The sequence below is a fragment of the Gymnoscopelus braueri genome (assembly GCF_963280865.1).
Source record: "Gymnoscopelus braueri genome assembly, chromosome: 17".
NCBI lineage: Eukaryota > Metazoa > Chordata > Actinopteri > Myctophiformes > Myctophidae > Gymnoscopelus > Gymnoscopelus braueri.
The window spans coordinates 47,369,405-47,434,836 of record NC_137617.1 but is presented as its reverse complement, the minus strand read 5'-3'; the positions used below and the strand labels follow the sequence as shown (position 1 = coordinate 47,434,836).

The following is a 65,432-nucleotide window of genomic DNA, read 5'->3' as shown; positions in this document are numbered from 1 at the left end:
CCTGTGTTATCACATAGTGTTAACGGGGGGCTACCCTTGGTGAAAGTTTGGTGAACGTAGAACCTGTGTGTACTACATTTTGGAATTATGGGAGAGGATATGGACTTGAAGAAATAACCATTGTGCTCTTTGGGGATACCCCTGGTTTCTTCATCTTTGATCCTTCGCCGTGGGATGGATTACAACTCTACTGTCCTTAAGGACCGAGCAGAGGAGACCCTGATCGTATAGAGAGTGTGAATCGAGGTAGCAGGATTTAGCATTCAGGAACACTTATCCAACCCGAACGGATAAACTCTGCAAACGTTGGAGATCTCGCTTTTGTAACCTATCTTTTGTTGTTCCTCTTCTTCATTTTGGGAAGGACTCATCCAGGGTTGAACAATGGCGTTGATGCTGGTCAAGTTTGACCTGAAGAAGCGAGTGAAGCTCGCCCAGTTCGTGTGGTTCATGTACTGGTTCTCCGTGATGGCCGGCGTGCTGGTCTTCAGCATGGGCCTGTTCTGTAAGATCGAGCTGCGTAAGCGCTCGGAACTCATGGACAACAACGAGAGCCAGCTCTTGCCCAACGTGCTCATACTCGTGGGCTTGATAGCCTGCGGGATCAACGCGTTCGGCGGCAAGATCTGCTACGACTCCTTGGACCCCACCAAGTGGGTCAAGTGGCAGCCCATGATCAAGCCCTTTCTGATGGGCTGCTGCGGTTTCAACGCCTTGTTGTTCGCGACGGCGCTCCTGTGTTTCGTGATGCGGATCCCGCTGCAGTTCACACTGGCAGAGGGCCTGAAAAACGGCATGAGATACTACAAGGACACGGACACCCCCGGACGATGCTACATGAAGAGGACCCTGGATCTGATGCAGATGGAGTTCCGCTGCTGCGGCAACAACAACTACAGAGATTGGTTTGAGATCCAGTGGGTGAGCAATCGCTACCTGGACTTCAGCGCAAAGGAGGTCAAAGAGTGAGTGACACAAGTAGAATCCACTAGATCAGTGGTTTTCAACCTTCTTCATGCCAAGGACCCCTAAATTGTTATACATTTGGCCTACATTTCGCTTTAAAAAAGTATAAATATTCAAAGATATGCACACTTTTTCAAGGTTTTTCAAAAATAGCAGATCTACAAGCTCACAGCGCGGCACTCAGATAGCACTGCTATTTTTGAATAGCCAAAGCTAAGCGGTTCAAATGATTGTGACGCTATGTTAACTAATTCCGCTGGGGACACCCTGGTACTCCCTCAAGGACCACTGGTGGTCCCCGGACCATTGGTTGAAAACCACTGCACAAGATCCAACCACATCTCTTTAATCTCAATACTAAGTTACGCTATGTTTGGAAGCATAAATGAGCAATGTGATGCTATTATACCGCATGGTCCACTAAGTAAAGTGACTTATTATGCAGAGACGAGTCACAGAGGCCTGGTGAACCTTATGACATGCTGGAGATGGAGGAGATATTTTAGAGGGGTATCTGTGTGCAAAGTCAGAGTTCACTATAAGTGGATTTGGGGGTCAGGGAGGGTCAAGGCAAGCATTGGATTGGGTCTTCTGTACTAGGGATTATTAGGTCAGAGGAAGTTTGGTCGAGGGTGGGGGGTGAGGGTGGGGGAGGGGGGGCAGAAGAGGTTACTATGCAGTTTTACATATATACCTGTATACTGTTTGGAGGGGGGGGGGGGGGCTTTGGTCATAAGGTGCAAGAACAGAACTCCCCTGAAGAGGGAGTGATAGGATCAATGGTGGAAGGTAGTAATGATACTTAAGTAAGAGTATCAATAGTAAAAGTAAAAGTCCCTTATTCAACATTTTACTGGCGTAAATGTAGATCAGCAATTTTTAAATAACAATCAAAATATACAAAGTAACTTGTAACTAAAGCTGTCAAATAAATGTAGTGGAGTGAAAAGCACAACATTGGGCTCTGAGACGTAGTGCAGTAGAGGTACAAAGTACTGTCTGTACTTAAGTACAGACAGTACAGCACTTGAGTAAATGCACTTAGTCACTTCACACAACTGGATAGGATTAAGACTAAATTGAAGTGGAACGACGATACTGGAGGAAGACACTTTGACCTGTTGTGTGAACTGGTACCACACCCATGGTGGCTCTTTAATATGCTGATCAGGCCTGAATGCCTGTGTGGACGTGCTGTATTGTGAAGTAGACAGTTTTCAGTGTAAGTGGGATCAAACTTTTGAAAGTACAGCGGCTAATCTGTTGGATTACGTTCCCTTCGTCCTTCAGGGTTTACTGTCCGCTCCAATCAGCGCAGGTCAGCGTGCCGCTCTAGGAATAGAGCGGCCTGGGCCACCGTGCTGATTGGTCAATAATAGATAATAATAGATCAATTAAACAGTTTCACTGATGAACCATTAACGGGAATATTTACTCCACAGGGTTCCGTTTGGACAATAATTAACCACATGAACCCTGGCATCCCTATTACGGGCAAATTATCAAAATCTGTCAAAATGTGTCAAAGAGAAAAAAAAGAAGAAAAAAATAAAATGGCAGATCTGCAAGCTCATAACGATGTGACACATTGTGAGCTTGTAGATCTGCTATTTCCGCTGTTTGTCGTGCGAAGAAGTATAGAGCTTAAGTGGCTCTTGCGCTGAGATGTATGTTAATGTTGATCTAATAGGGATTAGGCACTACAACAGCCCAGTCTGTAGTCAGCTTTAAAAAGGACCAGTGAAAGTGGAAGAGCGGACGTCGTAAAGAAACAATGGGCCTGATTGACTAAGCTGTTTACGCCCACGTTTTGAGTGTAAACAGCTTCATGGTCTTAAATGGTGGCGTGTGGAGCAATGCAAAGGATCTTCCATATGAACGCGACTCTGACCCTCAGGCAGAAATGAGGAACAACTGTGATCCGGACATCCGATTTATTTACACACCCCGCTGTGAATGGCACGTCGTTTTTTGGAGAAAATACACGTGAATCGGGCCCATGTCCTTGATTTATGTTAACACCAAATGATCTTCCTATCACAGAATAGCCTCTGACAATGTGTGGACGATTGACATCAGCACATATCCTTACAACTGCTTTCATGTGCCATGTTCTATGTGATATCTACGTTCAATAAGTAGCCTGTGTGTTGTTGAGTATCACTGGTCCATACTGTATCTTTATCCAGTGGTGGAAAAAGTACTCACATTTCTTACTTAAGTAAAAGTATCAATACTGCAGTGTAGAAATACTCTGTTACAAGTAAAAGTCCGGAATTCTAAATTTGCTTGAGTAAAAGTACTTAAAGTACCAAAAGTAGAAAGCACTCATTATGCAGAATGTCCCATTTTCAGTTCAAAATGTATAACAAATATTTTTGAAAATAGCCGATCTACAAGCTCACAATGTGTTGCATCGCTACGCATTGTGAGCTTGTAGATCTGCTATTTTCAAATGGCCAAAATGTATATAGGGCTGATGTGTTTTGTAATAATATCTACAAAGTAACTAGTAACTTAAGTTTTCAAATAATTTTTGTGGAGTAAAAAGTACAATATTTGCCTCTGAGATGTAGTGGAGTAGAAGTAAAAGTACTGAAAACTGGAAATACTCCAATAAAGTAAAAATACCTCAAAATTGTACTTAAGTACAGTACTTGAATAAATGTACTTAGTTAGTTTACACCACTGTATTTATCATTTCACTTCATCCTACTATAGTGTGGGGCTAGCTCAGTCAGTAGAACACTGGCCTTAGGATCACATGGTTGGTTCAGAACCCGGGCACCACCAAGTCAGCGTATGCGTAGCACGGCTACTAAGACGTGTGGCTAAGTGCTAGGATGAACCTGATGGTAGGTGTACATTATGTGTAAGTACTACGGCACGTGTTGCACTCCACCTCTGCAATCATCTCCCAGAGGTCTCTAGTGCATTGTAAAGGGGATAGACTTCTTTATTCTTGGCTGTTACTGACAACGCAGTAAGCCACCCTGACCTACTTTGAGCCCATCAAACCACTTTTTTGTTCCCTTACAGGTTACAGGTTTATTAGTTATTCAAATCTAAGATCCTCGCCTTTAAAATCTGAACACACACAAGTATGAACATACTGTATGTCTGCACACTCACATGTGGACAAAGGGGAATATTTGTCATGTTCAGACAATAGATTTTGAGAGAAGACTAGTGTACATCCCTGCTGTTTAATTAACATTACATAATACTATTCTGCATATGTACGTGTGTATCACATAGCTACATCTTATCAATGTTAAATAATAATACGCTAATGAGTGAATCTGTTAATGAGACTAATCACACCAAATCATTCCATGATATTTTAATTGTCCTTGATGTCTAAAGACAGCAGTAACTGCAGAGTTAATGATGATTTGTCATGCTGGGGAACCCACCAAAAAGAGTGTTGCTCACACGCTTTATTGTGCACGCAGGTACCATCAAATTATTGGCTTAGGAATGCGACAAAAACTAAACAATATCCCTGAATTCAAGTCTCCATGGGGTGACTAATCGATAGGAAAAAAAAGTCATTTTGCGGGTGAACTATCCCTTTAATACTATAAACGGGTTTCTAAACATCATGCTTTTGCCTCCAGGCGTGTTGAAGTGTCCTTGAGCAAGGCACGGAAACACTAACTGCTCCTCATGAGTAGGTTGGTGCCTTGCATGGTTTCTTTCCTCTGCCGTTGGTGTGAACGTGTGTGAATGTGAAAAACGTTGTAAAAGCATTTTGGAGAAAAGCTGCTAGATAAACGCTGTTAATTTAAAACTCAACATGTGTTTGTCCTGGTTCTTTCCTCACAGCCGCATCAGCAGCAACGTGGACGGTCAGTACCTGATGGACGGGGTCCCCTTCAGCTGCTGTAACCCCAGCTCCCCCCGGCCCTGCATCCAGGGCCAGATGACCAACAACACGGCCCACTACAGCTACGACCACTACACCGAGGAGCTGAACGTGTGGAAGCGTGGATGCAACGAGGCCCTGTCGTCCTACTATGGAGGCCTGATGAACACCATCGGAGCCCTGGTGCTGCTGGTCACCATGCTGGAGGTATAGACACACACGCACACACACACAATCAAATTTTGAGTGTTTATTTAACCCTTTAAGACCGGGTAAGCAGCTGTCATTTTACTCCTGCACTGCAGATCTAGAAATGCACTAAATCTCTGTGAGTGAGTGAGCGAGCTGAGTGATCGACTTCAAACTTGGCATGTGTCTGTGTCCCTTATGTGCCCATATATGGAGAGCCATGATGTCATCAATATGACGTCATAGAGTCTATGTCATAGGTACAAGTACTCTGAAAACGGGTACAATGGGTATTACATAACTGAAAGGGCATGCGCTCTGAATGTGCATCAAAACAAAGCGCAACCACACAAGAAAGGTGCACTAAGTGTCTCTGCCAGAACCGATAGAAATCCATATTTGGGGAAGTCTATGATATCAGTCATGTATGACGTATCCATGATGTGTGACTCCATATTTGGGCATGGTTTCAGCCTGATCTGATCACCAACAATGCTCGACAATGACATGGTTGTTATTGTTAAAGAACATATCAGTATAGTAGTTGACTGGGTTCCCCCAGGCCCTAACTTATTTGTTCCCTCTAGTGTACACCAACTCTCTTTGCTGGAAAAAGGCAGATCTACCAGCTCACAATGAGTCACAATGTGAGCTTGTAATATGAGCTTGTAGTGTTGTTGCTGAATGTTTGTCCCAGGATAGGGGCGATAGGGTTCATGTGGTTAACACATTGACTATGACTCACTGTAAACTTGATATTACTGTTGTAGTTTGAGTTTCGAGAAAGCATTTAGATTCCATTCCTTTCTGTGTGGAATGAAAATACACTTGCAGAGACATGTCATTTAACATCACAGTCAATATTGTTTGGACTTTGTCTTTGGCATGCATTGCGTTTCAATGTATTAAAAACTTCATATTTATTTGATCCAAATCTAGCCTTAAACAGCCACTGCGGAAGATTGTTGTCAGTTTGCCCAAAATAGTGGTTAACATAATTAGTTTTTAATAAATTGTGATATTATCAAACATAAATATCAAACATATCAGACAGTCTACATTTCCCCCAAGGAAATACATGTATTTCATTCAGTCTTAAATAAATCAAACCCTGATTTACTCCATTCACGGCATCATCTTCTCCATCACCTCTGTCCTGTTTACCTAAACGTTCTGTACTGTGGGCCAGGGTTCAACTGAACTCAATAGGCTGGTGTTGGAAGCATTCAGTAGTTTTCTTTAGAGTTAACTTTATAACATAATGACCACATGACGTTTCTTATCCCTTCAGCTCTCGCCTCAGACTCTCATGTCTGGTCTGATTTGATATCGATTTGTTTTAAAAAGTCAATGATAAAAACACTTTAAAGACTATAAAAAATCCCTGTCTCCTGTTTTCCCTTAACTCTTAACCACATGAACCCTAGCATTTCATAATAGGCGAGGATTTTACCAAATTGGATGAACAAAAATCTACCTTTTCCACATGAAGGTTTGTCTAAACCTTCAGGTGGAAAAAGTAGATCAGATATGAGCTGCTTTTTCCATTACTTGAAGTATGTCGGATTGAAGTGGTTTTAAAGCTCAAGAGCACATATAGTACACGATACACCTCATCTTAAACCACACATAAAGCAATCATTCAAGTCGTGATGTGTGACAATGTTCTGAGGGCCGACCGCCGCAGGCTGGATGATGCTGACAGAGAAAGTACAAGTTGGGAAAATACCCCTTTCCTAGAAACTATAATGTGCCTTTGATCTGAAAACATGGACTTGTCTTAAACCTGGGAAAGCTCATCAGAGCCAGAGGATTTAACCGTGCTTATGCAAGTGTCTCTGTTGTGACACAGATAGTGGAGTCAGGGATGGATGGAGCTATGGGTTCATCTACTATATACAGTAGCTACACGAGAACCTAGAAGTTAAACTCTGGATCTAGAAGTGAGTCATCACAGGCTTAATGGACACCGTTTCACACAAGTCCGTTAGACAGTTTGTACAAGCTCTGAATCCAGGAGTTTTTACAAAGTTATTACAGTGATTTATTGGAATAAAAGACAAAAGAAGCTTCATGAGTACTGGAATTTTGTTGTTTGCCTATACAGTGCATTGGCACTAGCCTGCAGGGTACTATTGCATAAATGAAAATATCTCGAAAATAAATTAAATATACAATATTATTACTATTTACTTATTAACGGTTCAAATATTTATTAAGAAAGTTTTTTGGATAAATATTTTGCAATATAGGTTCATATTAATTTCCGTAGTATGATGGTGTTGCTTTCCAAAAAGAACATATCTGCAACACCATTGTACTACAGAGTACACGGCTTGAGGTCCTAATTGTGCTGTTTCTCAACATTGGGTCCAAATGGACCCTATGGGTCTGTAACTCTGAGAGTGAGCAAATGGAACCAAATGGACCAAAAATGGCGGCCTCATGCATCAGACTGGGGGTTCTTGAAATAAAACTTTAAAAAGGTTTGAGAATCACTGGTATAGGGGGTTTTAAGTGGCTAAAGAGGTCCTTGTGCTGTCGTCCCCTCCAGTGTGGCGTGACGGCGGGCCTGCAGTACGTCAACACCTCCCTGTCCACCCTGGCCAACCCAGAGGACCCCGAGAGCGAGAGCGAGGGCTGGATCCTGGAGAAGACGGTGAAGGAGACCTTCGACGACCTCCTGGCCAACATGAAGACCATGGGCAAGGCCAACCAGGTGGACGAGGGGGCGGAGGCAGTCGCCACAGTGAGCTGAGCAAGCTCCTCCCACAACAAACTGAGACCCGCCCCCCTCCCACCCGAGGAAGAGGAAGTGTGAGATTGATTTATACACATATTTTTGTACCAACGTTTTAATATTTTACAAACATTATTTGGCTTTGTGAAGGGACAACAAAACAGCGACCATATGGACAGATTATCAGTGGACATCTTTCAAAATGGACTCTTTACATAAATAATATATGCATAATGTATAGGAAAAAAAGAAGAAAAAAAATACAGGCGAAGCTATTGGATGTTTTTTCCGTTCCCATTTCCCCATAACTGCATCATTAGAAACACGTTTGTCACATGATCCAGCTAAGACTCAACCTTGAATCACAATATCATGCTTGAAGGTTCCAATGTCTTCTTTTTTTTTTTACTGAATTGAAAAATTTCCCAAGAAAGGCAAAACAAAAAAACATCAAAAGTTGTGATGTAGATGCATACAATGTTGCAATTCAATTGAGAATATTCTGTATGTTTTTTATTTTAATTGTCAGATAAATCATGGGTGAGGAGAGACTGTACGTATGGCGCTTTTCCAATGCAGGGTGCCGGCTCAGTTTTACTCGACTCTACTCACCTTTTTTTTTGTCTGTTTTCCATCAGGCAAAAGTTGTTACCTGTTACCTGCTTACCTGTTACTCGTGTTGGTACAGCCTCCATCAAGCTGAAGCCATGCCAAAAAGTGACTTGAAAACACTGCAGGCTACTGATTGGTTTAAACTAGCCATTGTATGTGTGAAAAGAATCAATACTGATTGACCTACGTTTGTTCTCACCTAAATGATTGTAGGTACAACAGGTGAAATAGAGATCGGTCTAGACAAGTCGCCAATGTTTGTTAGCACTCTACAATGCAGAGGGTTGAACGTCACAACAATGACACCCAGCTACACTGAGGGGTTCCTATTGTATCTGCAAGTATCTGGTACCCAGAGAAAGTATCTGGTACAAGCGAGCAAGCGAGTGGAGTAGAGTGGGGTGGAGTTGAGCCGGTACCACACAGTAGGACAAAACGCCTGTAGTGGGGATGGTGGTTGCTATGCAATCCCCCCTCCCATGGAGGCCAGAGGAGAAGTTGAAATGTAATAGACCCAAGGAGCAAAAGGTGTTTTTAAATTGTGTCTGCCCGTCTATAGAGCTTGTTAACTAATATATAGACAAAGAACTCAAACAAAATCCCTCCCCACACGCACACACACACACACACGCACACGCACACACCTCTTGTCTTTTGTAATACCAGTCCACCATTGTCCACTGACGGCTGGATGTGTTCCTGAGATGGAGAGTAATGTTTGAAGGCGATGTGGTGCCACCACAGTTTGGCATGTGTGTCGGTTTTTGACGTGCCGGGCTGGAGGGTTACGCCAAGAACGGGGGAGAAGGAGGGGAAGGAGGATGGATGGGGGTTGAGGGGGACAACCACAGGCAACTCCAGAGCATGTGGAGGACAATGGCAGCTAGATCTTGACTCTTCTCACCCCGTGTCCATGATGCCATGTCCTCTCCACTCCTCCTCCTTGCGGTCAGCAGCGTCTGTATGTTCCAACAACTGGGTTGCTGTCTTTGTACATAGTGTAGAAATGAAAAGAAAAAACTATCTTTTTTAAACATAATGTAATTAATTTGAACAAAAATCGTTCTTCCGTGTAAAGTTTGTACCATACATATTTTTCTTTGTGTGTTTGATTAGAACGGTCAGCATGACGATGATGATTGTTTAATGAGTGAATAAAAGACGATGTAGAGAGATGTGTTGTTGATTGTTGTTTGAATGTAAAGGTGGCACAGAGCGCTGCTGGACTCTTTACTGTAAGTCAATAGGATGAAGACATTATGGTATTAGAAGACTCACATGGACGCAGGACACTAAGTTCATCACAAGGACGAGTGAGTGAGTGAGTGAGTGAGTGAGCGAGTGAGTGAGTGAGTGAGTGAATAAATGAGGGAGAGAGTGAATGAGTGTGTGTGTGTGTGTGTGTGTGTGTGTGTGTGTGTGTGTGTGTGTGTGTGTGTGTGTGTGTGTGTGTGTGTGTGTGTGTGTGTGTGTGTGTGTGTGTGTGTGTGTGTGTGTGTGTGTGTGTGTGTGTGTGTGTGTGTGTGTGTGTGTGTGTGTGCGCGCGCGCGCGTGCACATATGAGACTGTTTTCTACATAATGGGTTCGCAGTTTCACTTAGAGAATATAACCAAACAACACTTTCATGAACTGATGCCTGACAAAAAGCTACTGTTTCTGTTGTCTAGGAAAGATTCCCACCATAAAAGATGAATTAGTAGTTTAATTAGCCCGGTTATGATCTCACATGCCACATATTCTGCCCAATAACAGTTGAGCAGAAGACAGTAGCTTGAAGCTGGGTAAGACCTGTGAGCAGTAATGAGGCCAACGCTGGTGGTATTTCTGTTTGGCCTAAAGCACATAACCTACACTGAGCACATAAGAAGACTTAGGAGGATTTAGATTAGAGCTCCTCTGCCAGTGAACAGGTGATGTACCTAACGTACCGATGTAAGGTGGACAAAGAACTATTCAACCCCATTACCTTTTATTTGTTACCAATTGTTTTTATTTATCATATCAGCAATACAATTATGGCAATACACATAGATGCATCATGAATACAAATGAAACAAAAAACTAGATACAAATACATACACAACTTAAAAACAACACAAAGGTTCAAGAAAAGAAAATAATAAGCAAACCCACCCACCCCTCCCAGGACCAATTAAAGCCATGAAAAGCAATAGCCACCATGCATACCTGTGCAAAGTTACACCACTGTGTAAGGACAGCCTAAATCAAGCCCTTAAGCTCATCTGCAATGCTAGACCCATACGTTAACGTTTCTCTCGCTTGCTCCATGTAATCTCACTGTTGACAGTTCTAGATATATTATATCTAAAAATGTCAGAGCCCATTGGCGAAATGTTAAGGTATGAGGAGGCTTCCACCTCGTAGCTTGTGTGTGCAGTTCAGGTGTAGCTGGGACACATCATTTAAAATAAATAAAGATGGAGGAGGTGTAATATCAACTCCCAAAAGTAATGATAGTTTAGCGCCGGCAACTATATTCCAAAATGAGGAAACATTTGGACATTCCCAAACCATATGAAAAAAGGTACCAATAACATTTGGAGTACAAAAGGTGCAGTTGGGGCTATTTAAAATCCCCGTAGCACATAATCTGCGGGGAGTCAAATTATGTTCGGTGAACAAAATTTAAATGAATCTGTTGATGATCTGGATTTCTAGAAGACAGCAAAACATTAGACCAAACTGTGTCCCAGCACAAATCAGGATCCAAATTTGGCCATGATTTCCTCCGTACAGTATCCACAGCTAGGGAAGAATAATTAGATTCTATTAAAAATGCATATAATGTGGAAACGAGACCTCTTGATCTACTAACATCACAGATGAGTCTATGTAAAGTGTGCATTGTAAGGGAAGTCTGCCATGGAACCCCATAAGTCCTCATGGATGTTCTCAGTTGTAAATAGAAGAAAAATGAGGTACCAGGCAAATAAAAACATTTCACAAAAATTCTGAAATGAACGCAAACCATTATCATCAAATAAATCCCCCAATGTATGAATCCCCTTGGAACTCCATCTAGGAAAGCGAATGGGACGTCCCTCCAACAAAAGTCCTTGCTTATTGAACACAGGGGAAAAGAGATTCCATTTTAGGTCAATCTTGCACGTTTTTTCCACTGCCCTCCACACTGCTACCAACTGAGAAATGATTGGCCTATTCAACCCCATTACTTGAGTCAAAGTGTAGATACTCCTGGTCAAATATTACTCCACTACAAGTGAAAGTTGCTCTGTTAAATAAATTTGTACTTGAGTTAGAGTGCTGGAGTACTTGCTATTAAAACATACTTAGTATTCAAAAGTACATGCTTTAAAAAAAAGCACTCAAACATACAAATTATTAAGCACATTTTCTATTTTGATATCAATGCTGTATTGAAATTTAGATATTTTCCACACAAACAAATCTAAAGTTTTTCCAGAAATGTATCACGTAGGCCTATCAATAATAACTTTCAGACCATACAGCTATTTGAAAATAGCCGATCTACAATCTGCTATTTTCAACATTTGGAAACTTGTGAAATGGGATATATAGTGCATAATGAGCACTTTCACTTTTGGTGCTTTAAGTAGGCTATACTGCTCAAAATCATTAAGGGAACACTTTGATCCCTTCATTCTCTTGAGCAGTTTTTGTTAGCAGTATGTACACTATTTTGATGCCAATACTTTTATACTTTTACTCAAGTAAATTCTAAATACATACAGGACTCTTACTTGTAACAAAGTATTTCTACGTCGTGGTATCGGTACTTTTAGTTAAGGTAAACCACTGCGTGTGCGTGACAGAGAAAGTAGTTGACACGGCAGGAGGTGAGGTGACATAGTAAGCCGGCAGTGACGTTCATGTGGTTTTACATAACATCAGGTCAGGGCTGGCACCGGGTAAACTGACTGTGTAGAGAATAGATGATAGTGAACTGGTTTGGGGGATTAGCCTTACTCTACTCTACTGTGACAGTTCATCACTAATGGGGGCAAGGCCACTCACTGTGGCCTTTGGTGGCACGAAAGGCCAGCGGTGTAAAGCAAAGTACTGTAAGTACATGTTCTCAAGTACTGTACTACTTAACCCTTTAAGACCTGAGGCGATTCTTAAAAATGTTTTCTAAATCCTAACAGTTTTTTGAAAAAAATCAAAAAAAAAAAAAAAAATCAAGATTTTTCAAAAATAGCAGATCTACAAGCTCATAGCGCGGCACTCGGTGCCGCGCTATGAGCTTGTATATCTGCTATTTTTGAATAGCCAAAGAAATCTTAAGTCACACAGATGCGTTCCAAGTACAATTGTGAGGTATGTTTTACTTTACTTGGAGTATTTCCAATTTTCAATACTTGTACTTCTACTCCACTACACATCTCAGAGGCAAATATTTAGTATACTTTATCCACTACAATTATTTTAAATCTTGAGTTACTTGTTACATTGTATAAATGAATGAAAAAATCACACCCTGTGTGAAGTGGGCGGTGTCTTGCTAGCTAATCACAATACTGAATGGAGTCAACCAATCATGTACAAAAAATAAATACATTTATTGAAACACTCTTTATGATGGAAGAAACCATAACTTAAAAAAAGCAAATTTATGTTTTTTTTAAAGTTATGGTTTCTTATATAGGGCTATGCATATGTGTCATGTGACACTGGCCAATCACAGTCCTGAATAGACTGTGATTGGCCAATCACGGTGCAGGGTTAGGCGGGGTACATTTTTGGCCAATCACAGCGCAGGATTTGTTGTACAAATATCCAAACCTCACTTATAGGGGCGGTTTCACCGCCCAAAAAACATCACATGGATGCACCTGGGGACGTATCATCAGTGTTGTAGCCCGGGGGGGTCATCGGGTGTTTCGGGGTATCGCAACATACATACACCCTCGCCCAGGTGACCCGGGCGGGGTTGATCAAGCCCCCGACTTACGTCCCAGTAGCTACCCCACGGTCAGTCCTCTTAGGGCAAGACAGGGCTGTAACGGACCCGAAGGGGGGGGTTTTCCATATTCACAAATGTTTCCCGTAAACTTTTATTTCGAGGGGCGTCCTGCCCAAAGTCAGGTCTCTGAGACTTCTATTTTGACGGGTTTACTGGCCAAACTCAGCCACACAGAATAGAGAGTATATATGCACATGCGACATGCCTCACTTTTGCACCAGGACACGCCCCCCTCATCTAGACTGAGTGGCAAAACATTGAGCACCATGGAGCGTTGGAGTTTGGAAGCGCTCGTTGGAAATCACTCAACGATCCTGCGTACCACCTGTTTCTAAATTGCACATAATGCAGGAGGCAGCAGGCCGTCGCGTTATTGAAAACGAGCGCTTCCAAACTCTGACACTTACAAAAATAATCACCTGCACAGAATTTATTGACAGAAAGTAGCTCATAACATGTCTACGGTGGATTTTTATGAAACAAAACCTTTGCAGATAGAAAGAGGATAATTCCAACTTTCCTTACAGCTGCCATGTTGGTGAGTTTATCGTCGTTTAATACAATCATATAGGACTTTTCTGTTTGGATGTATGGGCTGTGAAGGCCAGAAAGTCGTTTTTTTGCCACTCAGTAGGCGTTCCTGCATAACTTCCGGGTACGATGATGTCACGCGCATAGCCTCTATTGGCACTGATTAGAATAACTCAAGTTCACCTGTGTTGCTGACGCCCAGCATGGGGCTGCAGCTAGCGGCAGAGTAGAATCAAACTGCCTTGTGGTGCTAGAGGAGTAAAGGACGGCATACACAATGTTTGTATGATATGAACCTGGAAAGATGACCAAGGAAGGACGGACGGCCAAGTGAACTTGGAACAAAGCACATGCCACTTTAGCACCAAGCTGAAAGGGGGGCAAAGTACCATTCTCAATGGTTTTGAATGCATTGTTTTTGTCTTCTTGTTGGGTTTTATTGTGGTAGTTATTCTGGTTGGTACTTTGTATTTTCTATTAAGGTTTATGTATTGCTAGTTTTAAGTAATATATATATATATGACAAATGTATTATGGTGCTTTGAGTTTTGATTATGTATTATGGAATGTATTGATTTATGACATTTATTGTATTATGATCATTTATATGCATTTTATGTTTCTTTGTATCTAGGGTGATCTAAGAATAAAGTATCTTTCAAAGACATCAGTTCAGTCTTCAACCCTTAATGGCCAGCTGGGTCCGCTACAAGGGCCACTCAGTCCGCTTCTCCGGAACTACTCTGCCGGGACCGGGGGAGGCTCTGGCACGTGGAGGGACTAGGCTCTGTGGATGGCCTCCTGTCCAGGCCCCTCCTTCGTCTCACCAGGTCCAGGACCTGAGCGTTGCACCAGACTCCCCCCGGCTCCAAACATTTCACTCCGGCGTGACGGTGTCTTGGGCCGTGGTGGTACTGCAGGCTCCACTTGCGTCTTGCCTGAAAGGCCCTCCTAAAAGGCCTCACCGTTGGGCTTCTTCCTCACGGAAGACACAGGCTGGGGCGCCAACCCACACTGCTCCCGTGTGCCGTCTACATTCCGGCTGTCAATATGTAGATATGGATTATTAGAAAGCATGCATTAACAGCCCTGTTATACTGTATACTTCGGCTATATGGAAATAGCAACGTGTCGCGTTGTGAGCTTGTAGATCTGCTATTTTCGAAAGATTTTGTGATGACCACCTTGGGGTCTAAGCTCTGTGGGGTACAGTGCTCTACCCTTCAGCATCTCTACGACCAGAGGACAGTGAAGAAAGCAGGAAAGATCGCGAGAGACCCAACTCATAATCTCAGCTTTCAGGTCCTTCCCTCGGGTAGGAGATATGGTGCCTCTCTATTTAGGAAGGCAAAGGGCAGTGCCAGTTTTATCCCCTCAGCCATTAGGCTTCTAAATAAACACAAACCCCCTAATACCTGATCCACCTCACCTGGTCCAACTGGACTTGCTCGCTAATGCCCCCCCCCCATGCACGCACACGCACACACACACGCACACACACATGCACCTTGAGCTGGACTCTGTGCTAATCGCTCCCCATGGACTTACATACATGCACACACACATGAAACGTATACAAACACATGCTGGGTGCTCCACAAGTTTGGAGAGGACATTGCTTTCTTTTAAAGTCTCTTTTGAATTTTTTATCTTCTGATAGAATTGAAGTACTTTGCTAGGTGTTTATTTATGTATTGTCTTGTTGAATGTATGCATTGACCTGAGCAAAACAATGTTCCCTTGTGGATAATAAAGACATCTAATCTAAATTTTATATGGGACATTCTGCGTAATGAGTACTTTTACTTTTTGTACTTTAAGTACGTTTTGATGCCAATACTTTTACTCAATTACATTTTGAATACCAGACTTTTACTTTAAACAGAGTATTTCTACATTGTGGAATTGATACTTTTACTTCTTCCACCACTGACAAAGGCCCATGCCAGGAAAGGAAAGGCCAACAAGTAAAACGATGATTTCAAGTCCACAGAAATAATGCATTTCATGGCATTGTTTGATTTATTAATACACAGAAAAACTATAAGCTGCTTATTTCACAACATATTGAATTGGTATTTACAAATATTTTGTAGAAACTTCTGAGTCAAAAGTTCATACACGCTCACTCTCTGTGTGTGTGTGTGTGTGTGTGTGTGTGTGAGAGAGAGTGTGTGAGAGAGAGTGTGTGTGTGTGTGTGTGTGTGTGTGTGTGTGTGTGTGTGTGTTAGAGGAGGAAACTGTCCAATCAGCTGGGACAGTGTGGGCGGGGCTTCAAGGTCACTCTGTGGCCTCAGGGTTAATCATCATCTTTGTGCTGCTATTTTCAAACATTTTACTACTTTTACTTTTGGTACTTTAAGTATATTTTGATGACTACTTTTGTACTTTTACTCAAGTACCATTTTGAACACAGGCCTTTTACTTTAAAAAAATATATATTTTCTACATTGTGGTATTGCTACTTTTACTTATAAGTAAAATATCAGAGTACTTCCTCCACCCACAGCTGTTTTGTGGCGCAGTCACTGCTTCAGCTCAAGTCGGAGTGTAATCTGATGCCCTCTAGTGGCGATTACAGGTACGTGTTCTGGTATTAAACTAACAAACGAGGATTGTGACCAAAAAGCATTGAATACTTTATTAGAAGTTTGCAGAAAAAAAAAAGCACATGAAAGTACAGTTAAATACAAGGTCAGCTAATAGAAAAAAATAGAAAAACCAAGAAAGCCATTAGCTTGTTTCCATTAGGGTCCTTTGTACTCAATTCATAGTGACTGTTGGTGAAATGTGTGAATGTATGTTAAACACACAGATCTAGTTCATGAATGTATTTCCAACTGACTGTCAGTCAACACACATGGTAAAGTCCCTTCCCTCAATGATCTCATCAACCAGTGGTGTAAAGTAATTATGTACTCAAGTACTGTACTTAAGTACAATTTTGAGGTACTTTGTACTTTTACAATTATTTGCAAACGTATCTAGTTACTTTGTAGATTTTGATTATTAAACATGCATTAACCACTTCAGCCCTATATACATTTCGGCCATTTGAAAACAGCAGATCTACAAGCTCACAACGCGATGCAACGCATTGTGAGCTTGTAGATCTGCTATTTTCAAAGATTTTTTTTTATACATTTTGAACTTGTAAATGGGGAAATTTTGCATAATGAGTACTTTCTACTTTTGGTACTTTAAGTACATGTTGATACCAATACTTTTTTTTACTGAAGTCAATTTTGAATTCCGGACTTTAACTTCTAACAGAGCATTTCTACATTGCAGTATTGATACTTTTACTTCAGTAAAAAGAAATTGAGTACTTTTTCCACCACTGGAACTGTGTGAATGTATGTTAAACACACAGATGTAGTTGATGAATGTATTTCCTACTGACTGTCAGTCAGAACATGGTGGAGTCCCTTCCCTCAATGAGCTCATAATGACATCATGTAGTTCTGGGTCCAAGTCATGATGAATGAGGTTTTTAGACCAAACACAAACACGCCTTTCTGCTGGCAGCCACAACTTTGTTCTCTCTCAAGCTTTTGTTTTCCTCCTTTTGACGTAAAAAGCAGTGGAAGTTCAGAAAGTACTTCCAGACCTTCTGAGTATTGTTTCAGTCAGAGACCTGTAAGCATTCATTAAGCAGATGATCAGGTGGTCCACCATTCATGAAGCAGATGATCAGGTGAGGTGGTCCTCCACCAGCAACCATGTAGGAACCTTAACTCTCTCTCTCTCTCTCTCTCTGACCAAAAACAGATGCCATTACATGAACATTCCACTAGAGGGCGTATCTCCTGCTCTCTGTCTGCTAGATTAGAACATTCCCCTCACTGATTGGAAGACATTGTTTATCTGGCTCTGTTGCTTGTCCAAATAATAATAATAATAATATTAATAATAATAATAATTATTATTATATATTTTTTTTACTACTACTACACATGGCTATTCCATACATTATTGCACTTTTTTCTTTTGTGTTAAAAATGTAAAAATTATTACAAATGTGTGTGTGTGTGTGTGTGTGTGTGTGTGTGTGTGTGTGTGTGTGTGTGTGTGTGTGTGTGTGTGTGTGTGTGTGTATATATATATATATATATATATATATATATATATATATATATATATATATATATATATATTAAAAAATCCAGGGGGGGGTGCAAGGTGTTGGTTTTTAAGAGACTAATTAATTGACATGTATTATTCATAATGCATGAGGAAGCCCTGATGAATATATGCAACACGTCACACAGCTCCATGCATTATGTACAGTCATAATGAAGGGGTCCCCATAGGGCTCCATGCATTATGTACAGTCATAATGAAGGGGTCCCCATAGGGCTCCATGCATTATGTACAGTCATAATGAAGGGGTCCCCATAGGGCATTATGTACAGTCATAATGAAGGGGTCCCCATAGGGCATCGTGTTGTTTTATTAACCAGGGTGCCTGACTGACACCCAGGTCAAAGGTCAACGGAGGAGCAGGGTGCCCTGCGGTTGGTTGTTATGACCCTCACACAGTGGTAATGATAACACCTCCACACTGTTTAAAACAGTGTGGCCCCTGGGTGGTTCCAGGGGCTCCCCAGCTAGATTAGTTAATATCAAATTAAATGTAACCACTTCCACCCTATATTCTGTACTTTGGCTGTTCTATGGCCGATCTACAAGCCCACAACAGCGTGTCACATTGTGAAGCGTTGTGAGATTGTTATGGATGTACCATTTTTGAACATGTTTTATTTTCAGATGGGGGTCCGCAGCCGGTTTGAGAACCACTGGATTAAAATGTAACTACACTGCTGATAATACTGCACCTATACGGAACAGTGAACAGGGGGGAACGGACTGAGAATGACATACAGTATAGGACTAATGGAGGGAGAGGGAGGGGAGAGAGAGAGAGAGAGAGAGAGAGAGAGAGAGAGAGAGAGAGAGAGAGAGAGAGAGAGAGAGAGAGAGAGAGAGAGACCTGCATGACTGGGAGTGGGGGACTGACGGAGAAGAGAAAGAAAGAGAATGAGAGAGACAGAGGTGAAACAGGGAGAGAGAGAGAGAGGTGAAACAGGGAGAGAGATATAGAGGGGAGAGAGAGCAAGGAGAGACAGAGCAGTGTTGCCAGATTTGGCAAGAGAAATAAGCAACCAGGTCATGAAAACAAGCCCAAGAGAAGCGACTGCTATAGGCCACATCACATGAGCACTTTAAACCTACATCGGCTTTTGGAAAATAGCCGATGTGTGAGCAACCCGCAACTACCAATATTTACAAGAGACTTTACAAGCGAATTTACAGAAAAACAAGCCCAAAGTCGCTTATAATAAGCGGACAAGGCAACACTGAGACAGAGTGGACAGAGAGAGAGACACACACACAGAGAGAGAGAGAGCACACACACAGAGAGAGAGAGAGAGAGCGAGAGAGGCCAGTGACTGGTGTGGACTCTGCTCAGAGAGAGAGAGAGAGAGAGAGAGAGAGAGAGAGAGAGAGAGAGAGAGAGAGAGAGAGAGAGAGGCCAGTGACTGGTAGATGTGTGTGTGGACTGTGCTCAGAGGGGCATTGTTAGGGCCTTGAGGGGACAATGCCCTGCCCCCGCCCCGAATACCCACCATACCAGCTGGCTGCTTATTACCAACCCTGTTGCCCCATTACAATTCCTGCACACACACACACACACACACACACACACACACACACACACACACACACACACACACACACACACACACACACACACACACACACACACACACACACACACACACACACACACACACACACACACACACACACACACACACACACTGCCCTTTGAATGCCCACACACCCTCAATCATATGCTCGGACTTATAGGGCTAACACACACACACACACACACACACACACACACACACACACACACACACACACTATACTTGTGAGGACTTTGACGTTTATATAGGAGAACGGTGATTTATTACTTTAAAAAAAAAACTAACCCTAACGGCAAAAAATAGCAGATCTAAAGCTCACAACGGGTCTCGCTGAAACCCCGTTGTGAGCATGTAGATCGGCTATTTTCCTTGCACGATATACCGGAGCACAACTTTAAAGCATAAATCAGCTATGACTCCAACAACCCCCCCAAGTAACCCTTTGAAGTCTAAAGGCATTTAGAGGTTATAGGTTTAAAGTTTAAACCTATAACCTCTAAATGTCTAATCCTATAACCTAACCCCAAAATGAATCTTTTCCTAATTGCAAACCTACCTTCTTTTAACCATAAAACAGACATATCTGTTGTGAGGAGGACCAGGAAAATCATAAAATGTATAGAAATCTTTTGAAAATAGCAGATCTACAACTATCTACAATCTACTACTTGTAGATCGGCTATTTTCCAATGGCCGAAATGTATATAGGGCTGAAGTGGTTAATGTATGTTTTGTAATAATAATCTAAATCTACAAAGTAACTAGTAGCTAAAGTTTTCAAATAATTGTAATGGGGTAAAAGTACAATATTTGCCTCTGAGATGTAGTGGAGTAGAAGTAGAAAAGTACAGAAAATTGGAAATACTAGAGTAAAGTAAAAAAATACCTCAAAATTGTACTTAAGTACAGTACTTGAGTAAATGTACGCACGCGCGCACACACACGCACGCACGCACGCACGCACGCACGCACGCACGCACGCACGCACGCACGCACGCACGCACGCACGCACGGACACGCATACACACACGGTGTGATTGTTAGTGGGAATGCAGTGCAGGGCCGTGCTGGGGGGGGGGCCTAGCGGTGAGGGGGGGGGGGGGGGTGTGGTTGGGTGCGTCTCAGATGAACATTCAGTGCAGTGTCTCTGTGTCTCGGGGGGGACGGGGGGGGGGGACGAGCTGCTGGACACAACAGAGACAGGGTTGGGATGCCAGCAGAGGCTCTGTGTGACAAAGACCAGAGTCAAGGCATCCGATGGCAACACAGTAACACAAGCACCCACACACACACACACACACACACACACACACACACACACACACACACACACACACACACACACACACACACACACACACACACACACACACACTATACATTACTGTGTGTGTGACGCATTGTGTGGCATGCAATGCAACGTATGCATGCAGCAGCACACAAACACACATTCTGTGTGTGTGTACCTGTGTGTGGGTGCAGCACACTCCCACACACGCACTGGCTAAATTATGTCGTATACGTCGGTGTCACGTGCAGTGGGAAAATAGCAGATTTACAAGCAAGCGCGCTACGCAATGCGTCCGTTATGTGTTGTGAGCTTCTGGATCTGTGTTGTGAGCTTGTGTATCTGTCCAATATATTTGTATTTAAGTTCATAGTAGATAATATAAGTATTACTATACATTTCGAATTAAATACAAATGTTACACTGAATACTAATTGTTAATATCCCTTCATTATTACATTTGACTGTTATGAGTGATGTGTTTTACAGGAATACAAGAACGCTCGCTTCAAAACACGCTCGCCCCAGGTCAAATCTGGCGACCTCGGAACGGTCGCCACCAGGTATTCATTAACGTACGGTAACCTCAGTAAAATTATGTCTAAACCTAACCTTATTCCTAACCTTAACCTCAGTAAAACTATGTCTAAACCTAACCTTATTCCTAACCTTAACCTCAGTAAAACTATGTCTAAACCTAACCTTATTCCTAAACGTAACCTCAGTAAAACTATGCCTAAACCTAACCTTATTCCTAAACGTAACCTCAGTAAAACTATGTCTAAACCTAACTTTATTCCTCAACGTAACCTCAGTAAAACTATGTCTAAACCTAACTTTATTCCTCAACGTAACCTCAGTAAAACTATGTCTAAACCTAACCTTATTCCTAACCTTAACCTCAGTAAAACTATGTCTAAACCTAACCTTATTCCTAAACTTAACCTCTGTAAAACTATGTCTAAACCTAACCTTATTCCTAAACTTAACCTCTGTAAAACTATGTCTAAACCTAACCTTATTCCTAAACTTAACCTCAGTAAAACTATGCCTAAACCTAACCTTATTCCTAAACTTAACCTCAGTAAAACTATGCCTAAACCTAACCTTATTCCTAACCTTACAAACAAATACAAGAATACAAGAACCGCAGGGGAGCGAGCGGTCCGCGAAAAACAAAATTGGGCCGATTGTGTTTTGGGGCGAGTGTTCCGGTTACCTTTGAGAGTGCAGGTACACAATGAGGCCCCCTGGAGTGAGTGAGTGTAGAAATGTAGTGGCCCTCTCCATCATCAAAGCATAGCCCAGCCCTGAGCTATAGCTAATGCCCCACACATTCATGCACTCAAATCCAGTGATGGAAAAAGTACTCCATTTCTTTTACTTAAAGTATCAATACTGCAATATAGAAATACAACGTTACAAGTATCAGTCCGGAATTAAAAATGTACTTGAGTAAAAATATTGGCATCAAAATGTACTTAAAGTACCAAAAGTTAAATTACTCATTATGCAGAATGTCCTATTTCAAGTTTTCAAATGTATAAAAACTCTTTTGAAAATAGCAGATCTACAAGTATTGTGAGCTTGTAGATCGGCTATTTTCCAAAGGCCGAAATGTATACAGGCCTGAAGGGGTAAATGTATGTTTTGTAATAATAATCAAAAACTACAAAGTAACTATAGTTACCAAAGAATTCAAGTACAAAATTTGCCTTTGAGATGTAGTGGACTACAAGTAAAAGTATTGGAAATTGGAAATACTCAAGTAAAGTACAAATACCTCAAACTTGTACTTGAGTAAATGCACTTAGTTTACTTTCCACCACAGCTCAAATCCGTGTCGGTCTGCGTGCGTCAGTCAGTGGCAGTGTGTCTGTGATTTATGACAGGTTAAGTATAGACCCCCCCCCAGCACCCTGTGTGACCACTGACCACCCTCATAACAATTCAATGTCAATGGGACCCCCTGCTGTTGCCCTGCCCCCCCCCCATGGGGATCAAACACAGTGTGTCTTTACACCAGCGGTGTATTATTTTAGGTGCACGGCCACCTGATGCAAGGCCAGGGGCCACGGCAAAAGGCCCTAACATGGGAATGGGTGTCAGTGTGACAAACAGGCAGACAGGGCACCTGCACGCACGCACGCACGCACGCACACACACACACACACACACACACACACACACACACACACACACACACACACACACACACACACACACACACACACACACACACACACACACACACACACACACACACACACACACACACACACACACACACACACACACACACAGTGATGGACAGTAACTGCTGGCTGTAGAACAGGTGCTGTGCATACCTATGTAAGGCCTATTATACTGTGTGTGTGTTGTGTTCTACTCGTTGTGTTGTGTTGGGTGCCGGTGTGTTAAGTGCGTGCATGTGACACTGTGTGTGTGTGAGAGAGAGAATGAAAGAGGCTAAGAGGGGGGGGGAGAGAGACACACACGCACGCACGCACACACACACACACACACACACACACACACACACACACACACACACACACAGACAGACAGACAGACAGACAGACAGACAGACAGACAGACAGACAGACAGACAGACAGACAGACAGAGAGATGTTTTACTCATGCACCATCTCCTTTATTTATGTCATTTAATTGTTTAATTGTTGTTTAATTGTTAATGTTGTTAATTGTTATGTTGTTTGTTGTTTATGTCATAATTGTAATTGTACTTTGGCAGCACAACACTTGTAAAATGTCATGATGACAATAAAGCCTGTTGAATTGAATTGAGAGACAGAGAGAGAGAGAGGGGGGGGGGGGGGCGAGAGACAGAGAGAGAGGTAGAGAGACATTGGGATTGGGGTGGTGGGTGGGGGTTGGGTTGGAAGCACACAGAGGGGAACAGCCTCCTCCCCTTTCTCTCTCTCTCTCTCTCTCTCTCTCTCTCTCTCTCTCTCTCTCTCTAGCTCTCTCATGTCCGCGTGACCGCGCAGCGCGCTCCCTCTGCGCCCCGTGCAGCAGCTCCACTGATCATATGATAGAGAGAGAGAGAGAGAGAGAGAGAGAGAGAGAGAGAGAGAGCAGTAACACTAGAGAGAGAGAAGACACTTTTAGTTGAAGTTATTGAACCAACAGGTTGTGTCTCTGCTTTACTCACCGCGTGGAGAACAAGAAACAACAACTCTATCACACAGAGGAGGAACCGATACACACTGGAAACTTTGTAACTTTTTGAAGGGAGTTGGATACACAGTATCCAGAGAGGGTGTGTGTGTTTGAGTGTGTGTTTGAGTGTGTGTGTGTGTGTGTGTGAAAGAGAGAGAGAGAGCTCTCGCTCCGGGAGGGAGGGGAACATATGAGGTATTTTCAGGGGAGAGGCTTTTTGAACTGTTCAGCCTTCAGTTCAACATCTATCATCTATCAGGAGGTCTAACGTTTCACCCAAACTGCACCGGACTGGCTTCATAGTGGATCACTGCACTAGATCTACCGGATCTAATCCACTTCTAGACCGCCTGGTTTCACAGTGGATCACTCGGATCTTTCTACAGGATCCATCCACTTCTAGTCTAGACCGCCTGGCTTCACACTCACAGTGGATCACTTTGATTTAGAGGATCCAATCCAGTTCTTCTAGACAGCCTGGCTGCATAGTGGATCACACTGATCCACAGGATCCCATCTGATCCATCCAGGCCGAAATCACTGCGGATCTGCTGCTTGCTGCTGCTGCTGGTTGGTCCCATCAACAACAACATCATCCAGACTTTCCCCACACAACCACACCATTAACCACCATTCCAGCCTGTGGTGCTCCAGAGCCATCATGGTGGGGGAGACAGAGGTCAAGGAGAGACCCAAGTCCAGCCCGGACTACCTGATGCAGCTGATGAACGACAGGAAGGTCATGAGCTCTCTGCCCAACTTCAGTGGGATCTTCTCCCATCTGGAGAGGCTTCTGGATGAAGGTAAGGATGGAGATGATGGAGTCACTTCAACTTATTTTTTGTGTGTGTCAGTGTGTGCAATATATAAGTTCTTATTCCTTCTAGGCTAGACCAGTGGTTCTCAAACTTTTTCATGTCAAGGACGCCCAAAATGATATGTATTTGGCTGCGAACAAGCCCATCTCAAAAATATTTTTTGTGCCAGAGATTTTTCAAAAATAGCAGATATACAAGCAAATAGCAGATATACAAGCTCATAGCGTGGCACAGAGTGCCGCGCTATGAGCTTGTATATCTGCTATTTTTGAATAGCCAAAGTAGAAAATATGGTTAAAGTGGTTCAAATGATTGTGACGCTATAATAAATAATTTTGCTGGGGACCCCCTGGTACCCCCCCAGCCCAAGGACCCTTGGGGGTCCCCTGACCTCACTTCGAGAACCAGTAGGTGGACCAGAGAGACATGATGATGATGATCATAGTGTAATATCACATTAAAAGTGATTTGTAGGTCACTTTTTTGTCACCTAAATTTGAATATATATCACATGCCTAAATGTTATACATAGGCTTGCCACTTAAAACTCTACTGAAATGATATGTGGAATAACGTGAATGATGCCACCGCCTTGACACACGCACACGCACACGCGCACACACACACACACACACACACACACACACACACACACACACACACACACACACACACACACACACACACACACACACACACACACACACACACACACACACACACACACACACACACACACACACACACACACACACACACACACACACACACACACACACACACACACACACAGAGAGACAGACACAGAGGGGCAGTTGGTGCTGGATGTGGGGGAACAAATAGTCAGTTGTTAGCCTTTCCCATGGTGACCTAATGCTGTGGCTTATGCAGAGTGTGTGTGGGCCCATCCCCGGACAGGCACGACAACATGTCAATGTGAAAATATTTGATTTGGAACGCTTTTTTGATTACAGTCAGTCAGCCGCCCCAACCCTCCCTATAGTATACACCCTCCTTCTGTTGTTGTTGCTTATCAGCATCAACATCTATATGTGAAGTCAGTCATTCTCTACCTTTTACATTTACACTACATGGACCCCCCCCCCCCCCCCCAGTTTGATCAAATGTTTTTATCTCTAGGGACCACAGTCTATTCTACGCTGTAGAATCCGCAGTGTCATATATTGTAACTCTGAGAGTTTAGGGTCCATTTGCTTCCATTTGTACACTCTCAGAGTTGCAGACCTGTGGAGTGTCCATTTTTTTGGACCCCTAAGTCAGTGGTTCTCAAACCACAAACTGACATGTATTTGGCTGCGGACCCCCATCTAAAAAAATATTTTGTGCCTGGGATTTTTTTTAAATAGCAGATCTACAAGCTCATAGTGCAGCACTCGGTGCTGCGCTATGAGCTTGTATATCTGCTATTTTTGAATAGCCAAAGTATAAAGTGGTTAAAATGATTGTGATGCTATATTAACACATTTTGCTTGGGACCCCCTGGTACCCCCCCCCAAGGACCCCTGGGGTCCCCGGACCCCACTTTGAGAACCAATAACCTAAGTAGTCCCCGGACCCGACATTGAGAAACAGTCTGGGTGGGGGGGGTGGGGAGGGGGAGGGGGAGGGGTAAGTTACCCCGGGTAACCCATAACTACAAAACAAAACACATCAACAAATCAAAATGATGTGAAATAATTCTCAAATGATCAGGTAGAGCCTATAATGTGATAGTGTTTTATCCCATTTAGAACCGAGGCCGATTCTGATAAAAAAAAGTTTTCTGAAAAATATCACATTTTCATATTTTTTTTAAATGATGATGCTAAATAATACTGTATGTAGCAACGGCTAATGTGACACAGAGGTGTCCTCGGCTTGAAAGGTATAACAACATATAGGTGCTCCAGGTGTAAAAATGCGATACATTTGGTCAACCACAGACCTATAATACAGCCCATTCATTAGTTTCTTCCAACTTGTAGACACTATCATCATCAAAGATGTTTGGGTGAAGACAGACAGGTGTCGGTTCTCTTTTATAAAAGAAGAAAAAAAGATGGATGAGTCATTTCCGAATGGACCCGTCCCAGGCGTCCCATGTGAACGCCCGTCGCCCGGACAAAAAAAAGCCCCCAAAGCTGCTGCTGAATGCAGGGTTGTTCCGGGACATTGTGCCCCCCCTCCCCCCTCCCCCCCCTGCAGTCTGACACACAGAGCAAACCCCACCACTACTCAGTGTTGCCAGATTTTGTGCGAGAAATAAGCAACCAGGTCTATGAAAACAAGCACCAAAAGAAGTAACTATTATTATATTATATGAGCACTTTATGCATCGGCTATTTGAACATAGCCGATCTACAAGCTCAGAACGCGTGGCGATGCACAGCGTTGTGAGCTTGTAGATATATTGTAGAATATCTTCAAAACAAATATTGAAAAAAACATTTTAACAACACAAATCTGGTACAGGGAGTTCCTGACACCAAATATTATCAGATGTAATAATATATTAATCTGGGGGTCCTTAACATGACAATCACTGGTCACTGGTTAAAACAACGTCAGGATAAAGAAGCCCAAATAAGCAACAACTACACAAGCCCCCAAAAAACGCAACAACTACCCAATGTTTACAAGCAACTTTACTAAACAAGCCCAAAGTCGCTGATAATAAACAGACATGGCAACACTGCTCCTGGTTCACTTCATGTGGAACTCAACTGTCTCTCTCACAGCTCTCTCTCACACACACACACACACACACACATACATACATACATACATACATACATACATACATACATACATACATACATACATACATACATTACATGACGTCTAAAGAATGAAGGCCATGTTTTCTAGTAGTGATCGTTGTGTCTCTCTACTGTAACTGGCTCTCAGAGGGGGTCCGGGGCGGGACCTCCCAAGGGGTCCCTGAGGGGGTTCCAGAGAATCCCCAGCAAAATGAGTAACGGTTTAAAACACTTACGCCCTATTTTCTTGTAAAATAGCCAAATCTACGAGCTCATGGTAAGGCGTTGTTGTGAGCTATAGATTGGCTATTTTTGAAAGAATCTTGACAACCTTTGCCAAATCCTTAATTATGGGGGTCCCCCCCCCCCCTGGGATAAATGCTGTAAGGAGGATGATCCACAGAATTTTGGGGGGTTTCTTGACATGAAAATGTTTGCGGAGAACAGTTGTGGACTCAAGTACTGTACTTAAGTACAATTTTGAGGCATTTTTACTCTACTGGAGTATTTCAAATTTTCTGTGCTTTAACTTCTACTCCACTACATCTCAGAGGCAAATATTGTACTTTTACTCCCAACACAATTATTTGAAAACTTTAGTTACTTTGTAGATTTAGATTCTTATTACAAAATATGCATTAACCATTTTAGCCTTATATATTCTTTGGCTATTTGAAAATAGCAGATCTACAAGCTCACAACGCGACACGTTGTGAACTTGTAGATCTGCTATTTTCAAAAGATTTGTATACATATTGAACTTGTGAAAAGGGACATTCTGCATAATGAGTTCTTTTACTTTGGTACTTTTAAGTACATTTTGATACCAATACCTTTTTGAAGTTTTACTCGAGTACATTTTTAATTCCGGACTTTTACTTGTAACAGAGTATTTCTACATTGCAGTATTGATTCTTTTTACTTAAGTAATAAATGTGAGTACTTTTTCCACCACTGGCGGAGAATCACTGCTATAATATGTATCACACACATCATATCTCACACTGGTCATGGATGTTCCTGTTTGTGGCATGTAGGGAAACAGTGTGTCCGGGTCTATATATAAACACATGGTGACAGTTTGAAGTGTGTTGAGATAAGGCCAGTAACACAGCACTGTGTTCTCTTATCCCATTCAACCCAGGGAACGCATAGCTGTGTCATTCATTGTGGGCTATTCTGAAAAAGCAGATCTGCGAGCTTGTAGATCTGCAGTTTTTTCCCCCAAAATATTTAGCAAATATTTGAATATATATATATATATATATTTTTAAGCGAACATTTGTACTCAAATTTTTGCTGCTGGGAATTCTACAAATGTCTTCTAAATGCTAACAGTTTTTTTTTAGAAAAGAAAAACGTACGTTGCTATAATATCAGTGGTTCTTAAACTTGTTCATATCAAGGACCACTGAGTTTAAAAAATATATATATATATATATATATTCAAAGATTTGCACACATTTTCACGATTTTCTTTCTCCAAAAATAGCAGATCTACAAGCTCATAGCGAGCTTGTAGATCTGCAATTTTTTTTGAATAGCCAAATAAATCTAAAATGACACAGATGTCATTCCCGGATTTAATGGGTTAACTGCGTCTCCTTCTCTCATTCTCCTCTCAACAGAGAGGAGAATGGAGGGAAGGAGGAGAGGAAAAGGAGAAGTGAGACACTTCTCCTTTTCTCCTCTCCTCCTGCTCCCATTCTCTCCTCTCAACCCGCTCTCACTTCTCCTTTTCCGCCAGCGTGCTGCGTGACCTACTCCCTCGTTTCCGTTGACAGTGTGACTTTTAAAGTCTCACTGCCGTGTTTGTGTGTGTTTGTGTGCCACTGTATAATAATAATCGCCTCTGGGCCTCTTGCCATGGAAGTATGACATTATACTGTGTGTGTGTGTGTGTGTGTGTGTGTGTGTGTGTGTGTGTGTGTGTGTGTGTGTGTGTGTGTGTGTGTGTGTGTGTGTGTGTGTGTGTGTGTGTGTGTGTGTGTGTGTGTGTGTGTGTGTGTGTGTGTGTGTGTGTGTGTGTGTGTGTGTGTGTGTGTGCGCTTAATAGTCACCTTTGCGGCAGCGGGTCAGAGTGGGTTATTAGGGGATCATAGCTGTCATTGTAGCTGTGGCTGTAATTATAGAGAGCTACTATAGTTATTATGGCTGTGACTTATCACTCACAGGGCAGGGAGACATGCCTGTTAGCCTGCTGAGGTCAGATGATATTTGTGACTCGAGGCACTCATTCTGTGTGCGCACGCGCGCCTGTGTGTGTGTGTGTGTGTGTGTGTGTTGAAGCGCTCGAGGAGGCCTGGGTGTGTGTGTGTGTGTGTGCAGTAGCCACTTATTATGGAGCTCTCTAGCATGCCATTACAAATGCATCATAGGGTAGCATTGGTCATCTGAGTTGGCCCATAAACAAACAGGGAAGAGCAGCTCTCACTCATTGAAGGTTATCGCTAGAGCCGGACCGTTACCCAATTATTTTGGGGAGGTTCCGACGCCGATCCCGATTTTGGAGAGTTACTTTGTCCACCGATTACGATGGTTAGAGCCATATTTAATATTTTGTCAAAAAGTGCTGAATCCATGTTGGGAAAACAAAGTTTTTTCAAAAATTAAAAAATCTTCAGTTACAAGCTTGTAGATCTGCTGTTTTTAAGGATAGTCAGGTTGGAAGTTATTGATAATTGGGACACTTAAGCTGCATAATTGACGATTAAGCCAGATAATGACCGATATCGGCCTAGCTCTACCGATCACTCAGTCTGTGACACTGGGTGAAGCGCACACACACACACACACACACACACACACACACACACACACACACACACACACACACACACACACACACACACACAATTTGTGCTTTTGACAAAATTCCAAACCTTAATTGTGATTAATGACAAGAAAAGACCTTGAAAACGAAGAAATCGCCAAAATCACAGGTTTTGATTTAAACTGTGCAACAGGTGTGGTTTGTAATTGTTAATTCCCTGCGTTGAACCGGTGGTCAGATTCACATTCAGACAGTCTAATATGATCAAAGTCACGAGGACACTTTGAGAAATGATTAGTTTGTGCATGGCCGCGGTTCAGTGACTTCCCTGTGTGTGTGTGTGTGTGTGTGTGTGTGTGTGTGTGTATGTGTGTGTTTTAATAACTGTCCTTCTCTCTGTCCTTAACCAGTGTTGCCAGATTCTGCGAGAGAAATCAGCAACCAGGTCTATGGAATCGAGCCCAAAACAAGCGACCACATGAGCACACTTAATTACATCGGCTATTTGAACATAGCTGATCTACAAGTTCACAATGCATTGTGATGCCACGCGTTGTGAGCTTGTAGATCCGCTATTTTCAAACAAATCTTGAAAAATAAAGGATTTTAACAACACAAATCTGGTACCGGGGTTCCTGGCACAAAATATTTTTAGATGGGAGGGGGGGGGGGGAACAAGCCCTACTAAGCAACTTTACACTTTAGAAACAAGCCCCCAAAAAAACACAACCTGCAAACAGAAAAACAGGCCCAAAGTCGCTTATAACAAGCAGACATGGCAACACTGGTGACTTCCCACTGTGTGTGTGTGTGTGTGTGTGTGTGTGTGTGTGTGTGTGTGTGTATGTGTGTGTGTTAATAACTGTCCTTCTCCCTGTCCTTAACCCCAGACGGTCCTCTCACACACACGTTACTTAGAGCAGGTGACTCACGCTAACCTCACGTAATTCACTGAGATTTACTGAAGCCCAGAAGAGTCCCACTGTGTGGGAACGTATTAGAGACAGTGGTGGAAGAAGACGCCATTTATTTTTTACTTAAGTAAAAGTGGCAATACCACAATATAGAATACTCTGTTACTAGTAAAAGTCCTGTATTCAATTACTTGAGTAAAAGTATAAAAGTATTGGCATGAAGATCTACTTAAAACACCAAAAAGTAATATACAAAGAATTTGTCTACTTAAGCTCACAATGTGTAGTTGTAGTTTAGCTTGTGAGCTTGTAGTTTTGTTCCACCACTGATTGGAGAAGACAGATAGAGACACAGATTGCCAGTATAAACATGAGGCCTTATTGTCAGCTGCTTGGCTAGATTCTGCGTGCGTGCGTGCGTGCGTGCGTGCGTGTGTGTGTGTGTCCTTCAGCCTTTCCGTCTGTCTGTCTGTCTGTCATGAGGCTCCAGTTTCACCAGTTGTAATGATGATGAGTCATCATGGCTGCTTGGGCCATCATGTCAGAAGGTTGCTCTCTCATCTAAAAGACAAGCGTTGAGTTAAAGTGTTAATTTAACTCTGAGAGTGTCAGAACTCTAAACCAAATGGTCTAAACCAAACTCTTCGGTGTTGATTTAACTCCGGGGGGGTGTTACAAATGGAACCATAAGTGTCCATTTGTTTCGATTTGTAACACCCCCCCGGAGTTAAAGTTAACACTTGGGATTTTAAAGTGTGTGAGCAACCATGCATTTCCTCCACCCGTTAGTTAAGTCACCTCAATTCAACCCTGTCTAACACCCCCCTCTCCCTCTACCCCCCCTCTCTTTTTTTTCTCTCTCTCTCTCTCTCTCTCTCTCTCTCTCTCTCTCTCTCTCTCTCTCTCTCTCTCTCTCTCTCTCTCTCTCTGTCTCTCTCTCAGAGATCGGACGAGTGAGGAAGGACATGTACAACGACACAATGAACGGGGGCGTGCCCAACGGGCGGGACTGCGAGGATCTCCCCGAGCCGATTGGTCCGGTGGCTCAGCTGCAGGAGAAGCTCTACGTGCCCGTCAAAGAATACCCCGACGTGAGTGGACCGTCCGACCGGCCGACGGACCTCTTGACTTTTGACCTTCTCCCGAAAGGATACGATTGTCTTTTCACTCACACCGGCTTATCGTTGCAAAGCTAACATGTAGTTAAACAATGAAAAGACGTGTCGGCCCACGATCACAAGAATATAAACAACCAACCACTTTTTGATGAAAAACTATTTAATCACCATTTTACTTCCTCTTTGTTTCATCAGCGAAAAAGTGTCTAAATTGAATATAAACTCTTATTTAATCACTGAAAAGGTGTATACTATAAACTGAATCTAGACTTTATTTTAACAGCGTAAAGGTGTCTAAACCGAATCTAAACTTCATTTTAACAGTGAAAAAAGATCTAAACTGAATATAAACTCTTATTTAATCACAGAAAAAGTGTGTAAACTGAATATAAACTTCATTTGAACAGTGAATTAGTGTGTAAACTTGAGTTTACCCCCAACCAGGCCCCCACACTGAACACCAGCTCAGACTTCAACTATCTGAAGCTTTGTAGATCTATCTATATAACCACTTAAACCTTTGTACGCTTAGTTGACTGGGGTCCCACAGGGCCCTACACGTGGTCCCGCTCCTTTTTTCCCCCCTTTAAACCAAATCTCTTCGCCGAAAATAGCTGATTTACAAGCCCACAGCGTGTCGCGTTGCCCCGAATGTTTGCCTCAGAATAGAGAGGCTCGGGCTCATTCATGTGGTTAAGATGCGTTGATCCTCATGAATGGACAAGCACACACACGCACACGCACACACACACACACACACACTCCTTATCACTCGATAGATGCGTCCAGTGACAGGCTATCCTCGTTCTACACACACACACACACACACGCACACGCACACGCACACGCACACGCACACGCACACACACACACACACACACGCACACACACACACAGAGAGCGCGGTGGAACAGTTGAGATCAGGGTTAAATATAGAGAAGCAGATACTCTGTCTTGTCAGAGTGTTTGTTTGTTCGTGTGCAGTATGTGTGTGTTTTTGTGTGCGTTTTGTTCTGGTGCAGGTATGTGTGCCAGTGTGTGTGTGTGCGCTGCACGTGCCTGAAGTCCGGCGCTGTCTTTTTAGAATGAGAGGAATGCCCAGCAGTGGGGATTAGGTTACCAAAACATACCCAGACACGTAGGGTGACTTCAGCGGAACACAACCGGACAGGGAGAGAGGGAATGAGAGAGAGAGAGAGAGAGAGAGGGAATGATAGAGAGACAGAGCGGCTGAAGGGGGGTGGAGTTGAGAGAGGGCAAAAAAAATGAGCTAGAAAAATAGGTGCAGGGGTCATGAGGGAAGAGGTTGAGAGAGACAAGATGGAGGGTGACAGAGAAAGAGATTTACACAGTAAAACATCTATTTGTTGTATGATTTAGTATTTATGGCTTAAAGGCCAAGACCACTTTGGTAGAGGTTTGGGTTGTGTAGTTACCTTGCCATGATGTAACTCCAAAGGTGGACAAGAAATCCTTGATTAGGAATTGATAACACATTGACTTAAATTGTACGCTGAAACAGCTCTCAAAGTCACTCTTTTAACACATAAACAATGACAAACAAAGTTGATTTAGACAATATAGAACATCACAAAAAAGTTAGTTTTCTAAATAAAAATGTTTTTTTTAAATTGTAAAATCAACAATGACATTTTTATTTAAAAAAAAACGGTACTGGGTTTGGTGATGTTCTATATTGTCTGAATCAACTTTGTTTGTGTTCGTTTAGTTTCATCGTACAATGTAAGTCAATGAGGAGTATATTTTGAATTATCAATTTCTAATCAATGGAGCAATTATTTTAGATTTCTTGTTCACATTTGGAGTTACATCATGACAAGGTGACTACACGACCCACACCTCTACCACAGTGGTCTTGCCCTTTAAGTGGTTAAGAAGAAGAAGTATAAAGTGGGGGGAGAGACGGAACAGATCAAGACAAATGCTCCGCACGCGCAGGCGTGGTGCGCATCACGCATTTCTGTCCACGCAAACAAACACACACACACACACACACACACACACACACACACACACACACACACACACACAGACACACAGACACACACAGACACACACAGACACACACACACACACACAGAGGGGCAGCTGCCTACTTAATCACACAGTGTTAGTGACAGATAAGGTTAAGGGAACATGGCTGTCCTGCCATTCCGACACACGCAATAATGAGCTATTCCTGTCTCCGTCCGCACACACACACACACGCACACGCACACACACACACACACACCTCGGCGACATCACATACATTTCTAGTGACGCATTCACACCACGGAACAGTTCCTCACATATTATTCTGAAAGGCAGTCCGTCTGTCTGTCTCTCTGACTGATGTTGTCTTGTCCTGATTTGTTACAGTTCAACTTCCTTGGGGAGGATTCTGGCCCCCTGCGGGCTGAGCTTGTAGATCCGCTATTTCCATTGTGTTTTCATGATATTGTCGTGTGACAAAGTATAAAATTACGTTTAAGTGGTTAATAGATTTGTTCATGTGTAAAAATAAAATAATAAAACAAACAGACGGACAGATTATCCAATTAACACATTGGGTGCCAGAGATTTATTCAAATATTATACGTTCAGTGCCGGCTATTCTCCCATCCACTTACGTTGATACGTTTCGTGCTGTAGAAGCGGAAGTGCATGTAAACGAAGCGTGCGTGCGAGACGGCGGAGGGTCCCGACTAACGCCTGGAACAATAATATTTCTAACGCGATCCTCCATTGCAGAGTGATCGCCGATCGAAAACGGCTCTATTCCACCACGTTAAAAAGAAATGGAGATATTAAGCTTTTAGTCAAGGAGATAACATTGGAAAGGCCGACCGGAAAGATTTTTTGACATGGATCCACATCCGGCCTCTCCTTCTCAGAAACTCCTTGGATGATCCCAAAGTTTCGTTAGAGCGCCCCACGTGGCGCCCAACGTATAAAAATAAAATTGGGTCAAAAACGGTCCGGACCGTTTTTGAGAATCCAAACGAGGAGTGCCCAAAACGGTCCGGACCGTTTTGGGCACTCCTCGTTTGGATTCTCAAAAACGGTCCGGACCGTTTTTGGTACCCGATGTGTAATCGATTGAATAATCTGTATCTGTCTCTCTGTCCGTTGTCTTGCCTGATCGTGGCTGTTTGTGTGTCTGCCTTGCAGTTCAACTTTGTGGGGAGGATCTTGGGCCCGCGCGGCCTGACCGCCAAACAACTGGAGGCAGAGACCGGGTGCAAGATTATGGTGCGAGGGAAGGGCTCCATGAGAGACAAGAAGAAGGTACTGAAACACACCATATCATCACTCCTACTCTGAACACACCATCACTCCTACACTGAACACACCATCACTCCTACACTGAACACACCATCACTCCTACACTGAACACACCATCACTCCTACACTGAACACACCATCACTCCTACACTGAACACACCATCACTCCTACACGGATCCATTTGGATTTTTACCTTTCTTACCTTTGTTCCTAATTTAGTCGTTATGTCAATATCCCCCCCCCCCCCCCCCCACACACACACACACACACACACATGTCTGCTGACCCCTACAGTGGGTCACATGGGAGGGTCTAGACCAGGGGTCTTCAATGTTTTCAGGCCAAGGACCCCCTAGCTGAGAGAGAGATGAAGCAGGGACCCCCTCTATATTGTATAAAATTGTGTTTCAGAACTTTTTTTTTTTACTTGGTCTGCTCTTTTTTCCCTCTACACCTAAACCTCTTTGCCAAAAGTAGCAGATCTACAAGCTCACAACGCCTCGCAGCGCGAGGCGTTGTGAGCTTGTAGATCTGCTACTTTTTTGGCTAAAGTTCTCCTCAGAAAAAGGATGCTATAGGGTTCAAGGTAACGTAAAAAGTAAGGTACGGTAAAAAAAATAAACATATCACACAAAGATTTGGCGGACCCCCTGTAGTAACTCTGAGGACCCCCTAGGGGTCCCGTACCCCCTGTTGAAGACCCCTGGTCTAGACAACCGTGTGTCTCCTCCGATACAAACGGAGTCACCAGCCATTTCTGTTCACCTGACAGTGAGGAGAATCACAATCACTTGTATTGTCTGGAGTTTGTTGCATGTTTTCTGGGGCATATCAGATGAACGCAGTCTTTCACTGTTCATTGGTGAAGTGATAAGAGTCTAATGTGTGTGTGTGTGACATAAGGGAAGGTACTGGTCCACATTAGGGCTGTCAACTTTCCTCAGAAATGATATTCGAATATTGGTCTTAAAAATTGGCAGATATTCGAATATTATTATTATTATTATTATTATTTTATTTTTTTAAACAATACAAAAAACAATGTTTCGAGTGCTCGGATCCAATAAAACATATATTTTGTTTGTTTTTATAACTTGTTTTTTGTATTGTCCCTGTCAAATAAACATAAAAAATATGTATATAAATATATTATTATTTTTTATATTCGAATATACATATTTCCCCCATATTCGAGGAATATTCGATATTCTAATATTAATTCACCAGCCCTAGTCCACATAAAGGAATGTAATCCACATGAGTAAGGAAGTCATCTTAATGAGTTTGACTGGGAGGACGTTAACGCGTGTGAACATGCTATTCATCCCAGTTTTTAAGCCTAACTTATGTGCCATGGTGTCGCGCCAAGAGCAGTGTGTGTTGTGGACGATCTGCTATTTACGCGAACGTCCTATGTTTACTGTCGCTAGATCTCGCAAGAGAGTGTTGCTGGGACAGGAAAAACCTCCCCCAGAAAAAAACGTGTCTCTCTGAAAAGAGCTATTTTAAGTGTCAGAATGTTGGGAAGATTGTGTGGCTTGTGGCGATGGGGTCCAATATTTAGTTCAGTGACCATGGGGCTAAAGAGTGGTTTAGAAGCTGTGTTCACGTTCACATAGCAGATATACAAGCTCGCAGCGCGGCACACAGTGACACGCTGTGAGCTTGTATATCTGCTATTTTTGAACAGCCAACGCAAAAAATCTAAAAATGACACAGATGCTTTCCCGGTTTTAATGGGTTATTTAGAGGTCGCTTTCCTTTGCATGTGTGTGTGAATGTTGACGGCATGGTACAGAAGGGGCTCTGGGCAGGAATCGAACCGGCAACCTTGCAGTCACAATTAAGGATGCTGCTCTAGCCGGTACGCTATAGTATCATGTGTTTTAGGGGTTAATTGAACTAATTGATTGAATTAATTATAGAAAATAATCGATCTTGATAAAAACACATGTTTTCTAAAATAAAAAAATAGCAGATCTTCAAACTAACGAGGCACAAATCTGCTATTTTCACTATTTTTGTGTGACACGTTTGTAGGACAAATGATAAAATATTCATAAAGTTTAATTGGTTAATCAGACTAGTCGAGTTGGCCAATTATAAAAATAAATAAATAAATAGAATCCTTTCATGTTGATTTGTCGATTGACACACCTCTCAATTAATGAGTTGGAAAAAGTAATTGACAGAACAGTCGCTAAGAAGATAGTTGCAGCTTTATTCCCACGTCCACCCTTCCCTTATCTTTGTCTTTATCCTCTCTCTCTTTCTTCCTCTCTGCACTGTCTCTTCTTCACCCCCCCCCCCCCTCCCCTTGTCTTTCTATCTCTGTCTCTCCCTCCTCCCTCCCTCTCTCCCTCTCTCCCTCCCTGTGAGTTTTCAGGGCTTCGTTTTTCCTGGTTGCCGTTAGCATTTTCAGTGCTGTAAAGTAACTGTACATTTACTCAAGTACTGTACTTAAGTACAGTTTTGAGGTACTTTTACTTTGCTGGAGTATTTCCAGTTTTCAGTACTTTTACTTCTACTCCACTACATCTCAGAGACAAATATTTTCCGGTGTATTTACGTTCATGTGACGTTAATTAATATGCTCTGTCCTGTCTAAATAAACAAATAAAGTAAATATTTTACTTTTTACTCCACTACAATTATTTGAAAACTTTAGTTACTTGTTACTTTGTAGATTTTGATTTGTATTAGCCTACAAAACATAGTGACCACTTATATTTGTATACGTTTTATACATTTGAATACCAACATTTTGATACCAATACGTTTGAATTCCCTACTTTTACTTGTACCAGAGTATTTCTACAGGGCAGTATTGATACTTTTACTTTAGTAAGTAATGTGAATACTTTTTCCACCGCTGAGCGTGTTGGCCTCGTCCGCCCCGGTCTCTCCCCTCGGTGTTTGGGGGCTTTTGGACAGAGTCAGGACTGAGTGGAGAGCGTCCAGCATTCTTTCCTCCTCCTCCTCTCCGGAACATTCTCTGACCGCACACGCATGCACACACCCTGTAGAGCAGTGCTTCTCAAACCTTTGTCATGTCAAGGACCCCCAAATTGATATGTACGTGGCCCGCGGACCCCCGTCTGAAAATACGTTGTGCCAGGAACCCCCAGAAGCAAAGATTTGTGTTAAAAGGTTTCGCCTTTAAAAACAAAAATATTTAAAGATTTGCACAATTTTTTCGAGATTTTTCAAAAATAGCAGATCTACAAGCTCATAGTGCGGCACCGAGTGCCGCGCTATGAGCTTGTATATCTGCTATTTTTGAATAGCCAAAGTACAAAATATGGATAAAGGGGTTCAAATTATTGTGATGCTTTATTAGCTGATTTTGCTGGGGACCCCCTGGTACCCCCCCCAAGGACCCCTGGGGGTCCCCGGACCCCACTTTGAGACGCAATGCTGTAGAGAGGAACGGGGAGGATGAGAAAGACAGACGGAGAGAGAGAGGGGGAGAGAGAGAGAGAGAGGGGAAGGCAAAGCAGAGAAAGAAACAGTCACTGCTGTTAATTTCGTTCCAGCGTCTCTATTCTGGGGGGGGGGTGAACATTCGCCCCGAAAATAGCAGATCTACAATCTCGCATCACGTCACAACAACACGTTGTCTTGTAGATAGATACAGGCTATTCTGAGCTTGTAGATTGGCTATTTTCAGCAAAGAGATGTGGTGTTGAGGGGGATAAAAGGAGCAGACCTAGTATAGAGCCCCTGGAGGAGACCCTGGGAGACCCCGATCATCCAAGTATGTAGGGTTTAAGTGGATGAACCAAAAAACCCTCCCTTCTCATCATCTACTTATCATGACCTCAGAAGACTTTGTTTCCAGTGGTGGAAAGTACATGTACTCAAGTACTGTAAAATGTTGAGGTATTTTTTACTTTACTGGAGTATTTCCCATTTTCAATACTTTTACTTCTACTCCACTACATCTCAGAGGAAAATATTGTACTTTTACTCCACTACAATTATTTGACAACTTTAGTTACTAGTTACTTTGTAGATTTTGATTATTATAACAAAAACATACTTTAACCACTTCAGACCTGAAAATAGCCGATCTACAAGCTCACAATGTGTCGTAAGCAACACATTGTGAGCTATATTTAAATCATTTCATACATATGATAACTTGTGAAATGGCACATTGTGCATAATGAGTACTTTTGCTTTTAGTACTTTGAAGCCAATACTTTTGTACTTTTACGCAAGTACATTTTTAATACTGGTACTTTTACTTGTAACAAAGTATTTCTACATTGTGGTATTGCTACTTTTAGTAAGTACAAAATGTGAGTACTTCTTCCACCACTGATTGTTTCCACAACCACTCTGAGAGAGAGAGAGAGATAGAGAGAGAGAGAGATAGAGACTGAGAGAGAGAAAGAGATGGAAAGACAGAGAGGTAGACAGATATAGAGAGGTAGACAGATAAAGAGAGGTGAACAGATGAGAGAAAGCATGTTTTTTCGTAATGTTCCACAGAGAGCAACAGGAGGCCCGTCAGAAAGAGGCCAGGATATAAAAAACAACATTAAAATGCAACAAAGTAGAACAACGGGTCACATTGTGCAGTAGAGCAAGAGCACCATCATGGATGTTATCAAATATAAGAACTTGATCAACGCGTGTATGTATGCCTCTGGAGTTACACACTACACAACCTTGAACCGTGTGTGTGTGTCTCTCTCTCTCTCTCTCTCTCTCTCTCTCTCTCTCTCTCTCTCTCTCTCTCTCTCTCTTCCTCTCTCTCTTCCTCTCTCTCTCCCCCCCCCCCCCCCCCCCGGAAAAGTCTGGGACAGCTATGAAATCCCCTCTGTCCCAGAGACCATGCTTTCTGCATCTTTAAATGTCCTCAACCCATTTTAAGCCTATTAGCATTTTATGCTAATTTGAAGTTGACTGAGGGCACTCGAAGCGAAGCCCTCACAAGTATTGTAGATCTGCTATTTTCACCTATTTTCGATGCTGTCCTCCTAACATTTTGCTGTAGCTCACAAGTGTATTTATCCAAACCTGTGTGTGTGTGTGTGTGTGTGTGTGTGTGTGCTTCAGGAGGAGCTGAACAGAGGGAAGCCTAACTGGGAGCACCTCAGTGAGGACCTCCATGTTCTCATCACGGTGGAGGACACACATAACCGCGCCCAGGTCAAACTGCAGCGCGCCACCGCAGAGGTCAAGAAGCTGCTCATCCCCGCCGTGAGTATACAGTACACTACTGCCCACGCTCAGTCTGAAGCTCCGCCCCCCTGACCGCTGGTCACTCCCCCCCTACTTAACCACTTAAACCCTATATGGTTGCGAGGAGTCCCTCAGGGCTCTATACTAGTGTATTTTCTGTTATGGCGCTGCGACACGTTGTGAGCTTGTAGATTGGATATTTCCGGAAAAGATTTGTGCATTACTGATGATGTACGACAAAGTATAAAAAGGTGGTAGGTCATCATACCGATTTGATTTAGTCGATTATAAAAACTAGTCCATACCCGTCCGGGGATATGCACACACAAAGTATTTGCAGACTTTGGGTTATGCACTACATGTGTTGTACATGCATTGCATTTGTATTGCTGAACAGCCATAAACAAAGTAGCAGTAGCAACTATTAGCACCATTCAGGTGAATTATTATTTTTGTTAGGCAGATCGACCTCCATCAAATGCTGCATTACCCGGTCCGTGGTCGCGCATGCATGCATGCACGCAGTGGTGGAAAGTAACTAAGTACATTTACTTAAGTACAATTTTGAGGTATTTGTACTTTACTTGAGTATTTCCAATTTCCAATACTTTTACTTCTACTCCACTACATCTCAGAGGCAAATATTGTACTTTTACTCCGCTACAATTATTTGAAAACTTTAGTTACTAGTTACTTTTCAGATATAAATTATGATATAATGAAACGTACATTAACCACTTTAGCCCTATTTTATACATAGGCTATTTGAAAATAGCAGATCTACAAGCTCACAACGCGTCGCATCGCGACGCGTTGTGAGCTTGTAGATCGGCTATTTTCAAATATTTAGTACTTTTACTTTTGGTACTTTAAGTACATTTTGATGCCAATACTTTTGTACTTTTACTCAAGTAATTTTTTTTATTCTGGACTTTTACTCGTAACAGAGTATTTCTATATTGCAGTATTGGTACTTTTACTTAAGTAAAGAATTTGAGTACTTTTTCCACCACTGCACGCACGCCCGTGACACGTCGCTGCGTCGCACACGCACACACGGACCCGTCGCTCCCACAGCCATGGGAAGTTGATGTTTAAGTTGTTTGAGCTACAGTATGTGTGCTAATAACACAACATGGATTAAAACATTGCGTGTGCTTGTGACATGAAAATGATATCCAAAGCGCACCCTCCCTCACTCATGAAAGGCAGTGTGTGTGGACGCGGGCCGTAAATGAAAGTTTTGCAGCGTTCTCTGTCAAACAGTGCCCGTGCGCTGTTTGTCTGTCTGGCAGCTTGATCATTCATCCCATAGCTTGGTGGGGTTATAACCATGGCGACGGTTGTAACCATGGCGAAGATAGCTCCCATAGCCCGAATTCCGAATCTCTGGTGTTTACATAAAAACGCTAATAAACAGCTTACATTTTGGGAAAGTGAAAAACGGGCATCGTCATTTTGGGCACATGCTAATGGTCAATGCCCGTGTGCAAATGCAGATCAAATGCTTCAGCCACTGAGGAGAACTGGGCAGAACAGAGAGATTCTGGGGACAGGTTTTGGTATCGGAGGTGGTGAGGACAGGTTTGGGGAATTATAGCAAGATATATCAATTGGATTTTTTTTGGTGTCAATTTGTTTATACAAAAAAAAAAATGCTTCTCCATTATTTGATTAATTGAAAGAGTAATATATAGAATAATTGCGGAAGAAAATAATTGATAGTTGCAACTCTACTTAATTTAACAGGATGGCCAAACCTACGCCTCGCCAGTCGTCACTATAGTACGAAAAAATGCGACACAAATGGTCTCCCAGGTGGGCGCGGTTGGTCGGTCGGTCACTCCACTTTCAACACTGGGATTAAGAGAGTCGTGTCTTGTGGATGTGTTTGGAAAATCCGCTGTGAAGAGTGCTGGAGTTTCACCCCAGGCTGCTCTCTGGTCACTTGACGCGTTGTATTGTATAAGCTTGTAGATTATGACGAATATCTCAAATAATTCTGATTAGACGATGATGTAATAATCGTGACAGGCCTACTCCACCACTACTACAAATCAGTTCATACACCATCTAGAGAGTGGCGTATCGCCACCCTTCCTTCGCTTGTAGATCTGTTCTTTATGGCAGGTTTTCACCATCGTACTACGGAGTAGAAACATTGATCTGTAAGCTCACAACCCGCCTTGTAGATCAGTTCTTTGCAGCACAGCTACGTGGTGGTAGTACGGAGTGTAAAAAGTGGTTCTTAAATCCACGGCGACAGCATGTGACTCTATGAAGCGTCTAGGTGTTGGTATGCATGTGCGTGCTCACTGGCTGCAAGGGATGGCGGTCCATGCTAGTTTGTGGAGGATCGCGGGGGGGGCGGGGGGGGGGTTTGTGTGTGTGTGTGTGTGTGATCCTGTGTGTGTGTGTGTGGGAGAAAGAGAGAGAGAGAGAAAGAGAGTGTAAGGGGTTAGGGTAATTAGGGAACACGCATAAAGGGGTTTCCATGGAAACTCAGGGGTTGTTTGAAAGGCTGCGCGAATGAATGGCGACTCTGTTCACTCCTTCTCCGCCACTCCATCACTCCCTTTTCTTTCACTCGTTCACAACTCTACTTCATTCCCAGCGACTGGCTACAGTTTTCACCCCCCCCCCCACACACCCAATCACACACACACACACACACACACACACACACACACACACACACACACACACACACACACACACACACACACACACCCACCCCCCGGTCTCTTTATAGAGAACATTTTGATTGCGCTCCTCAACATTTCTCACATTCTGTAAGCCACCTACACACACAGACACATGCACACACACACACACACACACACAAATCCTCTCGCATGCAGACCAGTGAAAATGCTTGCATATTGTGGACCCATGTATTCACACACATTCTTGAATTGAAAAACTTGTGAAGACCTTTGACTGATTTCTTTCGACTACATTCATTTCCCAAACCGCTGCCCTAGTCTTAACCACTTACATGCATAACTTTAAACTTTTACCCTTTAACGCAAGCGTTAAACTTAAAAGTTATTACACACCAGGAGCGATGCGAAGAAAAGGGCAAAAATGTGATTTATTTCACATCAAACTTTTATTCTGGCTGAAAAATTCTACCTTATTTTTCTAAATATATTTACGTTGCATCATCACCTCGTTATGAATCACGCTCAGTGTGCATGAGCTCATAACACAAACGGCAGTTTAAATTAATGCGAATTAATCGCAACAAAATAAACGCTCCTGGTGTTTATATGGACCTTTACCCTCAACCTAAACTTTAAAACTTAACCTTAACCTAAATTTAGACTTTACCCTAACCTAAACGTTAACCACTTCAACCCTAGCGTCCCCATTGTGGCTTATGGTGTCGAAAGTAGCCGACCTACAAGCTCATGTCGTGAGCTACAAGCTCACGACAAGTTGGCTATTTTTAAGATATTTAAGACGGTGAAAACAGGAGGGGGGCCTAGTACAGAGTCCTGGGGTACTCCGGTCAACTAAGTGTTTATAGTGTTTTAAGTGGTTAAACTTTACCCTAACCTCAACCTAACTGTGTATAGTGTTGAAGTGGTTAAACTTTAGCCTAACCTCAACCTAACTGTAATTCCAACCCAAACATTACTCATCACTACCTGACCTTAACCTTTGCTCTAACCTCAACCGCAAACTGTAATTTTAACCATTGAGCCTGAGCCTGAGTCTTTTTAAACCCTCAAGGTTTAGAAAGACTTTCCTTGAGAGATAGTTTAGGGCCTAAAAAACAATCTCAAGGAAAGTCATGACCGGCAAATTTTGCACTTTACGTACATTTCCTCATCTTTTTATCCTTGTCCCGACATGTTTCTCACAAAGCAAGAAGTACAAACGCGCACGCACGCACGCACACACACACACACACACACACACACACACACAAACACAGACACACACGCACACACACACACACACACACGCACACACACACACACACACACAAAACAGGTGTTGTGACACAAGTATGGAACTCCTCCCCCTTTAACCTCTGAGGTTGTCTGATAGCTCAGTGATTGGTTAGGACCCTTACAGGTCTGTAACTCTGAGAGTGTACTAAATGGAACCAAATGGACCCTTGACGGGTCCATTTGGTTCCATTTTGTACACTCTCAGAGTTATATGGGGGGTCCCGTGGCTTTTGTGCATAACAAACTGGGGGTCCCTTTTCAAATGTAAACGTCTGAGAACCACTGCGTTAGGGGAGTGACCACATGGTGTGAGGTCAGAGGTCACATAATGAAGTGTCATTGTCCCATATATGGGCGCAAGGGGGGCGGAGTTGTAGCCTTTTAACGCGACGCTTTCAGAACGTCAAGTCAGAGCCGTATAAGAGAGAGTCGTGTCACGCTTTGATCTCGCCGCAAAGCGGGCCGCTATGGGCTGTTTAGTTCCAAACATTGGAACTATTCCTCATTGAGATAGACAGAGCATATCCGCGTTCCATTCTTTACAATGGGAGTCTATGCTATAGTGTCGTCACTCTCATAGTTATATCACGCTGGCCTTTTGACACAACACAAGTGTTCAACGTTGGTGAACTTTGACCGGGCGGCGTCAACCAATAGGAAATCGGCTCCCTGGCTGACCTCGTTTGGCAGGCTTTTTTTTTAGTTTTATTTTAAGTTTTCATTGAGTGAGCCAAACCACTTGACTCCTGCGTAAGTCAAACAAACTGCATACCAGGAAACCGGCACACTGCCCTTCAACCAACCCAACAAGACAACATGAAACACTGACACGGGTTTGACGCCTCGGCATGCGTTGGCTGACAACGCTTCTGTTCTGACGCACGTGTGACCATGCCCTGATAGAGGTCTGTGATTGGTCAAAAGAGGGACCACCAGGCCATGACAAAAGCTCAGTGATTGGTCGAGTGACCGTATCCTGATACAGCTCGCTGAATGGTCAGTGGAGTGACCGTACCATCACAAAGCTCAGTGATTGGGTCCGGAGAGTGACCATAACCTAATACAGCTCAGTGATTGGTCAGTATGTGTGTGTGTGTCTGTGTGTGTGAGTAACACTGGAGGCAGTGTGTGAGTGCCTGTGTGTGTGTGTGTGTGTGTGTGGGGGTGTATGTATACCGTATACATAATAGTATATAATGTATGTCTGTGGGTACACATGTGTGGTCGTTACTGTGTCGTATACTGTATTATGTTAACATAATTTAAATGAATGCCTGCACTGTATGCATAACAATGTGTGTGTGTGTGTGTGTGTGTGTGCGTGCGTGCGTGGGTGTGCGTGTGCATACATGCATGTGTAAGTTCAAGGCAGCAGCGCTATGTGTTGGCTTGTGTAACCCGGACGACCTTGGTGTGGAACAGTAAATCAAACTAGCTGTTCACAGCCGTGGAACCTGATCCTCAGCTAACGTGTGACAACCCATCCGTCCCCAACGCTGGAGGACGTACCCAGGTTTTCACTTAAGTAAAAGCAGTGGTGTAAAGTAACTAAGTGCATTTACTCAAGTACTGTACTTAAGTACAATTTTGAGGTATTGTTACTTTAGTGGAGTATTTCCAATTTTCAGTATTTTTGCTTCTACTCCACTACATCTCAGAGGCAAATATTGTACTTTTACTCCACTACAATTATTTGACAACTTTAGTTACTTTGTAGATTTAGATTATTATTACAAAACATACATTAACCACTTCAGCCCTATATACATTTCGGCCATTTGAAAATAGCAGATCTACAAGCTCACAATGCGTTGCGTCGCAACGCATTGTGAGCTTGTAGATCTGCTATTTTCAAACAATTTTTTATTCATTTTATACATTTGAAAACTTGTGAAATGGGACATTCTGCATAATGAGTACTTTGTGCTTTTGGTACTTAAGTACATTTTGATACCAATACTTTTGTACTTTTACTTGTAACAGAGTATTTCTACATTGCAGTATTGATACTTTTACTTAAGTAAAACATGCGAGTACACTTTCCACCACTGACTAAAAGTAACAACATGTATTTGCATAAAAATATATTAAATCATCAAAAGTAAAGTCATTATACAGAATGTTCCATTTCACAAGTTTTCTAAATGTATCAAAATCTTTTGAAGCAGCAGATCTATCGGCTATTTTTGAATAGACAAGATAAGTTAGATAAGTTTAAAACAGGGCTTTAAAAAGTTGTTAATGTATGTTTTGTAATAATAATGAAAATCTACAAAGTAACTAGCAACTAGTACAGTATTTTCCTCTGAGATGTAGTGGAGTAGAAGTGTAAAGTATTGAAAAATTGGCATACTCAAGAAAACGTACCGCAAAATTAAGTACAGTACCTGAGTAAACGTACTTAATTACTTTACACCAGCGCTAACGCGTGTGACACTGAATCCGGGGGGGTGGGGGGGGGGGGGCGGGGGGCGACCTCCAGCGCCAACAATGCAACAATTAAACCCAAAGGCCAACGGAACAAACGACAAAAGAAACCATTCCACCTCCTACTGTTTCAACAAGACAAAAACAAAAAGAGAAGGAGAAAAAAAAAACGGAATAGGTTAGAATTAATTAGCTTTCGAATACATTTCCATAATATTGACAAAGTGTTTCCAAACAGACGGTAACAATAGGTCTTTCACTGGATCTCCTTTAACGTCACATGGATGAATCTTGATGCAGCTGAGAAATGTTGCTGAGGAATCTGATCGTGTGTGCGCGTGCGTGTGCGTGCGCGTGAGAGTGCGTGTGCGTGCATGCCACTCCCTGTTACTAAAACTCAGTTTTATAACTCGTATACTTTGTCATATAACGGTGTTGAGTGAAACTAGCCGATCTACAAGTGTGTGTGTCTGTGTCATACCGCTACCAAAGCTCAGTTTTATACCTCATATATACTTGGATGTACAACAGTGTAGCGTGAAACTAGAGAAACTAGCCGACTTGATAAGCTATTGTACCTGTCTAAGCCAAGACCCTAACTTTCATTTCTATTGCATCCAGTATTTTTCATCCTTATTCTTAATTTGTATTACTATTACCTAATACAGTTCTGTGGAACAGGTCCTGTTGACATTTTTCTGCCTGTACTTGTATAAGTAAAAGGCAAAGAAAACTCTTCTTGATGCTTGATTCTTGATCTGCAAGCTCACAATATCGTACCTTTTTATTGAAAGGATAACCCCTTGAGATGTGTCATCTAGTTTTCGAGAGGGTCCTTATCACAAAAATTCTGAAAGTACAATAGTCAAAACAATACAACAAATACATCCATGCATACATAAACAAGACAAAAACAAAACCAAAGCAAAAGCTCTCCTGAAACTGGCCACTCCCACCCCACCTGAACACCCACAAAATAACAGACTTCATGCATTAATGATGTACCCATGTAAAGCTAAATGAGAAAAAACAAGAGTAGCAACTACTTAATTACATACATGCACATGCGGTAACATGCATTGACATGCCCATGCGAATACACAGAATACAAACATGCACATGCATCTTGGAAATTAAATTGCAGTATATTCCTTAATTTCCCTTTATAATTCACAAGATTATAGAAGACCGAAAACAATCAGAAGCGTTTAGAAGCAGGTTATTTGAAGATGAGTGAGGATAGATGCTTTAAAGATATTAAAGGAGTTAATAGATCTAAGGGAACTGGGAAGATTGTTCCAATCGGCTGTGGCTTTATGTTTAAAAGCACTTCGTCCAACTTCTTTACTGATTTTGGTGGGGATAATGAAGTAAGGGTACTTTGTACGCCTTAGGTTGTATGCATCGCGAGCCTGTAGATCGGCTAGTTCAGTGGTTCTCAACCTTTGCTGGATCAGGGTGTGCATTTTCAGAGCATGTTTATTTCAAAGATCAATACATCGATTGTGTTCGGGCTTGGATCAATGGAACTTACATATTACTGGTTGGGCCATGAGGTTATTGAAAGTGGGCTATAGTTAGTAGGCTATAATTTTCACACAAAAAATAATATTTGTTTAATATTTGAACATTCTTGACATTGTGTGTGTGTGTGTGTGTATGCGTGCGTGCAGGCGGAGGGGGAGGACAGTCTAAAGAAGATGCAGCTGATGGAGCTGGCCATTCTGAACGGAACATACAGAGACGCCAACATCAAGGCCCGTAAGGATGACCTCATCACCACTGGTCACCACAGTAACACAGGGGTTCTACTGTATCTAATGTGGACAATAGCTCTGTTTCTGCTGTTAAATAGACTGTGTTTTTTGTCCCCTCTCCTCCCGTATCCATTGTGTGTGTGTGTGTGTGTGTGTGTGTGTGTGTACGTTTGTGCGGCGCGCAGCACACACCATGACGTTCTCCCTGGCGTCGCCCCAGGCGCCCCGGATGATCACCCACTCGCCGCAGCAGATGATGCAGCAGATGCAGCGGAACCCCGTCCCCACGTCCATGTCCTCGCCCACGCTCATGCCCCTGATCCGCCAGATACAGAGCTCCGCCCTCATGCAGGGAGGCAACCCGCACCTGATGCAGCAAGGGCCCGAGTCCGGCATCATCTACGCCTCGCCCTACGAGTACCCGTACACGCTCACCCCCTCCATACTGGAGTACGGCCCCATCGACTCGTCTGGAGTATTAGGTACTTATAAAACCCTTTAGCAGGTGTACACACACACACACACACACACACACACACACACACACACACACACACATCTGCAGTGGTGGACTAAGAGCTCGACTCCAGTAGTACTCAGTCAAAGTATAGATACTTGACCTGCTCAAATATTACTCAAGCGAAAGTTGCTTAACGTGCTGGAGTACTTGTTTTAAAAAAATACTTAAGTGTAAGTATTCAAAAGTACAAATTAGACGGTACATTTTGTTTTTAAGATAAGTGTATTACTTTCTTGAAATGTCTCAATGAAATCTTCACCAAAAAAATCTAAAATAGAAAAAATAGTGACCTTGTAGATCTGCTATTTTCACTATTTTTGAAATGGAGATTAAGTGGTTAATTCATAATGTAGTTTCCACTACTTTCCTATAGACAAGTAGTGGAGACAAAGGTACAATATTTGTAGTGAAAGTCCTCCTAAGCCTCCAAACAATCACATAGTCACTTAAAGTGCAGATACTCAAAACATTTACTCAAGTAAAGCACTCGAGTTAATGTAATTAGTTACCGACTGTCCACCATTGCACATGTGTGATGCAGAGTTGCATGCAGCGCTGGACCAGAGCCTCACTAACGCCCTGTTAAAGAATGTTAACAACCCACAGGGAATGTATCACCATGTGTTCATCTGTGACTGGCCTTCATACGCTGTCATTACTCATTCATTACTCATTAAAAGTAAAGATGCTTTTCAAGTGAGGAAAGTGTTCTCCGTGGTCTCTGTTCTACAACTGTTGTCTGAAAAGCAAACAGTTTTACACAAATAGCTTCACCATGCAGTTTATGAGTCGGCAGTTTGCGCTAGCTTGTGCACGTGGCAAAAGCTTGTTTTTAGTATTTTATTTTTACTCGCACGCAAGCGGTGAGAAATTCACTGTGGGTTGTTAATGTTGTCTTTGACAGGATGTTAAGCCAGATTCATACTCTGTATTGTGATTTTGAAGCTAACAACGCACCGCATCATGACACGTTGTTAGCTTGAAAATCAGTTGGCAAAGCAATGCCCTTGTAGTGCAACAGAGTATACATTAGGCTCTATGCAGAGCAGCCATGTTGGAAAGAAATTGGGGCGCTTCCTTACTTCCTTCACAGGTCTTACCAATGATACTAACGAAGGCTCTGTTCCATTTAGAGTAGCACAGTGGTTCTCAAACTCTTTAATTTGTAGTACCCCCATGACATTATAGTTACACACCCGTAAGGGGCCATTTGGAACCCCCTCAAGGAGACAATGAGGGTCCCTGGACCACACTTTAAGACCCACTGGTGTAGCAGAGTGTTTGCAGTGAGCCAACATGCACAATATCAGCACCCTGACTCTATGCTTGACCAGAATGGAACACAATCTTAATTAGCATCATTGGTAACACCTGTGATGGTAAACTAAGAAAGCGGCCCAATTTCTTTCCAATATGGGCTGCTGTGCATAGCTAGAGCCTATAGACGAATCCACAGACGCGCTGCCTGTTGCTGCCTGTAGGCGGCCATTGCTGCGGTGTCGCGGTGCGGAGCGTTGACACCGCAGCTATGGCTGCCTACAGGCAGCGCGTCTGTGGATTCGTCTATAGGGCTTCAGTGAGGCACTGGACCAGAGCTATGAGAGCTAAGCTAACCGTAACCTTCTCTCTTTGTTGTTCAACAGGTATGGCATTCCCAACCAAAGGCTAAATGATAGCAAACACCTCCCTACACACACATGGACTGGCTTTGCAGAGAAAACCCCCTACATGTGCCTGACCTATTATAGCAAAACACTGAAATGTCCTTTTATACTTTAGGATGACAGATTTGTTGACCACGTTTGTTTGTTTTTTTGTTTTTGTTTTTCTACTTTAGTGATTTAATGTCCATTCCTTCTCTTCACAAGCCTTGTGATTTAATCTATTTATTAGCGTATGGTGTCGGCTAGCTAGCTAGCGCTGCGGCGTGTGGTAGCGTAATGTGTTTAACACTTTAATAGCTTCAGCTTTGTAACTGTGATGCTGCCCTTTTTAGTTAACATATCAGTATGATAGCACTGTTTGTTTGTGTTTTAAAGAAACGTGTGTGTTTTATAGATCTATACGCAGCGACCTTGAACCAACCTTCAAGGTTGAATCTATATTGAAATTAGTGGACAAAGTTCACGTTCTCAGAGTAATAAAGCTCAGTGTAGATGTCCACAGAAAGAGTAGAAATGATATCTCTTAGACCTTTATTTGTTGTTATTTTCACTCTTTAACCCTTAAATCAGTGGTTCGCAACCTTTTTTCCTCGGAGCCCCCCCTTCATACATTGGACAAACGCTGAGACCCCCCCCCCCCCCACACACACACACACACACACACACACACACACACACACACATACATATGTGCACACATGCACACCCACCCACCCACACACACTATATACTTCTCATAGGACAAATGTTTTTGCAATTTTAAATACATATATAATAGGAATGCCAGGTTGAAAGGGACCCCAGGTGTCCTTGAGGGGGCTACAGGGGGTCCCCAGCAAAATGATTGGTAACTCTTGAGTGTACGCTCTCAGAAGTTATAGGGGGGTGTCCGTGGCTTAATACATGGTAAACCAGGGGGGTCCTTGACATGAAAAAGGTTTGAGAACCACTGCCTTAAAGTGTGTAGTAAAAAGCCTGGTTGTACTGATGTAGGTGCTATGTTGTGTTCTGGGCTGACTGTGTGATGTTGATGAAGCCTGCTGTCCAGTCTAGAGCCCGACCCATGACACGGTTTTGGGGTCCGGACCCCAAAAACAAATCGGACCAATTTTTGCATCCGATTTTTGGGGGCCGATTTTTGAGTCCTAGACCCCCCCCCCCCTCTGATTATAACGATGTTTTGACTCGATGATTTGTGAAAAAGATGCAAAACGTTCAAATCAATTTGAAAAGCTTTAGATTTTATTAAAGTCTCAATTTGAGAACATTTAACAAATAACTTTTTTGATAAACACTTTTTTTTTTACCACCACAAAAAAAAAAGGCAAAAAAGGACCTTATGATCTATGGGTCCGGACAGACAACGTGGGTCGGCCTCTAGTCCTATCTGTCCAATCATGAAGTAACCCGTTGTTGTGTGCTCTGTTTTGGCCAATGGCGTGGCTCTGCTGTGAGCAGGTGCCATGGCGGCTAAGGTTCGACGCCACGACATGAGAATCCATCCTTACCAAAGGGTAGTGACTACAGACAGAGGTTAGTTAGCTCACCAGACACTCTGTGCGTGTGTGTGTGTGTGTGTTTGTATTACTATACTCGTTAGGACCGAATGCAGTGGTGTAAAGTAACATGTACTCAAGTACTGTACTTAAGTTACTTTACTCGAGTATTTAAAATGTTCAGTACTTTTACTTCTACTCCATCTCAGAGGCAAACTTTTACTCCACTACAATTATTTGAAAACTTTAGTTACTAGTTACTTTGCAGATATACATTATTACATTATAAAACATACATTAACCACTTCAGCCCCATTTTATACCTATAGGCTATTTGAAAATAGCCGATCTACAGGCTCACAACGCGTCGCATCGGTGAGCTTGTAGATCTGCTATTTTCAAACATTTTAGTACTTTTACTTTCGGTACCTTGTAAGTATATTTTGATGCCAATGCTTTTGTTCTTTTACTCAAGTAACATTTCGAACACAGGCCTTTTACTTGTTAAAGAGTATTTTTGTATTGTGGTATTGCTTACTTTTACTTAAGTAAAATATCTTGAGTACTTTTTTCCACCACTGACCTAATGTCCCCACAAGTATAGTATAATTTGATAAATAGATGATGCTGTGGGGATGGCCATGTTCCCGGTAGTGGAAAAAAAGGTTCATTTCAGTGAACGAACGATTTTATTCACGTTCACGGCAATGATTCGTTCAAATGATTCGTTCACGTTCTCGTTCAGTAGCGCTATTTTCTAGTGTTCAACATTTACTCGAGTAAAAGTACAAAGGTATTGGCATCAAAATATACTTAAAGTACCAAAAGTAAAAGTACTAACATAATTTGAAAATAGACGATCTACAAGCTCACAACGCGTCGCGACGCGTTGTGAGCTTGTAGATCTGCTATTTTCAAATAGCCTAGGTATAAAATAGGGCTAAAGTGGTTACAGTATGTTTTATAATGTTTGTAAAACATCATCGCGGGAGCGTTTTTTTTTTTCACGTCGCGCGTGAACGTAACAGTTTCAGAAAGTGAACGAGCTCGTTCACGTTCACGGCAAATGAACTAGTTATTTTTAACAAATGGATCATGAACGACACATCACTAGTTCCCGGTCCTCCTCACAAGAAAAACGTGTGGTTAAATAATATGTTTTGGGTCCTATAAATGAATTAACATGGGATGCATAGAAAGTGTCATTATAAAACGGTTTATAATGTATTATGAGTGCTTATATAACTGTAATTATACAGTGTTATATGCATATCACAATGCATTTACACTTGACCTTATAAGTCATTATAGAATGCTTTATAATGTGTTATGATTATTGTTATAAAGCATTATGAATATTTATGAGTTCTTATAACTATAATTATACAGCGTTATAAGCAGATTATCATGCATTACAAGTATGTTTATAATGCATTATAGACATGGAATGCATAGCCAGTGTTTCCCTGTTGTGGTTAGTGTCAGGATTAGACATTTAGAGGTTAGTTTTAGGGGGTTGGTGGTTAGGGAGGATGGATTTCCCTATTTCATACTTAGTGGCGATGTCACACACCGAAAGATAGCCGTTCTACAAGCTTGTAGATCTGCTATTCTTCGGGCTATTTTTCAATGCCCTCCTAAAATGTCGACGTCCTCGCAAGTGTAGTAATACAAACGTGTGCGTGTGAATGTCTGAATGGGTGCATTCCTGTGTATGTGCGCGAGTTCCCGACCGTGCATGATCTGTGTGCACATGCGCACGTGTGTGTGTGTGTGTGTGTCGCGAAAGGGTGCATTCCTGTGTATATGTGCGTAAGTACCCGTGCATGATCTGTGTGCACGTGCACACGTGATGCGTGGTGTGTGTGTGTGTGTGTGTGTGTGTGTGTGTGTGTGTGTGAACCAGTGTCAGTTTACATACTGTGGTAACACGGCGTGCTCAGAGCACCTCGGTATGGTCAGACATAAACAAAAGGTCACACACTGATGCAGTGATAGATATAATGTGAAACAGATTGGTCTCAATGATAAGCACAGTCCATGAGAATGAGTGGCGGAGGAGAGGGGGGGGGTGGCAAGCTCTCTGCCCACCAATTAGATGAAGCAGAATGCTTGTGGGCGGGCCTTCTCAATTAGAATGGGTCATTACATTCATGTGACGGTCCTTGTGACTGACTGAAGCCTTTTTTTGTTGTTTTTTTTCTCTCCTTTTCTCATCGTTTGCCTTTTCGACCTACAGACGAGGCCGTTTGGGTTTAAAGGACGACTTCGCACATTTTTCAACCCAACTTCATGTAAATGGTCCTCACTAATGCTCATGATAAAATGGTTAAAATAAGGATTTTTTTTTATCAACACGAGAACAATGGCGTTTTTATTAGCTTGGATTCCCCATCGATGATGTCACTGGTAGGCGGGTTTCTGAACTGTCCACAGCCCCTCCTCTGAGACACAGAGTGAGTAGACAGAAATAAAACCATTTTTTAAATCATGAGCATCAGTGAGGACCAATTATATGAAGATTACATTGAAAATGGGTGAAGTTGTCCTTTAACATTCAGATCAACTTATCATTCCATGAAAAACCAGAAAAAAAAACAGATTGATTTTCCTTTTCTTTTGATAAACTTTATCCTCGTTTTGTGTCCATCTCAATATAGCGTAACACTTGAAAAAGCTATTGTTCCTTTTAAAGACGGTTACTTGATGAGAAAATCTTTTTTGTTTGTTTGTTTTTTCCAAATACTAAAAAAAACAGCAGTGTGTGATTACTACTGAATTCTGTGTTATAAGCTCTTTTATATTATTATGACATGATTATATACTTTAGTCTGTTGTCTTATCACACGCCCACTGGGCTGTTTACATCCTTCATATACAGTATATATTCCTTAGTGGGAGTGGTGCTGATGCTATGTATTTAGCTGCAAAAATAAATATGTAAATAGGGATGTTAAGGATTTTAAGTGCTTTATGTTTTTGTTTTTGTTTTGAGCTTCTTGAAGGGGATTTTCGCCCGACGGTTTTCTTAACTTTTCTATGATGTTATGATATCCCAGGACGAGTGGTATAGTTGAAAAATGCATAATTCCATAACGATTGAACTGCAGCTAAAACCCAAGCGTATAGGCCATGTGCTAGATCGCCTATTTTAATGTTTTTGTTTTTTTTTGTGAGATCTAACGTTCTTAAGGACAGTGAACGCTCCACGTTGTTTTTGTCCCAAACGGGCCACCAAAGTGACGTGGACGACGTCACGTGTGAAATCTCGTCTTGCGAGACTTCCGGAGATGCGCATCCGACATAAACTTAAAGATGGAGTGCCGTGATTTTCAGTGATTTTTTCCCCCCCCTAAAACATAATAATCAGGTATTATGGTTACACTAGGAGGAAGATTTTTTTCAAAAAAGTGTACAGAAAGTGTTAAAATTATGTTTTTATGTGGACACGCCTCCAGTTCATTAAGTATACCTGGTTCTCACCTTAGCACCTCCCACCTGTCCTAGTCCCTCCTCCTCCTCATGCCCACACCTGTTGTGTTATGATAATGAGGGGGAGGGTATATTTCTACTATGTCACTAAAGCGCTGTTTTTCTATTGCCACGTTTGACCCTCAAGGTTTCAGCCTCCAGGAAGAAACTCAAAATAGTCAGAGAAGACATAAAAACACCACCAGGGGGCTTAATGAAGTTCTATCAACCTCGTAGACACATGAAAGACAGAAAAAGTGCAAAACCATGGCACCACCTCTTTCAGATCTCACCAAAAAAAAGGGGGAAAAAGATATTAAAATAGGCAATCTAGCACACAGCCTATACGCTCAGGTTTTTAGCTGCGTTTGACTCGTTATGGAATTATGATTTTTTTCTACCGCACCATTCGTCCTAGGGTGTCATAACATCATAGAAAAGGTACGAAAACCGTCGGGCGAAATTCCCCTTTAACTTAAAGGTCGCTCGTAAATACATGCGCGGTAAAGTCCTTCAGTGTTGGATTTGTTTTAAATCAACACGGATTTTACCCTGCATTCTTTTATTCCATTTTTTACATTATACTTTTTATAGGTAAAGAGTATCCATGTAAACTTCCAACGGTACAGTTTTTAGCAGTAGAGAGGATCGCATTGGGACACAGTACTGTACTCTTATGTATTTATATCAAAAAAGGTGTCCCTCTCCAATTTATTTGTTTCTTTTTTTCTTTCTGGCCTCATGACTGTATGCAATAGAAACAGACTATAGCTATAGATGCCCTGTTGTGTGTTTTTTGAGCAGTGGCGCTCATGTTATTGTACAGTGAACGAAAAAAAAAAAAAAAAACTTCAAAAATCTCTAAAAGGCAATAAAGTTGAATATTGAAAAACAAACCTCTAAAGCGAACCAAAGCCTCTAAATTATTACCGTAGTTAGAACAATGTCTGTTTTGATAATTCTATTTCTTTAATTCCGTCTAAAAAACAAAACAAATCACCATCTTTTTAACCACCTCATCACTTGTTTTTTCCTTTTACATTTGGGCCTCTTCTGCTTCACCGTAGTATCTTAGCTGCAGTTTTTCTAATAACCTCATTGTGGCAGTGGAGCCGGAATCATAATCAATAAAACCTTGACTCAATCACAACAGTTAATCATCCAGATTGTCTGCCTGCTGCTAAACATTACCTCTAATTTGTCACGGTGGGAGTTAGACCCGTCAGCCTTCTTTTTTAGAGATTAAAAAAAACAAACAAACAAACCACTCTCTCTCTCACACAGATGAAACCATGCTATGTCTTCTTCTCTGTCCATGGTTTTGGTGTCTGTCTGTGCCAGGTGTTAGCCCAGCTAGCATGAATAGTAATCACTGTACACAATCAAATCCACGGCGTTGACTTAACTGGGAAAGCGTGCAAAATGGAGCCAAATCGACTCTTTTCGGGGTCCATTCGGTTCCAGGTGTGTACGCTCTCTGAGTTATATTACCGCTGAGGATTTTACTGTGGAGCAGCAGTTACACAGTAGGAGGGGACCCCCAACTAAACCACTACCCCCCCCCCACCCCCCCCAAACCAAAAGGCCGACCTTCATAAGCAGATATGAGCATGCATAAACGCCCATTCCTTAAAGGGATAGTTCACCCCCAAAATGACTTTTTTCCTATCGATTAGTCACCTCCATGGAGACTTAAATTCATGGATATATTTTTTATTTTTGTCGCATTCCTAAACCAATAATTTGATGACCTGCAGCGATTCCTGTAGGAGTCTCCTTTGTGTCTCCTACCGGAACCGCTGCCTACCGGTCCGCTGGCTTAGGAATGCGACAAAAACCCCAAATTATCCATGAATTTTTTTTTTTTTGGGGTGACTAATCGATTGAATTTTTTTTTTTTTTTTTGGGTGAACTATCCCTTTATAAGTCAATCTTCGGTGGCTGACGTAAGCGTTAATGAATGGTTATTCCGTGCTTACGAAGGCCGTCAGGCCTGCGATCGATCGCACTGCAGCACGCACCAATAAGACGGCAAACAAGGCGGTTAATTTGGGGGAAAACGTGCCGAGCATTGCATATAACTGGCAACAACAACTAAAAACAATATGGCGCAGGCGCGTTCTTAAAACGCGCGATCGCGGCCGCTAATCTGCCCCCCCGAGCTGAGGCCCCGCCCCCCTCCCACTGTGTGACTGCGGTAGATGCTGTAATGATTATCACCCTGACGCCACTAGCTGAAACTAATCTCTCTTCTATCTTTGTTTTTCTTTCTTTTTTTTATGTCCCCCCCTCCCCCCTTTTATGTTCCCTTCCTCTCTTCTTCTTCTTTTTTCTTTTTTTTTTTACTTCGTTTTTTTCCTCGTCTGTCCCGTCCTTCTGTATGTCTAACTCTAGCTGCCACGGCAACTAACCCATGACCCCTTGACCTTCTGACCTTTCCGCCCAACTGGTGATCCCGCCCATCTCTGCCTGCCCTGGCGCCGCGCTCTCATTGGCCACCGCGGCCCCCCAGCCAATCCCCCCCGGTCAAGCCAACCAGAGACCACTACTACTACTACTGCACAATGGGAACAACTTGTCCAACCAGCCAATCCAGAGGGACCGCCATCATGTGGGACCCCGCCTATCTCCGAGTCCTAGCCAATCGTGCCTTCCTCCCCATCCCCCCCCCCCCCCGATGCTAAGCTGTCACTTTTAAGACAGCGGTTCGACGGGGACCCCCGCGGGGGTCCTTGCGGTGGTTCCAGAGAGTCCCCATCTAACTGATTGATAGTTTGGGAACCAAATGGAGCACTTTCGGGGTTCTGTAACTCTCGAGAGCGTACGAATGGAACCGAACGGACCCGTAACGGGTCCGTTCGGTTCCATTTGTACGCTCTCAAGAGTTATGGGGGTCCGTGGCCTAAATGTGGACCACTCTGGGGGTCCCTGACATTTTTTATGTTTGAGAATTACTGGTTTTAAGAAGCTGTCATTCCCAGCCCAACAGTCAAAAAAAAAGCCCAATCCTTTTTTGAGTTGTTTCCCATTCTTCATTGATCGTGAAATGATCAATGTTTGTGAACCCCCCCCCCCCCCCCCCTCCCTCCCCCACAACTCCCATACAACCAGTAGATTTTTATTGGGGTAACGTGTTCCCCATCCGCCACGGGTTCGGGGCCAAAACCCGTCTCTGAGCTGATCTGGTCTGAAGGGCCGATCGTGCCAACCCCCTGATCTGCACTCCTCTGCCCCCAGTGGTGGACAATAGTACTTGAGTCTAGATAGTATAGATACTTGATCAGGCTATTTTTCCACTGTGTTTTAAATATGGCCTAAGTGTTTAATTCATAATGTACTTTTTTCTTTTCCCCTTCATTGAAAAGTAGTGGAGTCAAAAGTACACAATTTTGTCTTTGTAGTAGAGTGAAAGTGAAATGTAGTAGAGTGAAAGTCATAAGTATCTAAAAATTACATATACTCAAGTACAAGTATATATACTAAAAACTAAAATGTACTTTCAGTACAGTGCTCAAGTTAATGTACTTAGTTTATTGTCCACCACTGTCCCCAGTCCCCATGTGACACCATATTAATGAATGACTATGCTAATTGCGTGGTAACTACACTGATAATGATGATAATTGTACTTATCCTCCATATTGACCCTCCTCCTTGATGAACACTAAACTCTAAAATGGGTATTTTGAGGTTTTTGGTGTATTTGAGTTGTGCTATTTTTGTGTTTGTCGGGCGGGGGGCATTTGTCACGTTTTGTCACGTCGTTAGCTTGCAGCTAGTCTCCACTGGGATGTAGGAGGAATGCTAACTAGCCGTGTAGAAACTCAATGTGGCAAAAGCACTCGGAGTGAATATGTATACATATATTAAACATAGTATATCGTTGCTGTCGCGTGGAAACCTTGTAAGTCTGAAACTGTCGGGAGATAAAAGGTTTCTGCCCAACAGCAACGATGTGTATGTTAGAAAAATATCTAAGTAGAATGGAGGAGGAAAAAAGCCAAGATATCCCTTTAAGTGTTTGTAGATGGGAAGGCTAAATCGTCACAGTTACACATTATGCAACTCATCTCATGTTTATCATACCTCAATTCCTCTCTCCTGTTACGCCCGTATGCACGACATTGAATCGACACGCACAAATGTATGTCACACCTGAGCTCACACGCACACGCACACACACAAGGGGAGATCCTAGCCCTCTTGTCTAAGTGTAGCAGACTGCCTTCCTCTTTCCACAGAGTTTGCCTATTATAAAACGCTGCAAGTAGGAGCTTTGACGTACAACGAAACAGTGCCTTTATTTATTAACAATATAACGGATTAATGTTACAAACCTAATAGGAATAATAGTAGTTTTACATGTTATCGTTGAACACACGTGTTCTTCTAGTGCCAAAACGTGGCTCAACTGAAAGGAAAGTGCATTAAACAGCATTGTTTCTCAACATAGGGGGTCCGTCTGTAACTCGGAGCGTAAACCATGTGTTTACCCTCTGAGTTACAGACCCGTATAAGGTTCCATTTCAGATTGTGGACCCCCTGAGGGTCCCAGAAACCCGGCGTTGAAAAGCGGTGCGTTCCAGTATTGAAGCATTCAGCCATATGGGTAGATCTCATCCACTTCCAGTTACGATGTCTTTGATTGGAGAGAATGAGGCCTCGGCTCAACAGTGTTACTATGTTATTGTTTTGTTTGGTGGTTTTCTTTGTTTTGAATAGGGAGATATACATTTTATATGTACATTTATTTGCATGTGTGTCCACTCTTTGACCGCTGCCTCCCGCGGGTGCGTTTGTTGCTTTTGTACCTGAGATTGATTCACTGTTGGCGTTTTTTTTTGTGTGCCTTAGAACAAAAAGTAAAAAAAATGATGGACATATGCATAACATCTGTAACAAGTTTATATTGTATTTTTATATTCTATTTTATACGTGGAAAAAATAACATTAAATGACCTTTTCAGAATAAGAACAATATGCCTTATTACGGAGAATAATTTGATGCATACATACATTTAACTACTCTGTATTGTTTCATGTTTAAACACCATTTGTGCCATCCATTACGTAATCTGTAACCTTACATTTTTGCAATGTTTCCTGAGATACTGGACTTTTTCCAATGTTCTCTGTTTTAACTAGAGGCTTTGTGAGGACCGTGTTGCTTACCTTCTGTGCCTTTCTGTACGCGTGTGCACGTGGTGGACAAAGTACTCGGCAGCAGTACTTGAGTCAAAGTAATAGATACTCCAACTCGACTGCAAGTGAAAGTTTGCTAAATCAAATTTGTTCTCGAAGGACTGCGTGTTGTTCTTGCTTAAAAAAAAAAGAGTTGAAGTAAGTGTTTTCAAAAGTAGGCTACACAGAATGGAAAGAACATCAATGTACAAGCTCACAACGCGTTGCGAGCTTGTAGATCGGCTATTTTCACTATATTTGAAATGGGGCTCAAGTGGTTTAATTCATAATGTACTTTAATTCATAATGTACTTAAATACTCAAGTAAAGTACAGATGCTCAAAAACATGTACTTAAGTACAGTACTCAAGAGTCCACCACTGCACATGCGTGACGATTAACAGTATGATATTAATCTACTATTCTGTGCCAAATATCGGGCTACTAACTGTGACCTCTCCTGTGATTATTATTAACCACTTTAATGATAGACGTCTCTGCTTTGGTTTCTTTAAAAAATAAAAGACTTGTGTGTGTCTGAGAATAAAAAACAAAACATTAAGCTTTGTGTTGGAACGATGAAACTTTTAACTTTTACGGTGTTCCCAGTGGGGAATAGCTCTTTGTATTTGGACAGCGATTTCTAGCACACTATTAAACAGAATAGATGTAAATAAAAACTAACCAAACTTTTGTCGCTTTTTCTCTGTAGCACTCACTGATGCAAGTCGGCTTTCATTTCTTGCATACTAATAATCCACACACTCTTTATAACACACAGACAGGTAACCGCCAGCACAACCACTAGAAGTGGATTCATACTTGGTGGTGGTCAGTACATTTTCAACTGAAGAAAGTGCACTTTTTTTCAGTTGAACGTGACGAATTCTTGGGGAGTGACGCTTGGTCGTGCGTGGAAGTATAAATTAAAGGATTTTTTTGTTTGTTTTCACAGTTGGTTCAATTGACATAATCCATCATTGCCAAAACATATAACTAAGAATACATGAACAAATATTTGATCACATTATATGATAACTGAAATGACATACATACAGTACAGTGCATTATTGTCAACATATTCATGAGTGAACTCTGGTAACTTAATATTATGGCAAGTTTCCCAGTAGTCCATGTCAAATGACTGTGGGAAACACTTGGCTCTGAGTATAACATGAAATACTAGATCCTTGCTTGCAAAAGAAAACTTCAACGTTTGTTAGTGCTGCAAAACTGCACTTTTAGATTCTCTACTCTATATTTGCACAATTCTATATTCTTTACCTACTGTAAGGTAATAGAAGAGACTAGTTTTCCTAATAGCACATTATGCTGAGTGATAGTAGTACAGAGGTATTTCTATTCTACTTTAATGCAGAGCAATGTTTCACCTTTGTATATATTTTTCCACATCTTGTAAAATGATGGATTATCCTTTAAGAGACGAGTCGACCAACTGCTTCCAGAAGGAAAAGGACAAAAGATACCACTAGAGATACAGGAAACCATAACACTTTTCTACAGTAACACTTTTCTACAGTAACGCTTTTCTATAGTAACACTTTTCTACAGTAACACATTTCTATAGTAACACATTTCTACAGTAACACATTTCTTCACTGACTCTCACCTCTTATGTCTCTCTACTTGTTGATTCTTTCCTTCCACTGTTCTCATCGTGCATCATGGGTGTTACACAGATTTGTGTAATAAGATACAGCCAAACCCCCCCCCCCCCCCTCTCCCCCTGTCCCACCCACTCCCCATGGTTTCCCAGAGGCACGCAGCTGTACAAACGTGCGTTGGAACAGGGAGAGGGGGGTTTCAGGTTAGAGGACCATGAGCCACTGGACGGACGGCGTGGGAATAGAAAGGAAATCGATGTGTGCAAACACCCTCAAACATCTGCAGAGTAAATATTACACTGTGTACTGAGACCATATGGCAATGGCCTCTACGTTATATATCTATATATCTATCAGTGGTGGAAAAAGTACTCAAACGTTTTACTTAAGTAAAAGTATCAATACTGCAATGTAGAAGTACTCTGTTACAAGTAAAAGTCTGGAATGAAAAATATACTTGAGTAATAGTACAAAGGTATTGGTATATATATGTACTTAAAGTACCAAAAATAAAATTACTAAAATGTTTGAAATTAGCAGATCTACAAGCTCACAACGCGTCGCGATGCGATGTGCGACGCATTGTGAGCTTGTAAATGTATAAAATAGGGCTGAAGAGGTTAATGTATGTTTTACAATATAATAATTGATAATTGCTAAGTAACTAGTAACTAAACTTTTCAAATAATTGTAGTGGAGTAAAAGTACAATATTTGCCTCTGAGATGTAGTGGAGTAGAAGTAAAAAACACTGAAAATTGGAAATACTCCAGTAAAGTAAGAATACCTCATAATTGTACTTAAGGACAGTACTTGAGTACATGTACTTAGTTACTTTACACCACTGGTACTGAGACCAATGGCAATGGCCTCTGCTATATATCTATATTATCTATCTATCTATCTATCTATCTATCTATCTATCTATCTATCTATCTATCTATCTATCTATCTATCTATCTACACCAGTGATTCTCAAACATTTTTGGCTCGGGTCACAAGGAAAACTTGAGAGAATATCTTCTTCCATTAGGACAGATTGAAAATAACTTTATACTTGATGTTTAGCCACTTCAGCCCCAGTATCCCTATTCTGAGGGGAACATTTGAAATTGCGACGCGTTGTGAACTTGTAGATCTGCTATTTAAAAAAAATAGAAGCGTTTTTTTTTGGTGTAGATTGCATCACCTATCTATCTATCTATCTATCTATCTATCTATCTATCTATTTATCTATCTATCTATCTATCTATCTATCTATCTATCTATCTATCTATCTATCTATCTATCTATCTATCTATCTATCTATCTATCTATCTATCTATCTATCTATCTATCTATCTATCTACAGTATCTATATATCACAGACAGACAGACAGACAGACAGATAGATAGATAGATAGATAGATTCAGATATTATTATCTAAACAACATGGCCATGTGAACACTCCACCCATAACTTCAAGTATGAGGGGTCGGTCGTTCCTTCTCTTCTCAACAACAAGTGAAAGTTGGAAACAGAAGTACATGGGAGTGTTTTCTGTGCTCAATGTGGTCGTGGGTGGTTAATTCAGCCTCTCCCTGCCCTTCCTGTTTCCTTTGTGGAGTGGGGGGGGGGGCGTGGTGGTATTGAACTTCAGGCTTGGAGGTGAGACTGCCCCCCCCCCTTTGCCCCGGTCTACAGAAAGACATAGGAACTCTATCTGACACACTGCTGCTGCTGCTGCTAGCAGGCATCCTATTGGACAAGAGACACACTGCTGAAATCCTGAGGGTTCATTCAACTCAGTGAGAGAGTGGTGTTATAAAGTGGAACCAAAGCGGGTCCATTTGGTTCCATTTGTGTAACACTCTCTGAGGTCCAATGAACACTGAGGATTTTCCTGTGCAGGAGAATGGAAGTATTGACTGTTCCATTTCAATGGCCAGAGAGAGTAGGCTGGGCTGGCTTATAGATAGCCGAGGAGAGAACGAAAACAGATTGCGTGTGTGTGTGTGTGTGTGTGTGTGCGTGCGTGCGTGTGCGCGCGCGTGCTCGTGCATGCGTGCGTGTGTGGTGTGTGTGTGTGTGTGTGTGTGTGTGCCTGTGTACACTCCTGTCTCTGTTTTTGCTGTTCTGAGCCCAGTCTGCTGTCATCATGGGTCTTCTTCCATCCCAGGGTCTTCAGGCATCTGTTAATGTACTCTCTCTCACACTCACCTTTCTGCCAACAATGGCTCCCACAGCTCCCACCAATCAATGTCAACGCCATGTGTGAGTGTGTGTGTGTGTGTGTGTGTGTGTGTGTGTGTGTGTGTGTGTGTGTGTGTGTGTGTGTGTGTGTGTGTGTGTGTGTGTGTGTGTGTGTGTGTGTGTGTGTGTGTGTGTGTGTGTGTGTGTGTGTGCGTGTGTGCGTGTGTGTGCGCGT

General features: G+C 42.3%; 2 protein-coding genes across 3 annotated transcripts; both read left to right on the top strand.

Annotated features, from left to right (window-relative positions):
* Window positions 1-384: 384 nt before the first annotated feature.
* Window positions 385-7,781, top strand: prph2a (peripherin 2a (retinal degeneration, slow); the record flags this gene model as incomplete). The annotated part of the gene is made up of 3 exons (XM_080454538.1): window positions 385-965; window positions 4,795-5,041; window positions 7,578-7,781. 3 exons carry the CDS (start codon window positions 385-387, stop codon window positions 7,779-7,781), a joined length of 1,032 nt encoding a protein of 343 aa, XP_080310664.1.
* A 16,170-nt stretch (window positions 7,782-23,951) lies between these two features.
* On the top strand, window positions 23,952-59,114 carry qki2 (QKI, KH domain containing, RNA binding 2). Of its 2 annotated transcripts, none has more exons than XR_013934903.1 (8): window positions 23,952-24,861; window positions 32,265-32,413; window positions 35,615-35,731; window positions 40,797-40,940; window positions 48,985-49,072; window positions 49,254-49,550; window positions 51,232-52,785; window positions 58,614-59,114. XR_013934903.1 is itself a non-coding variant. In XM_080456117.1 (8 exons), exons 1-8 carry the CDS (start codon window positions 24,720-24,722, stop codon window positions 58,634-58,636), a joined length of 1,035 nt encoding a protein of 344 aa, XP_080312243.1. In that variant the 5' UTR covers window positions 23,952-24,719; the 3' UTR covers window positions 58,637-59,112. The 2 variants fall into 2 exon arrangements, 1 of the variants encoding a protein (XP_080312243.1); XM_080456117.1 differs by having other exon boundaries at window positions 52,711-52,785; window positions 58,614-59,112.
* Window positions 59,115-65,432: the final 6,318 nt, after the last annotated feature.

Excerpts from the sequence above, each read along its gene's own strand:
- qki2 (XM_080456117.1), top strand. The coding sequence starts at position 24,720 with ATGGTGGGGGAGACAGAGGTCAAGGAGAGACCCAAGTCCAGCCCGGAC. Across the intron at positions 32,414-35,614 it reads CCGTCAAAGAATACCCCGAC|TTCAACTTTGTGGGGAGGAT; the intron begins GTGAGTGGACCG and ends TCTGCCTTGCAG. Across the intron at positions 49,073-49,253 it reads AGACGCCAACATCAAGGCCC|CACACACCATGACGTTCTCC; the intron begins GTAAGGATGACC and ends TGCGGCGCGCAG.